General features: G+C 42.0%; 3 protein-coding genes across 3 annotated transcripts in view; 1 reads left to right on the forward strand and 2 right to left on the reverse strand.

Moving 5' to 3' along the window:
* Positions 1-9424: 9424 nt before the first annotated feature.
* LOC115152153 (uncharacterized) lies at positions 9425-11988 on the reverse strand. Its single transcript, XM_029696714.1, has 4 exons — positions 11610-11988; positions 11351-11444; positions 10945-11032; positions 9425-10690 (listed from the first exon to the last, which is right to left on the reverse strand). Exons 1-4 carry the CDS (start codon positions 11659-11661, stop codon positions 9758-9760), a joined length of 1167 nt encoding a protein of 388 aa, XP_029552574.1. The 5' UTR covers positions 11662-11988; the 3' UTR covers positions 9425-9757.
* Positions 11989-27755: 15767 nt separating this feature from the next.
* LOC115152154 (guanine nucleotide-binding protein G(i) subunit alpha-1) lies at positions 27756-44919 on the reverse strand. The gene is made up of 9 exons (XM_029696715.1): positions 44490-44919; positions 33109-33151; positions 32811-32952; positions 32220-32377; positions 31977-32105; positions 29605-29734; positions 29078-29231; positions 28177-28368; positions 27756-27934 (listed from the first exon to the last, which is right to left on the reverse strand). Exons 1-8 carry the CDS (start codon positions 44605-44607, stop codon positions 28178-28180), a joined length of 1065 nt encoding a protein of 354 aa, XP_029552575.1. The 5' UTR covers positions 44608-44919; the 3' UTR covers positions 27756-27934; position 28177.
* An 18047-nt stretch (positions 44920-62966) lies between these two features.
* LOC115152155 (muscarinic acetylcholine receptor M2) overlaps positions 62967-72089 on the forward strand; it is a 9668-nt gene continuing 545 nt past the window's right edge. The window contains exons 1-4 of the mRNA XM_029696716.1: positions 62967-63102; positions 69273-69512; positions 69802-70782; positions 71829-72089. The exon at positions 71829-72089 is cut by the window's right edge and continues 545 nt beyond it. Coding sequence (XP_029552576.1) covers positions 69339-69512; positions 69802-70782; positions 71829-72089 — 1416 coding nt within the window. The 5' untranslated portion in view covers positions 62967-63102; positions 69273-69338. The remainder of the gene's footprint in view (positions 63103-69272; positions 69513-69801; positions 70783-71828) is intronic.

The raw sequence follows: 72089 nt of genomic DNA on the forward strand, positions 1-72089 counted from the left end.
GTAAGTCGGGAACTCGGGTCTTTTTCTAGAGCTACGACCTGAAGATCACTGACGTCATCATGATTCGACCCTGTTTTTTTCCAGAGTTCCCAGTTGTCTTAAACACCATAAATCCTGAGAATTCCAGACTTTGATGATGAAGTTTGATGACAACATTTGCCCATGAAAGACCCGCCGCGCCATCTTCGTGTTCAAGTGAGCACAGCACAATAAGATGAGTCTGCTGCTGCATAAATGATGTAATATGCCAGAGAGAAATGTTTACTATATCCAAGAAAGTAATACTAAGTGTATGTTGTGTAGTAAGCTGTTAGTAGCCCGTTAGTAGCCCATGTGCCTCACCCTAATCATTTGGTCTATTTACTCCTCTTAATTTCCCTACTGTCCTGACTTGGTGGTGCACATGTAGCCTATAACCTGTTTTAGAGAAATGTAATAATCAAATATTTTAAGAGCTTTCATTGTCTGCTTATATGCCCCCTTTATTTATCCTATGGTTCTGACTTGGTGTACAGGGAAAATACTGTAAGAACGGCTTGTGTTCTGAATTCTGTCGCTATACATTTAAAAAATGCTGAACAAATAGTTATATTGACTACATCCGTCGTAGCTCGCTCATTGTCTTAATTGAAATTGCGGATAGCCTCTTATCCGCTCGTTGTCCCCTTATGCCATAATTTGTACATCTCAATTGTCAGTAGAAACCACATTTGTTTAAGCAATATCAGCTATGTCAGCCATATCAGCTATGTTTTTTTAAAAGTCAGTAAATGAGGCTGAATGAACTGTTTCAATGCCAGACAAGGCTCCCCCTGATATCCAGGAGTACCAATGGTAAGGTGTTGGGACTGCTATTGGGACTCTGCTATTGGGACAGCTTTATGTAGGCCCTAACAGTGTGTAGGCACCGTTTGTCACAGTTATAGTGCAATTAATGTATGTTTTTGTGTTGTATAGTGGGTTTGCTGGCATGTATCTAAAAATATACATTTTTTGTTTGCTCCACCAAGATTTACATGCTAAAATCGCCACTACCACAGAGGTCTCATTTAACCCACAGTTTTACTCCTTGATGTTTAAACCACATTCTAACCTGACAGGGCAATATGATCCTGTTGATAGACTCTTTTGGGGGAGAGTTTCAGCCTGGCTTTGAACTGGTCAAAACTTGATCCATTTAAGTCATTAAGACCATTGAAGATGTAATGAGCTCAGCCCTCTTGCTTAAGAGCAGGGAATGATGTGTCTGAATACAAAGCCAAATATGCATATGTTTTTCACCGTGTAACATTCCTTTTTGGATCACCATTCCATGGATCTTTTCTTCATTCATATTTTTTTTCAGCACTTGAATAAAATAATGTAAATAATAATCCAAACGTCTTGTGTCACGTCATCATTACATCTCTCGCTCTTACCATAAGGTCATGTTAAATTGCTGCTTTTCATAACCTATTGCACATACAAAAGTGGGATTTCATGTTATTCGCTCAAGACTACTCATTAAAAAAAATATTTGCACCACCCTATTTTTTTGTCCTTTATTTTAATGTAAGTAGGAGAAACAGCTTGACCTGCGAACATTTGGGGTCTAAGATGTTGAGATAAAGTGGCATTGAAAAGTGGAATGGAATGCATACCCTAACCTGTGATCTGTGTAAGAGGCGATATAGTGAGAAATTGTCAGTTGTAACCTCAGCTGAATGGGTTTTCAGCCCTCTATCAAAATATTAAAAGTCATATGAGCTTAAAATGGGTTAATTAACATATTAGACCCCTAAGGTTGTTAAAGGTGGCATTGATGAGTCTGACATGGAATATCATGCCTAACCCTAACCTGTGAAAAATTAATGTACTCCAACCTACCCCCAATTCAGTAGTGGTCTTCAGTGAGGTGCCCAGCTGCATGTTTCTGTCCTCCATTACATCCATCTCATTAGATCAGAACAGGATGGACCAACACTGATTAATATCTCTGGTTTGGTTTACATCCTAAAATATAGTGTTTATTGTTTTCACAGCCCTTTATGTAATGAGAATAAGGACAGGTGTCACATGATGGTTAAACATGTTACGAGATATGACATAGTGGTTCACAACTTAACTTATGACACATAATATACATCATGAGAAAAAGGCTGTTTAAAGCCATTCACCTTTGGAGAAAAGTGTCCCATGTCAGTCTAGAAGGTTTTCATTGTAATCCATTTGGGAGTCATGATGACTGTCGCCCTATGAATAAACCTGCTATTCAACATATTTGGCTTGCAGTATGTTTGGCTTGGAGTCTTGCATCGGCAGTTATCTGGCTGCTGTGGTGATAGTAATACTGGAGGTCCTTGGTAAACGCCAGGATGTAGACCGCAGGCTATAGAGTAAGTATTTTGTCAGGCCTTATCTATTCAGATTTGCCAATGTTCCTCTTTCTGAGAATATGGAGACACCAACAAAAGGTTGGTTCAACCTCACAAAGCAATCGGTCTATGAAGGAACAATATATTTTTCTCATGCTATTTTGACTTTCAGGGATTCAACAGTCTTAGTCAAGGTTTTCATAAAAGTGTTTTTATTTAATCAGGTAGTTTTTCATACAGTATATGAACTGTTTTCACACATGCACACTTGTTTATATGGTTTATGAGGTCAATCAGTTTATAACATGGTTTATGGAGACCTACCTTTCCCATGGTCCAATCAATTAAATTAAATGTTTTATGTAGAAGACACATCTGACTTAGATTTGTTCATATTGAAGTAACATACCTGTAAATACACACATTTGACTTGATATAATTCTCCTCACTCCTACTCTAGAGGAGGGCTGGATGGAGGGCAACTTCAACCTGAAAAACAAACATATTGTCCACATACACGCTCATAAGTTGTTTGGCACAAAATATTTACACAGCCGTTGTGCCAATTGCTTTGAATATCAGTTGTACACCTTGAGTGTGTACAGACAGGTCCATTAAGGGAAAAAGTATTTTAAGCTGTAATTTGAATAAACTTGACATTTGTAAAGTCATATACACTGAGTACACAACACATTATGAACTGCTCTTTCTCTGGCATATACTGCTGACCAGGTGAATCTAGGTGAAGCTATTATCACTTATTGAGGTCACTGGTTAAATCCACTTCAATCAGTGTAGATGAAGGGGAGGAGACAGGTTAAAGGAGGATTTTTAAGCCTTGAGACAATTGAGACATGGATTGTGTATGTGTGGCATTCAGAAGGTGAATTGGCAAGACAAAATATTGAAGTGCCTTTGAACAGGGTATGGTAGTAGATGCCAGGCACACCAGTTTGTGTCAAGAACATTCAACGCCACTTGGTTTTTCCACACTCAACAGTTTCCTGTGTGTATCAAGAATGATCCACCAGCCAAAGGACATCCAGCATCCCTGTGGAGCGCTTTTGACACCTAGCAGAGTCCATGCCCCAACGAATTTTAGCTCCTAGTGGAGCATAGAGCCTCAACAGCATTGAGGATTAAGCCTACAGGATCATGGAGACACGTGACACATGCTGCCCTACCACGACAGACAACTGTCTCCATTATTACACCCTAAACCCTCATCCCAGCAATGATCATGCCTTCATTTGGAGTACTTGTAGAAATATGTGAACGCTATTCCTTTCAATTTTACCAAAAACTGTAAAAATGTTACTTCAAAAGACTGTTTATCTTGAACAATGCCTGGATTAACGGAATAACGAACAGATCGAACATTGCAGTATGAACAACTGCAAAATAAAGTAATTTCAATTTACAATTTTTTATAGCATTTATTTGGGTAGAAAGTATATTATTTGTGCAAAATATTACTATGTTATGTTGACTTCACTTTCCATGTGAAATGTGTATCTAATGACTGTTAATAACATACCTGCATGGCTTCATGTGGGTTCAATCCCTTTTGTCGGGAAGTGAACCCAAGTGGCATTCACAAGAGGTGAATGGCCACACCTCTCCTAACTCTCCCTACACTGCCATGCAGTTATGGAGGTAACATAAATCACTCAGTAAACCAAAAGATATGCTGTCTTTTTATCAATGTGATCTAAATACACTTATAAAGTCACAAATATAGGCTATATTCTATTTAAACATACTCTTAGATAAGGTCTTCTTTAAAGACCTGCATTGTCACTATATCTGTCAAATAACAAAATAATACTGTACTGCTACTGTGGAATTTTAATGGTCATAATGCCATTTACATTTTATTTTTTTTTAAATGAACTGCCAACGTGGGAATTGGAACATCCATTGTTTAGAGCTCTCATTTCTCGGTTGGAACTTGGGCGTCTTGGAGACAGAAGTAAATATAATTAAGAAACATCATGAACACAGTCTGAATGGGTCTACAGCCATTATATCTGTAGAACACTGGAACAAGTCTGGAATAATAGAGCTAAGGTGGCTGACAGTTTTGCCATCGATTGGATAATGGAGGACATCGGCCACAAGGTTGACCTAAGACAGTTTGGATGCAAAAAGGGCAGGTCGACGACAGATGTCTTAGTCAGCCTCCTATACATTATGTAAAATCCACTGATGCAAGTAAGACCATTATATATGCACTATAATAACAGCAAATTTTGCCAAAGCCTTCAACAAAATGTACAATACAGTGGTAACAAAGTGCCTGATTCAGCGAGGAGTCAGAGCCCCTTTTCCCCTGGGCTGTAGCTTCATCTCCAAAAGGAAGCAGAGGGTGAGGAACTAAGGCACCCTTTCACCATGGCAACATCTGACCCGTGGAGTGACTCAAGGTCCACTTCTTGGACCCCTTATCGTCCTGGCCCTCATCCACAGCACACTTCAGAAGTTCACTCACAGGTGGAAATATATTGATGACATGAACATTGAGTGGGGCAGCTTTCCAGCCTTCAACATGGTCTAGAAAAGTTGTACTCCTAGGTAGATGAGCACTCCACGCAGCTCAACCCAAACAAGTGCAAAGCAATGCATGTTTGCTTTACAAACAACCCACCCACCCCCTTTGGAACCCTTGTAACTAAATGGGACACTCTGCAAACAACATCTGATATTAAACTGCTGGGATCCAGGATGACTTGAGCTGGACCAACGAGTGGAAAAGGGTAACCAGAAACTCTTTGTGGTTAGCTGTGGCTCAGTTGGTAGAACATGCCCATTGGGGATCATGGGTTCCATTCCCAAACCCGGCCTAGTCACCATCTACACCACCAACTTTGGGCCTGTACTAGAACACAGTGCCCCTGCATGGCACTACTATCTCACCTCAAACATGACTGGACAATTAGAGTGAATAAAGACACGAGCATGCTGGAATATCCTTGGACCATGATACAGCAGGTACACATCAGCACACTCAACCCTCAATCTCTGCCCAGTCTACCCATCATCTCCTCCAGTCTGGCAACAGGAACTTCCTTGTTGAGTTGACTGGTGGCACGGTACAGATTGAATGGCAGGAGCTAATGTGAGCCTTTGCAGGGATCGGGACACCTTTGGAAGCCTCCAATCAATGGACCAATTGTTATTAGCATAGACCGTTGTACTGACCAATAGAACATGTTGAAAGCATATATGTTCTCTTGGTCAGTTCAACATTTTATCACAATCTATTGGTCAGTCTTTGCTAATAACAATCAATTGGTTGATCTTGCTACAACTGTTTTAACCAACCACGTTTTTATTAGCATATTCTTTATTGGTCCCTGAGGTCATTTTAAAAGCCTCATGACTTATTACTGTAAAAACCCTGAAAGCCAAAAGCTGAAAATGCGTTGGTTCTCCTTTTTGCAATAAAGCTTTATTTAACTCTCTCCCCAATTCATACACCTTGGTTGGAATGTGAGGTATTGGCAGTAATCCCTTCCCGTTGCAAGAGTCAAGCACACCCTTTAAAAGTAAATAATGAAAGGACCAGAGCATTTTGACAAGGTGTCAGTGGGTGGTATTATTCCAAGGTGATATAGAGGAACATTACATTGTACCAGATATGTAAATATAGGCCGTTGCCTAGTGCTTACTGTAAAGGACTATATTTACTAGCTTGGTACAGGGTAATTACATGGGTAGTAATAGCAGTATATGACAACTAGAGGAACGTCTAAAAAATGTGTAGGCTTTATTATCAGTATAGCATTACACGGGCACTCTGGCAGGTCGAACAGAACATACAAATAATTGCCAAATGCACTTTAACAAATGCACCTAGGGATCAGAGACTCATTTCTGCTAGTGTAAACATATTTAAATAGTATTGTATAGAGGAGCCTATCAAGTGGTGTGGATGACGTGTGTGTGCGTATATATACACACACATACACTGCATTCGGAAAGTATTCATACCCCTTGACTTTATCCACATTTTGTTACGTTACAGCCTTATTCTAAAATGAATTAAATTGTTTTTCTCTCTCATCAATCTACACACAATACCCCATCATGGACAAAGCAAAAACAGGTTTATAGATTTTTTTGCAAATGTATAAAAAACAAAACAATATATGAAATATCACATTTACATAAGACCCTTTACTCAGTACTTTGTTGAAGCACCTTTGGCAGCGATTACAGCCATGCGTCTTCTTGGGTATGACGCTACAAGTTTGGCACCTGTACTTGAGGAGTTTCTCCCATTCTTCTCGGCAGATCACCTCAAGCTCTCCAGAAATGTTTGATCAGGTTCAAGTACGGGCTCTGGCTGGGCCACTCAAGGACATTAAGAGACTTGTCCTGTAGCCAATCCCGCGTTGTCTTGGCTTTGTGCTTAGGGTCGTTGTCCTGTTGGAAGGTGAACCTTCACCCCAGTCTGAGGTCCTGAGCGCTCTGGAGCAGGTTTTCATCAAGAATCTTTCTGTACTTTGCTCTGTTAATATTTTCCTCTATCCTGACTAGTCTCCCAGTCCCTGCCTCTGAAAAACATCCCCACAGCATGATGCTGCCACCACCATGCTTCACCGTAGGGATTGTGCCAGGTTTCCTCCAGACGTGACGCTTGGCATTCAGGCCAAAGAGTTCAATCTTGGTTTCATCAGATCAGAGAATCATGTTTCTCATGGTCAGAGTCCTTTAGGTGCCTTTTGACAAACTCCAAGCAGGCTGTCATGTGCCTTTTACTGAGGAGTGGCTTCCGTCTGCCACTCTACCATAAAGGCCTGATTGGTGGAGTGCTGCAGAGATGGTTGTCCTCCCATCTCTGTCGGAGTTACCATCATGTTCTTGGTCACCTCCCTGACCAAGGCCCTTCTCCCCCGATATCAGTTTGGTGGTTCCAAACTTCTTACATTTAAGAATGATTGAGTCCACTGTGTTCTTGGGGACCTTCAATGCTGCAGAAATTTGTTGGCACACTTCCCCAGATCTGTGCCTCGACACAATCCTGCCTTGGAGCTCTACGGACAATTATTTTGACCTCATGGCTTGGTTTTTGCTCTGACGTGCATTGTCAACTGTGGGACCTTATATTTTATTTATTTATTTATTTCACCTTTATTTAACCAGGTAGGCAAGTTGAGAACAAGTTCTCATTTACAATTGCGACCTGGCCAAGATAAAGCAAAGCAGTTCGACAACATACAACAACACAGAGTTACACATGGAGTAAACAACATACAGTCAATAATACTGATTGGACATGATTTGTATTTACCACAGGTGGACTCCAAGTTGTAGAAACATCTCAAGGATGATCAATGTAAACAGGATGCACCTGAGCTCAACTGTGAGTCTCATAGCAAAGGGTCTGAATACTTATGTAAATAAGGTATCTGTTTTGTATGTTTAATAAATTACCAAAAATTTCTAAAAACCTGTTTCGCTTTGTCATTCGGGGGTATTGTGTGTAGGTTGATGAGGATTTTTATTTTCCATTTAATCCATTTCATAATAAGGCTGTAAGCAACAAAATGTGGAAAAAGCGAAGGTGTCTGAATACTTTCCGAATGCACTGTATATACAGCACCAGTCAAAGGTTTGGACTCCAACTCATTCCAGGGTTTTTTATTTTCACTATTTCCTACATTGTAGAATAATAGTGAAGACATCAAAACTATGAAATAACACATATGTAATCATGTAACCAAAAAAAGTGTTCCACAAATCAAAATATATTTCATATGAGATTCTTCAAAGTAGCCACCCATTGACTTGATGACAGCTTTACACACGCTTGGCATTCTCTCAACCGGCTTCTTGAGGTAGTCACCTAGAATGCATTTCAATTAAACAGGTGCGCCTTGTTAAAAGTTAATTTGTGGAATTTTTCCTTCTTAATGCATTTGAGCCAATCAGGTGTGTTGTGACAAGGTACGGGTGGTATAGATAAGATAGCCCTAGTTGGTAAAAGACCAAGTCCATATTATGGCAAGAACAGCTGAAATAAGCAAAGAGAAACGACAGTCCATCATTACTTTATGACATGGTCAGTCAATGTGGAAAACTTCAAGAACTTGGAATGTTTCTTCAAGTGCAGTCGCAAAAACCATCAAGCGCTATGATGAAACTGGCTCTCATGAGAACTGCCACAGGAAAGGAATACCCAGAGTTACCTCTGCTGCAGAGGATAAGTTCATTAGAGTTACCAGCCTCAGAAATCGGCAGTTGACTGCACCGCAGATTGCAGCCCAAAGAAATGCTTCAGAGTTCAAGTAAAAGACATCTCAACATCAACTGTTCATAGGAGACTACGTGAATCAGGCCTTCTTGGTTGAATTGCTGCAAAGAAACCACTCCTAAAAGCACACCAATAAGAAGAAGAGACTTGCTTGGACCAAGAAACACGAGCAAAGGACATTCGACCAGTGGAAATTTGTCCTTTGGTCTGATGAGTCCAAATTTGAGATTTTCGGTCCCAACCGCTGTGTCTTTGTGAAACGTAGAGTAGGTGAACAGATGATCTCAACATGTGTGGTTCCCACTGTGAAGCATGGAGGAGGTGTGATGGTGCTTTGCTGGTGACACTGTCGGTGATTTCTTTAGAATTCAAGGCACACCTAACCAGCATGGCTACCACAGCATTCTGCAGCAATACGCCATCCCATCTAGTTTGCGCTTAGTGGGACTATAATTTGATTTTCAACAGGACAATGAACCAAAACACACCTCCAGGCTGCGTAAGGGCTATTTGACCAAGGAGAGTGACGGAGTGCTGCATCAGATGACCTGGCCTCCACAATCACCCAACCTCAACCCAATTGAGATGGTTTGGGATGAGTTGGACCACAGAGTGAAGAAAAAGCAGCCAGCAAGTGCTCAGCATATGTGGGAACTCCTTCAAGACTATTGGAAAAGCATTCCAGGTGAAGCTGGTTGAGAGAATGCCAAGAGTGTGCAAAGCTGTCAAGGCAAAGGGTGGCTACTTTGAAGCACTTTTTTGGTTTCTACATGATTCCATGTGTTATTTCAGTGTTGATGTCTTCACTATATTCTTCAATGTAGAAAATAAAAAATTAAGAAAAACCCTTGAATGAGTAGGTGTGTCCAAACTTGACTGATATTTAAACATACACACTGCAAGCAAAAAGATGAAATGAGCGCAACAAACATTGTAGCAGCTTCTCTTTCAGGGTGCAACTTCACACAGATGCACTCAATGCTCATTACAGCCAGCACCAATTGAGTGACTTTGCACTCCCTGTATGTGCAGGTTAACCTAAAATGATAGGGGACTGGTGACATAGGAACCTGTTTATGACTTGTGCACACTCTCACCTACAGTACATCCTTCACCTATTCAACTTTTACTTATGGTTCATTTTTCACAGCTTATCAACAAGTCTCTCAAATATGGAAAGCAGTTTCTCTCTTTTTTCTATAGTGGATGAGTCCAGTTCCACATCAGTGGAGCCGTTGTTCCTGGAAATCTTGTTTTTCATTAGGGCTTCCTTTTCTTTCTGCAGCTCTGCCCTCTCTCTCTCGATTGACGCCCTATCCCTGTCTAGTATGGCTCGCTCCCGTTCCATTGCTGCTCGCTCCCTGTCCATCGCTGCTCTGTCCTTGTCTAGTGAAGCTCTGCCTCGCTCAACAGCCACCCTCTCTCTGTTCACCACATCCCTCTCTCTGTCCAGTATCAACCTCTCCCTGTCAAAGTCTGCCTGCTCCCTCTCTAACACTTCTCGCTCTTTCTCTAAATCTGCTATCTGCCTCTCTAGTTCAGCAGTCTCCCTCTCAATGTTCCTGCCAGGGTTTCTCACCAACATGGCTCTTCCGTCTTCAGCTATGGTCTCTACATCCTCAGCCATGGTCCTCCCGTACCCACCCACTGGCATCTTGTCAGGCGCGGCCCTCTCATTCTGAGCTGAACCCCTGCCCTCCTCTCGCAGGGCCCTCTCGCACTCCACCGCTGCCCTCCGGATCTCCTCTGTAGCTGCATCTGTGTATGCCACCTGTCCATCTGCTACCGTGCTCGCAGCACCAACACTCTCCCCCAGCTGTGCCTTGGCCCAGAACTCAAAAATGTTTGTTCCCTCACCTCCCTCCGGCCTCATACATAGTCTCTTGTTGGCTATGGGAGAGGTCGTGGGAGAGGACGCAAATGAAACGTCCCCAACTTCCCCAAAATCAAACAGTGAAGGGTTTAGGATACGGGCAGACCCAGCTAGGCGGCCCTCGATGGCATCGTCCATGAGGTGAAACCAACGCCAGGACATTGGATTGACTTTCTCCATGCCAAGAGGAGGGTACTTGAAATCCTACACAGAAAAAGGGGTACAATCAGATTAATGCTCTATATTGGTCTTGGGTTTGCTGGAGTTTGTTCCAGGCAGGCCTTATGACACACTTGATTCAACATCATTGAGCCCTTAATTAGTTGAAACAGGTTAGTACTTAACTGGAACAAAAGCCTGGAATCTGTGTTTAAGAGACTGAATTCAAACAGAAGAGAATACATGTTGAACCAGGACCAAGGCTGTTGCCTGCTCTCACATGGAATCATAACCATTACCTTATATTTCTTTTTAAGGTTTTCCCACTTCTTTTTCAATTGCCCGGTTGTAAGCTTTCCTTCGAGACCCAACTCTACTAACATTGCTCTGCAGAATCAAAGTGAGACAAGTCAGATACTACAGATATGGTTATGAAGATGAAACCCTCTCTTAATACAATGACCTTCGCTGAGGGCTTTTTCGAATAACATTGTTAGTAAAAGCACATCAGTGAGTCAGTGAATCAACATTGATTCACCAATTAAATGGATCAAATGTTTTCCTTAGACCAATTACAGTCAACAAATAGCATGTGACAGTTCATTTTGAGGTACAGATAAAAGCCCAAACAAATTGTGCTGGGGATAATCAAACCAACAAACAGCACATTCACTAGTAGTGCATCATTGTATCACTCTCACTCACCTCCAGGCAGGCATGGCAGAGTTTCTCTTCCCAGTGAAGATGGCGTCATTCGTTGCACGCAATTTTATCAATCTGGATATGTCATTTTCCGACACTTATTGGGGGAAAATACAACAATGTTAATCCATCAGCACACGCATAACTTTGACAGACCCCAACTCAGCGACGTGGCAAAATAATATGGTTAACATTATGGCATTAACAATATTAACATTATATTTGAAAACGACATTCAATTTCAACAATACCAAACACTTACTTTTATAGTTATATTCTGCACCAAAAGGTCTTTTATCCATCGCATCCATCATGAACAAATACAAGGGTACTAAATTGAAGGGTACTCGAAACAAAGCCCGTATCTTGTAGTGCACTAGCTAGCAAGAGTAAATATGGCGGCGTCCCTCGATCCCTCGTCCTCCTTCGTGAAGAGCCCTATTTATATAATCCACATCTAAATGAAACAATATACGGGGTTTCTTACTATGAATGATTTACTGGTTTGTGATTACAGACCGATGTGTAATCAAATAAAAAGTCTGGATAGATTCGACTCAGAAACTAGCCTATTTGATAAGTGTGGAGGAGGGTTTTTCACAACGTTAGTAGAGAAGAAGGCTGCGTCGAGAAATAGACAAATTCAATTGGTTGTGCGCGATACTTCCTTTTAGCATGCTCAGTAGTGTACGTCCCAAAGGGTAGGCTACTAAAAACAAGGCCACAAACAATTACTAAACCTACAGTACCACAATCTTTGGTAATGCCATTCAACATGTTCTATTGCCAACTACCCTGAACTGCCATTTTACGATTAAAGTGTGAAACCCCACAGAAAAAAGTTAAATCCCCCAATTGTGGCCTATGAACAACCCAATAATAACATTTTTAGATTTTACATTATATAATGCAGACTGTAAAGTAAGCAATGTGCAATAAAATTACAAAATTCTGTGTTAGATTTATACTATATCAAACAGAACGTTCCAGTGTCTGATTGAGATAAATGTGTGAATTTATTAAGTCAGTAAACTGTTTGCTTACTGCATTAGATTCCAAGTGTCATCTCTCATTTTCACTTATAAGAGAAGTCGACTTATGGTCTTCACCAAAGACAGTAAAACTGTAAGTGGCCTGGCTCACAGGACTGGAGCAATCTCCTGTTTCTGAAGCGTGTGGCAGAAACAGTACATTTTGTAGTGTTATGTATATTATATAATATGTATTATGTATTTTATTTGTTGTTTTGTTTCCTGTTTGGACCCCAGGAAGAGTAGCCGCTGCCAGGAGATCCTAATAAAAAAAATAACCCATGAAATTACAAACATACTCAGTTTGCTATAGAATACTACAGTACTTACTATAGAATTATGTAGTATACAATACTACACACTGGAGTATCCCTTGATCATTTAGCAGACTACGCACTGTAGTATCCCTTGTGTAGTACTTACTATATAATGTTGTAGCATAGTAGAATACTATACTGAACAAAAATATAAACGTAACATGCAACAATTTCCTTGATTTTACTGAGTTACAGTACATATGAGGAAATCAGTCAATTGAAATAAATAAATTAGGCCCTAATCTATGGATTTCAAGAGTGGGAATAGAGATATGTATCTGTTGGTCACAGAAACCTTTTTAAAAAATGGGCCTCACAATGGGCCTCAGGATCTTGTCACAGTATTTTTGTGCATTGAAATTGCCATCGATAAAATTAAATGATGTTCTTTGTCCGTAGCTTATGCCTGCCCATACCATAACCCCACCGCCACCATGGGGCCCATACCATAACCCCACCGCCACCATGGGGCCCATACCATAACCCCACCGCCACCATGGGGCCCATACCATAACCCCACCGCCACCATGGGGCCCATACCATAACCCCACCGCCACCATGGGGCCCATACCATAACCCCACCGCCACCATGGGGCCCATACCATAACCCCACCGCCACCATGGGGCCCATACCATAACCCCACCGCCACCATGGGGCCCATACCATAACCCCACCGCCACCATGGGGCCCATACCATAACCCCACCGCCACCATGGGGCCCATACCATAACCCCACCGCCACCATGGGGCCCATACCATAACCCCACCGCCACCATGGGGCACTCTGTTCACAATGTTGACATCAGCAAACCACTCGCCCACACAACGCCATGCACGTGGTCTGCGGTTGTTAGGCCGGTTGGACGTACTACCAAATACTCTAAAAAGATGTTGGAAGCGCTTATGGTTGAGAAATTAACATTACATTTTCTGGCAACAGCTCTGGTGGATATTCCTGCAGTCAGCATGCCAATTGCAGACTCCCTCAAAACTTGAGACATCTGTGGCATTGTGTTGTGTGACAAAACTGCACATTTTAGAGTAGCCTTTTACTGTCCCCAGCACAAGGTGCACCTGTGTAATGATCATGCTGTTTAATCAGATTCTTGATACACCTGTCAGGTGGATGGATTATTTTGGCAAGGGAGAAATGCTTTTGTGCACAAAATAAGCTTTTTGTGCATATGTAACATTTCTGGAATCTTTTATTTCAGCTCATGAAACATGGGACTAACACTTTACATGTTGTGTTTATATTTTTGTTCAGTGTATAATAAAAACTACTGTTATCCACAAAAAAACCTAGTAAATACTACAGTAATGTCTGCAAAACCCCCCATTGTTCTCAGGCCACCTCTGCAAGTTATCACTCTAAGGCAGGGGTAGGCAACCCTGTTCCTGGAGTGCCACATGTACTGAAGGATTTTTGTTCCAACTAGGTATCACACGCGACCAACTGAGCAAATTGATCAGTTTGGTGATTTCCGGTCGATTTTCTTCCAGGTCGATTAAATCAAAAATATGTATCGGAAAAAATGACAAAAATACATTGATCTTTATGGTATTTTGAAATTGTACTTGTATTTTGTCATGTATTTAATTAAAATACATGTATTTTGTATTTGAAAATACATCTGCAACCAGCCGGCCCGAACAGTAACAATATTCACAGTAACGGTTACAGAAAAGTTTTACTTGCTAGGACTGTGATATGTTGTTGTTATCTACCTTAATTCACTGACTAAGTCATTCTGGATCAGAAAGTCTGCTAACGGCAACAAAACACTCAAACTGGATAGTTTTATCTCAATCTCTTCATTCAAACTCAGTCATGGACACTCTTACTGACAGTTGTGGCTGCTTTGTGTGATGTATTGTTGTCTCTACCTTTTGCCCATTGTGCTGTTGTCTGTGCCCCATAATGTTTGTACCCTGTTTTGTGCTGCTACCATGTTGTGCTGCTGCCATGTTGTATTGCTACCATGTTGTTGTCATGTTGTGTTGCTAGCATGCTGTGTTGTCATGTGTTGCTGCCATGCTATGTTGTTGACTTAGGTCTCTCTTTATGTAGTGTTGTGTTGTCTCTTGTCGTGGTGTGTGTTTTGTCCTATATTCTTATTTAATTTATTTTTAAACCCAGCCCCCGTCCCCGCAGGAGGCCTTTTGCCTTTTGGTAGGCCGTCATTGTAAATATGAATTTGTTCTTAACTGACTTGCCTAGTTAAATAATAGGAAAGTATTTTGAAAATACTAATTATAGCTCTCTAAAGTATCTTGTTACAAAATACATTGGAGTGTAGTTCAGTCCAGTGTACTACAAATTACTCAGAAGTAATTTAAATACATATTTCAAATACATGTAACAAAAATGATGAGGCTGTCTGCACTCTTTTAAGGTCATTACTACTAAATAGTGTCTGTTCCAGGTGTGTAGGAGTCAAAAATAACAATACTGGAAGAGATTTTGACAGTGTGCAAAACATTTTATAAAAAGGAATAAATCCAAAACGGAGGCTTGAAGGCAAATAAAGATGTTTATTAAAACATCATGGTGCATGCCCCCAAAAAATCATAGTGCAAGAAAATGCATAAATGAAAGGTGAAAACAAAAGTTTCAGCTGTAGGCCATTATCAGTGTGAACGTAAGGATAATTGCTTGTCACATGATCAAGCAAGAAAACACATTATACTATGAATCACACTAGTAGAATAGAATGCATGATCTAGATTATATACAAAAGCGGAAAGAGAAATATCATCAATTATTGCTTTAACATATACCATGTGAAAATTTCCTCTGAATAAATAACACAGGGTGGTAAGAGTAGGAAGTTAGAGAGATACCACTAGATGGAGGTAGCAAACACCAAGAGGCAATATACCACTTACAGAAAACACTTCAATAACAATTCTTCATTCATGCCTGATGGGTGGAGAGTTTTTAAATAGAACATGCACCTGCATTCTGTCTGGAGAAGACTGAGTTCAAGATTACCACCCCTACGTGAATGTTTTATCTGCTGTATAGCACAGAAGGACATGGAGGAGATGGGTGTGACCGGCCTTTGAGAAATGACATCCAACGGGGATTTAGTGTCATTTCTCCTTACAGCACTCGTGTTCTATAATACGTGTTCTTATCTGTCTACTGGTTTTGCCCCCGTATTGCTTATTGCATGGACAGGAGATAAGATATATGACGGTAGAAGAGCTGCATGCGGGGAGCTGTTGGGTAGTGTATTGTTTGCCAATGGCAGAGCTGCTGAACACTCATTTCGCCTGAGACCGAAACATTTGTGTTTTGTTTTCGCCTTTCATTTATGCAGTTATTTTTTTGGGCACCATGATGTTATAATAAACATTTTATTTTGCATTCAAGCCTCAGTTTTGGACAGTGTGTGCAGGTCTCCATCTCTTTCAAATACTGCCCATCTCTGGCCCTGCAATAAGGTGTGACCCATCTTAGCGAACATTGAGTTGATCTGATTGGATATATTGTTTGGTTTTTGGTCTGTGGTTGGTCAAATCTGGTTTGAAAAAGTATATGTTGGTATAAAAGAATGACATATTTAATGTTCAACCCTCTTCTTACTTCCTGTCCATGGAGAAAGTTTGTTTAACACACTATACACAATATTGAGCCTGATTATGGGTCAGGGTTGTCTGTCTTCATGACAATACATTGAAAATATACGGGTCAAACATTACCATCTAAACACACCAATCTAAAGGACTGCAGATACTGAACTAAACAAAGGTCATGTAACAAAGAGTTAACAGAGTAAAACTAACTATTTACGCATACCGGTACACAATGTATGACACTTCTAGTTCTTGAAAGTAACAGTATTGAAGGGAGGGCACTTTGCTAAGGGAGCGGGGTCCCAATGTTCCAAAGAAAGGTCAAGAGTTGGAGCAGGACTAAGCTGGAGATAATCAGCATGTTTGAAGGGATCATTTTGAGCAAGGCAAGACAGAATCACATAATGAGGAGTTATTTGGAATGCAAAGTGATTTGTAGAAGTTATTCTGAGCAGATCAACCGCAATGCAGTCTATCTCAAACACGCCCAGACAGTACATGGAACTTGACAGGAAGAACTGCTCCAAATATAGCATTCATGTTTTTACTCTTTACTCCTCTTTCCTTAGCCATTCTGGGGCATCAGCATCGAGGGGAAGACTGTGCAGTCATAGAAAGAGTGAAACTCCTCCTGATCCTCTTCATCTGGGTGGGAGTCACCCTACTCAACTCCATTATCAGTACTGTCAAAGTCCCAGGAATCCTGCAGAAACCGGTTAGCCTGACACCTACTACCATACCTCGTTCAAAGGCACTTACATTTTATTATTTTTTATCATTTTACCCCTGTTTCTCCCCAATTTCGTGGTATCCAATTGGTAGTAGTTACTGTCTTATCTCATCGCTGCAACTCCCGTACGGACTCGGGAAAGGCGAAGGTCGAGAGCCATGCGTCCTCCGAAACCCAACCCAACCCAACCCAGCCGCACTGCTTCCTGACACAACGCACATTAAACCCGGAAGCCAGCCGCACCAATGTGTCGGAGGAAACACCGTACACCTAGCGACCTGGTCAGCGTGCATTCACCCTCAGAATGGCACACAATCCATGTCTCAATTTTCTCATGGCTTAAAAATCCTTTAACCTGTCTCCTCCCCTTCATCTAAACTGATTGAAGTGGATTTAACAAGTGACATCAATAAGATATCATTGCTTTCACCTGGTCAGTCTTTGTGATAAAGTGCAGGTGTTGCTAATGTTTTTTACACTCAGTGTATGTTTGAAGTTTCAAACGTGCTTTCATTGAGGAGGCAGATAAAGTATTTATATCAAAAGCAATCACTTTTGCATGTGAAAACATAGAATCCTACTCATTACTCCACATTCTTAACTTACGTCACTTTCGTTATGAGACGACTTTGCCGTCGGCTCATGGCCAGGAGACAGCCTGGTCCCAAAAATAATGCAATCAACGCTAACCCGGTTCACTCGGGGAACACCCAGGGCATTAATGGAATCCCCTCATTAGCTCATCAGGTGTGCAGACAGACAAACCTTAGGTGACACTTTCCTAGAGATGAGCTGTTGTAGGCCCTGCCCCCAGCTGTGTCCTTTCAAATCAAATGTTGTCACTTGCTTCAGAAATAACAGGTGTAGATATCATTGAAATGCTTACTTATGGGTTATTTTCCAACAATGCAGAGTTAAAGATCAATTTTTTATATACACTGCTCAAAAAAATAAAGGGAACACTTAAACAACACAATGTAACTCCAAGTCAATCACACTTCTGTGAAATCAAACTGTCCACTTAGGAAGCAACACTGATTGACAATAAATCTCACATGCTGTTGTGCAAATGGAATAGACAACAGGTGGAAATTATAGGCAATTAGCAAGACACCCCCAATAAAGGAGTGGTTCTGCAGGTGGGGACCACAGACCACTTCTCAGTTCCTATGCTTCCTGGCTGATGTTTTGGTCACTTTTGAATGCTGGCGGTGCTTTCACTCTAGTGGTAGCATGAGACGGAGTCTACAACCCACACAAGTGGCTCAGATAGTGCAGCTCATCCAGGATGGCACATCAATGCGAGCTGTGGCAAGAAGGTTTGCTGTGTCTGTCAGCGTAGTGTCCAGAGCATGGAGGCGCTACCAGGAGACAGGCCAGTACATCAGGAGACGTGGAGGAGTGTCTGCTCAAACGGTCAGAAACAGACTCCATGAGGGTGGTATGAGGGCCCGACGTCCACAGGTGGGGGTTGTGCTTACAGCCCAATACTGTGCAGGACGTTTGGCATTTGCCAGAGAACACCACGATTGGCAAATTCGCCACTGGCGCCCTGTGCTCTTCACAGATGAAAGCAGGTTCACACTGAGCACGTGACTGACGTGATAGAGTCTGGAGACGCCGTGGAGAACGTTCTGCTGCCTGTAACATCCTCCAGCATGACCGGTTTGGCGGTGGGTCAGTCATGGTTTCGGGTGGCATTTCTTTGGGGGTGGCGCACAGCCCTCCATGTGCTCGCCAGAGGTAGCCTGACTGCCATTAGGTACCGAGATGAGATCCTTAGAACCCTTGTGAGACCATATGCTGTTGCGGTTGGCCCTGGGTTCCTCCTAATGCAAGACAATGCTAGACCTCATGTGGCTGGAGTGTGTCAGCAGTTCCTGCAAGAGGAAGGCATTGATGCTATGGACCGCCCGTTCCCCAGACCTGAATCCAATTGAGCACATCTGGGACATCATGTCTCGCTCCATCCACCAACGCCACGTTGCACCACAGACTGTCCAGTAGTTGGCGGATGCTTTAGTCCAGGTCTGGGAGGAGATCCCTCAGGAGACCATCCGCCACCTCATCAGGAGCATGCCCAGGCATTGTAGGGAGGTCATACAGGCACGTGGAGGCCACACACACTACTGAGCCTCATTTTGACTAGTTTTAAGGACATTACATCAAAGTTGGATCAGCCTGTAGTGTGGTTTTCCACTTTCATTTTGAGTGTGACTCCAAATCCAGACCTCCATGGGTTGATAAATTGGATTTCCATTGATTATTTTTGTGTGATTTTGTTGTCAGTACATTCAACTATGTAAAGAAAAAAGTATTTAATAAGATTATTTCTTTCATTCAGATCTAGGATGTGTTGTTTAAGTGTTCCCTTTATTTTTTTGAGGAGTATATATAAATAGTAACATGATAAAAAAAATACACAGTCAATAACGAATAACTATAACGAGTAAAAATAACATGGCTATATACAGGGAGCACCAGTAGGGGTAGGATGTGCAGGGGTACGAGGTAATAACATGGCTATATACAGGGAGCACCAGTAGGGGTAGGATGTGCAGGGGTACGAGGTAATAACATGGCTATATACAGGGAGCACCAGTAGGGGTAGGATGTGCAGGGGTACGAGGTAATAACATGGCTATATACAGGGAGCACCAGTAGGGGTAGGATGTGCAGGGGTACGAGGTAATAACATGGCTATATACAGGGAGCACCAGTAGGGGTAGGATGTGCAGGGGTACGAGGTAATAACATGGCTATATACAGGGAGCACCAGTAGGGGTAGGATGTGCAGGGGTACAAGGTCATTGAAGTAGCTATGTACACATAGTAGGGGTAAAGTGATTAGGCAACAGGATAGATAAGACAGTAGCAGTAGCGTATGTGGTGAGTGTGAGTGTGTCGCGTCAGTATGTATGTGTGCACGTGTTGTGTGTGTGTGGGCATGTGTGTGTGGGCATATGTAGTGTGTGTGTATGTGTGTGTTGGGGTTTCAGTGTAAGTGTGGGCAGAGTCCAGTGTGTATGCATTGTGTCAGTGCAGGAGAGTTGGTGCAAAAAAGTGTATGGTGGGGTGTGTGTTGGGGTGTCGGTGTAAGCATGTGTGTGTTGGGGTGTTGGTGTCAGTGTAGGTATGTGTGTGTTGGGGTGTCGGTGTAAGCATGTGTGTGTTGGGGTGTCGGTGTCAGTGTAGGTATGTGTGTGTTGGGGTGTCAGTGTAAGTATGTGTGAGTTGGGGTGTTGGTGTCAGTGTAGGTGTGTGTGTGTTGGGGTGTCGGTGTCAGTGTAAGTATGTGTGAGTTGGGTTGTCGGTGTCAGTGTCAGTGTAAGTATGTGTGTGTTGGGGTGTCGGTGTCAGTGTAAGTATGTGTGAGTTGGGGTTTCGGTGTCAGTGTAAGTATGTGTGTGTTTGTGAGCAGTATGTGTGAGTTGGGGTATCGGTGTCAGTGTAAGTATGTGTGTGTTTGTGGGCAGTATGTGTGTATAGAGTCAGTGCAAAAAAGGATCAATGCAGAAGCTGTTCAGGGTCCTGTTGGTTCCAGACTTGGTGCTGCTACTTCTTGTCGTGTGGTAGCAGAGAGAACAGCCTATGGCTTGGGTGGCTGGAGTCTTTGACAATTTTTAAGCCTTCCTCTGACACCGCCTGGTATACTGCCCTACCAAGCAAAAAGGCAGTAACTGCTCATGGCGTGGAACTGAGAAGAATTGCTTTTACTTACCTTGGTTTCTCAGTAACCTTATGCAGTTACTGCTAACATGACCCCCATTTTCTCCAAAACACAATAGAGGCAGGATACTTGTCCACATGATTAAGCATGTATTTAATGTAGCAGAAATTACAACTAATTTTTGACCAAATGAGTAGTTACTGCCTTTTTACTTGGTAGGGCAGTATAGAGGTTTGACTACTGAAATGTTTGGTACTGGTCTGAACCTTGTGCTCTGAGGTAAACTTTGATGTCATTTATTTGGATGTGTGTTTTATATTTCTCTGTAGTAATTTGTATTGTACTCACGCTACCCCTGCAGGTTATCACACTAAGGTGTGACCCCTCTTTGGTTGGTTTTATCTGATTGGATAAATGGTTGGTCAACTCTGGTTTGAAAATGTCACACCTTCGGATGGGTAAAGATGCAGTGAAAGTCTTCATCTTCTTGTTTTCCTGTCCTGAGGTAGTAATGCTACGAGGCATGGACCACTGTTATCGCTCTCTTCCTCTCCTCCTCTCCAGACACTTAGTTGAGCCCCATCTGGACCAGAGAAAGATAAACTTACCAGAGGTAAGGATTGCTGGAAATGACAACCTGGAGGCAGTTGATCTAGCACAGGGTCTCCAACCCTCTTCCTGGAGAGCGACCGTCCTGTAGGTTTTCGCTCCAACCCCAGTTGTTACTAACCTGGTTCAGCTTATCAACCAGCTATTTATTCAAATCAGGTGTGATAGATAAAGGCTGGAGTGAACGGTACCTCTCCAGGAACAGGGTTGGAGAGCACTGATCTAGCATCTCCAGAGACCACTCTGACACTTTCCTCTGACACTGACTGCATTCAATGCATTCTGTGGCCATGTAATACGACTCATCAATGTTCAGTGTCCAGAATCCAGCCCAGTCTGAGAGCAGCTGGCCTTGGCACTAGGACTGAGTACATGCCAGCTTCAATTGCCACATTCATTGGGGCATCCACAAGAAAAACCGTTGCAAAGTAGGGGGCAGGTGAGGTTGGTGGCAGGTGTTGGGGTAGGTTCCTTGTCAATCATTGGCTTATTGGTGAAATCAACAATCAGACAATATCTTCTTTAAGTAAATCAATCAAACCTTTATTAATGCAATTGCAGACAGAAGTTGACAACGGAAACATAGCACACATGTTTCAGAATAAGTTCTGAAAAATAAAAAAGGTCAAAGTTGCTTTAATATGTTTGCAGTCAACCCCTAGTGATGTAACTGCCTACGTCAACACCTTCTACTCATGAGACCAAGCCCATGCATATACAGTTATACAAACTTGCAGGAGAAAACAATAGTCCAGTGTTTTCTAAGGGCTCAGCAGTAATTTTCCATTCCTGTGTGGTTTACAATGGTGTGTCTGACTTGTCTCTTATCTATTTACTCTCCTGCAGGGGTCTGTGTTTATGTATCTCTTTTAGCCTTGAGGCGCTTTCTCACAGACACCCTGTTTTGACTGCAATAGCTCACACATCTCTCAGACCGTTCCTTATAAGAGGCAGAGACTAGAAAAGAACTGTGGAACAGTATTAAACCTTATAATGCATATTATATAGTTAATCTGTAGTCCAGGATCTTATAAATGTAGTGGGGAGGGTCTTAAAGCCCTTCCCCTTCTATTAATACAACATAAGCATAATCAATTATTATAATACATCAGGTGACCCCCATCACAGGTCATGGTTGGCGTACAAAAGAAGAACATACGCACATCCCCTCCCCTCTGTGACTTCTTGACCATTTCTATTCCAAATGAACACAGATAACTAATAGGATATCCAGCTTATACAAGATCAACAAAACATCTGGTTGCTGTTCATTTTCTATAAGCTGAACATCCTATTAGTTCTCTGAGATACATTGGAATAGAAATGATCAAGATGTCCCGCAGGGGAGGGGACATTGAGAGGAAACTTCTTCAAAGGAAATCTGTTATCAAGGTAAAGGGTGGCTACTTTGAAGAATCTCTTTGAAGAATTTGTTTAACATTTTTTTGGTTACGACATGATTCCATGTGTTATTTCCTAGTTTTGATGTCTTCACTATTATTCTACAATGTAGAAAAAGGTAAAAATAAAGAAAAACCCTGGAATGAGGAGTGTCCAAACTTTTGACTGGTACTGTATATATAACTGCACATATTGATCACCTTCCTTGTGTATATATTTTGATACATTGAATGTTTAATATTGTGAACCTGTTATATATGTTTTACCTCCTGTTTCAGGAATTGAAAGTACTGAGTACTGCCTCTATATATAGGATTTTCCACCCCCACTTGGGAGGTGGACGCCTGATGAAGACCTAAGGGTTGAAACGTTGTTATAAATAAAATCACCTGGGAACATGAGCAGCAGTGTGCAGCGTTTTCCAGGTCATGGTTGGAAAAAAATGTAGCTCTGGTGGAATGTACTCAACATTCCCAGAACTGTCCGTCTGAAACAGGGCCTGGCTTACCCACTCCTGCTGCTGAGGCAGGAGTGACGTCCACCAACCATCAGGCAGAAAAATCTGCAACAGACAGACAATGGAAACATTACTCTCTTTGTTGTTCTCACCATGACTTTAGTGCAATCTGTACCAAAGGGTAAGGATAGGCCGCTCACCTACTGGTCCTTTGTATCTCAGTTGATAAGAGCATGGCACTTGTAATGGCTGGGTAGTGGGTTCACTTCCTGGGATCACTCATATGTAAAATAGAATCTACACACAGATATTTTTTGCAGCTAGCGGTCTGTTCACTTCTCCAGTCTCATCACTTGGCACAGCGAAACAGGCAGACCGAATGAAAGTTATCTGAACTATGGTGAATCCAGTAGTTAAGTGTTCTTACTTTAGCAAACAATAAAGCAAACTGAACTTAGTTAACATTAGAAAACAGAAAAATGTATTGCCATGCAACACATTGAGTTGTAAGCACGTGTTTAACAGGAAGTAGGGTAGGCATGGCATCTTGGGAGTTTTTATTGATTTGGTCTTGTTTTAGATGATAGCCCACAATGCCTGGAAAATAGTTTTAAACTCTCAGGAACCACATCAGTGTCATAGCAATCTACTGATATGTGTGCATGTAGAATTCTTTATCATAATGTGGTCCCTGAGAAGTTGAACTTACACAAGGGAAAGGTGTTGTTGAGATGAGTGGTCTAGGGACCAAAATCCAACCAACCATTGCCACAGACATGCATGTGGGTTAAAGTGTATGCTAGAGAGAACAAAGTGAGTAACAAGTCATAATGGCTGTTTGGCATATCTACAGATTTAGCTTTGGGTTTGTCTTGTAGATGTAGAAAAACTGAGTGGATAACCTCCTCTGAATGTATCTGTGATGCCCATCAGTTTAGTCTTCTTGAGGATTCCTTGTGTGCTTGTTTTTTGCAGAAGAAAAATCACTGATGTTAATGTGCTACTACCTACAGTATGTACTACTACAACAGACCAGCAGTATAGTATGCAGTATGCATTGATCACCTATAGAGGGTGCTGTGAACTAAATAATGTTATAAATTACCACATGTATTGTTCAATGCAAATTTGTGGAGTGCATTTCCCATTTCAAATCATTCAGAACACCTGCTCTTTCCATGACATACCGATCAGGTGAAAGCTACGGTGCTTTATTGATGTCACTTGTTAAATCCACTTCAAATCAGCGTAGATGTAGGGGAGGAGACAAGCTAAATAAGAATTTTTAAGTTGAGACAATTGAGAAATGGATTGTGTATGTGTGCCATTACAGGTGAATAGGCAAGACAAAAGATTTAGTTTCCTTTGACTGGGGTTGGTGGTAGGTGCCAGGCACGCTTGTTTGAGTCTGTCAAGAACTGCAACGTTGCTGGTTCCCCCCCGTGTAATCCCAAATGGCACCCTATTCCCTTTATAGTGCACTACTTTTGACCCAAAAACTGAATTTACAGTTAACGCTAAGCAATTGAGGCATTGTTATTCAGATAGTTTTGTATCATTGTGTACAATGTATGAACCTACAGTACATTCTGATTGGTTGTTTTTGTTGTTGACTTTGAAAATGGCTCCTCAGGAACATTGACTGACAACCCTGGGTTGCACAGACTAAGGAGTTAATTTAGACCAGGCAGACATGTTACATTTCAAGATGGCTGACACATTGCTCCACTTTAGCCTGTAGAATGTCAGTGACCAAATTAGGGCTAATGCTCCGTATAAACAACATAAGCGTGTGTGAGAGCATCTTTGCGTGTGGCTCAGTTGGTAGAGCATGGTGTTTGCAACGCCAGCATGGTGTGTGCAACGCCAGGGTTGTGGGTTCGATTCCCACGGGGGGCCAGTACAAAAAAATGCATGAAATGAAATGTATGCATTCACTACTGTAAGTCGCTCTGGATAAGAGCGTCTGCTAAATGACTAAAATGTGAATGTAAGAATGGTCCACCACCCAAAGGACAACCAGCTAACTTGACACAACTGTGGGAAGCATTGTAGTCAACATAAGCCAGCATCCCTGTGGGACGCTTTCGACACCTTGTAGAGTCCATGCCCCGACGAATTGAGGCTGTTCTGAGGGGAAAAGGCGGGACTCAATAGGAACGTGTTCCTAATGTTTGGTATACTCATTGTATGTCAATGTTGCAAGCCAAAAGGTGGCTGTTTTTCTTTTCTTTTTTTCCAGTCACCCAAAATTGACAAGAAACACAAGTCATCATTGTGAAGGATGCTGTGGTTTCACCACAGCAACTATTTATTAGCAAAATTATGGAAATTAGTCCACTAACGTCCCCATCCAATGGAAACCAAGGGGTGGGGGCAGATATGTAACCTGAAACCATTACGAATCATATCGTCATCATCATAACAGTGCACTCCCACCCATCCACCTCCCTTTGTTTAGCTTTGCACTTTATATCTATGATCCTGTCTGCTACAATGCTGTAGTTGTCATCCTCTTTTCAAAGTTTCTTTAAAATGATTGTGTAGGAATGTTACCGCCCGCACCATCACCCCAACGACGTGATGTCAAATTACATTAAGTTGCCTTTTTGGTCACTTTTCCAGAAACCAGACAGAGGATGACAAGTAAAAGTAAGAAAGTCCCTTTGTACTTACAGTACAAGTCAAAAGTTGATACCTACTCATTCAAGGGTTTATTTTTTACATTGTAGAATAATAGTGAAGACATCAAAACTATGAAATAACACATGGAATCCTGTCATAACCAAAACAACAAAAAAAGTGTTAAAAACAAATCAAAATATATTTTATATTTGAGATTCTTCAAAGCAGCCACCCTTTGCCTTGACAGCTTTGCACACTCTTGGCATTCTCTCAACCAGCTTCATGAGGTAGTCACCTAGAATGCATTTTAATTAACAGGTGTGCCTTGTTAGAAGTACATTTGTGGAATTTCTTTCCTTAATGCGTTGGAGCCAATCAGTTGTGTTGTGACGAGGTAGGGTTGGTATACAGAAGATAGCCTGACCAAGTCCATATTATGGCAAGAACAGCTCAAATAAGCAAAGAGAAACGACAGTCTAATACTTTACGACATACATGGTCAGTCAATGCAGAAAATTAAGAACTTTGAACGTTTCTTCAAGTGCAGTTGCAAAAACCATCAAGCGCTGTGATGAAACTGGCTCTCATGAGGACCGCAACAGGAAAAGAAGACCCAGAGTTACCTCTGCTGCAGAGGATGAGTTCATTAGAGTTACCAGCCTCAGAAATTGCAGCCCAAATAAATGCTTCACAGAGTTCAAGTAACAGACATCAACTGTTCAGAGGAGACTGTGTGAATCTGGCCTTCATGGTCAAATTACTGGAATGAAACCACTACTACAAATGACACCAATAAGAAGACTTGCTTGGGCCAAAAACATAAGCAATGGACATTAAACCGGTGGAAATCTGTCCTTTGGTCTGGTGAGTCCAAATTTGAGATTTTTGTTTTCCAACCACTGTTTTTTTGTGAGACGTAAAGTTGGTGAACGGATGATCTCATGTGTGGTTCCTACCGTGAAGCATGGAGGAGGATGTGTGATGGCGTGGGGGTGCTTTGCTGGTGACACTGTCATGATTTATCATTCAGGGCACACTTAACCAGCATGGCTACCACAGCGATACACCATCCCATCTGGTTTGCACTTAGTGGGACTATCATTTGTTTTTCAACTGGACAATGACCCAACACCTCCAGGCTATTTAACCATGGAGAGTGATGGAGTGCTGCATCAGATGACCTGGCCTCCACAATCACCTGACCTCAACCCAAATGAGATGGTTTGGGATGAGTTGGACCGCAGAGTGAATGAAAGCAGCCAACAAGTGCCCAGCATGTGGGAACTCCTTCATGACTGTTATTAAAGCATTCCAGCTGAACCTGGTTGAGAGAATGCCAAGAGTGTGAAAAGCTGTCATCAAGGCAAAGGGTGGCTACTTCAAACAAACAAACATTTTAAATAGATTGATTCACATTTTTGCTTACTACATGATTCCATTTCTGTTATTTCATAGTGTTGATATCTTCACTATTATGCTACAATGTAGAATATAGTAAAAATAAAGAAAACACCTACTCATTCAAGGGTTTCCAACTTCTCACTGGTACTGTATGGCCACACACACATTCATATACACCAAGTCAAACAGCTGCACGCACTCACACAAGCAAACAGTGATGCAGCAAAGGCACTCACACAGTCATGCACACAGACACACAGCGCTCATCAAGAGCAAGTTGGTCTTAAAATTGGTCTATTCCATTATTTCCATGGACACTAATTATCAGCCATCAGTCACAGAATCCAAATATTGAGATAATTTTTGTGTGTGTGGGGGGCGGGGGGAGATTAAATTATAACATCTACCATTTAACCCAAAAAACACACTGGAACTAAGGCATGCAAAGGCGCAAGTACCTAAACACAAAAATGTGTCCATTCCTTTCCTAGAAGAAAGAAATGCAAAGGCCCCCCTCCATCCCTTTTTAAATAACTTGACCAGTTAAAACAAAATCTTAAAACAGTGAAAAACTCCAGCCATAGTGAGTTGTACAAATATTTTAAAAACAAACATTTTTCTACATGGCATTTTAAAAACTTTGAGTTTGAAGTTAAAGAGGTTAAAAGTGAGGTTCTCTACAAAGTGTCCATGATCCAACCCCCTCCAGCCACAGATGTCCCAAAGAAAAAGGTCACTGAGCACACGCTGGCCACCACACTGCCTGTACAGAAAGAGGGTAAAACAATGTTTAGAGAACGTCGCTGATGTACTAGTTACCATGCCATAATGCAATTGTTTCAGACCTACACAATGGCATCAGGCTAGGGGGGCTGATTTGGAATTGAGCATCTGTCCAGGCTAGACTCTAGAAAGTCTTAATACAACTTTTATTTCAACATGTAATTGCCTTTCAAGAACATTGAGTCTCTAACATGTTATAAGATATATTAATGTTCTGACTACCCTAGAAGAGGCCACAGTCCTTCAGGTTGTTCTTGATGATGACGTCAGTGACTGCGTCGAAGACAAACTGCACGTTCTTGGTGTCGGTGGCACAGGTGAAGTGGGTGTAGATCTCCTTGGTGTCCTTCCTCTTGTTCAGGTCCTCAAACTGACACTGGATGTAGGCCGCCGCCTCCTCGTACGTGTTGGAGCCTTGGAAAGTCAGGGCAAGGACGAAGGGAGACAGAGAGATACCCATAAATTAGTTTAGTCTTTTACCTTCACCATTGTGAGTTCCTGAGATGTTAAAGGCCCTATGCAGCCATTATATCCATTTCAAATAATTTCTGGTTAACAATGAATTACCTTACTGTAATAGATTTCCATAAAAATATGGGCAAAAATAGCTTGTTAGCTAAATATTTCTCAAGCAAGAATTTTGCTCAGACTGTCTGGGAGTGGCCTGAGTGGAGAGAACTGAAAACTAGCTGTTTTGGTCTGTTAAACAATTAAGCACATGGTGATGTCACCATGGAACGCTGTAACCTCAGCCCATGCAAACCTGCTGATTAGAAGGTCCTGTGTAGATTGTATTTTCAACCAGCAACTATCAGGAAATAACACCAAACAAAATGTTTTTACACTTTTGAAGTCTTAGTTTCATCAGCTGTTTTACAGTATGATATAAAAACACAGGAAAAACAGAATTGACTGCAGGTGTGGTGAGATCTGATAATCTTCACAACATGACTCCAATTAAGATGACCTGGAACTCCCTGTGCGTTCAACCTGAGCAAGGCTTAGCACAGTATCACTAAAATGTGGGATTCAAGATGATTTGTAGAGTGGCTGATAGTGATAGATAGATAGATATATATATCTATCTATCTATATATCTCACTGTGTGTGGTGTGTCTCTTACCTGCGTACTCCGGGTAACAGATAGTGAGAGGACTCTTTTGGATCTTCTCCTCAAACAGATCCTTCTTGTTGAGGAAGAGGATGATGGAGGTGTCTGTGAACCACTTGTTGTTGCAGATGGAGTCAAATAGCTTCATGCTCTCATGCATCCGGTTCTGAGGGACAGAAAGACAACCACACAATGCTTTTAGTTACACGCGTTTGTGGGTATCGCACCATACAAGTTTGTCCTTTGAAATACATATTTTTTTTTAAAAGGCATATAAAACAGATATTTCACAACTGTTGCTATGGTTCTGATGATGTAGTTCTGTCTTCCTGACGCAATAGGGGCAGAAAATGTGAAACTGGATCTGTGGATAAATGAACACTTGTTTCATATGAGAAAGAATGAAAGATGACTGAGGGATTGCAGTAAATGAGATGAGAAAGACGACCGACGCTTGAGTGAGAGTGTATAAGGATTACAGAGGGAGAGCAATATCAATGACTGATGAGCAAGGGCTGAGAGAGAGGGATGAGTCTCACCATCTCCTCATCCTCGGCCAGCACCAGGTCGTAGTCACTGAGCGCCACACAGAAGATGATGGCGGTGACTCCCTCAAAGCAGTGGATCCACTTCTTCCTCTCGGACCTCTGACCCCCCACGTCAAACATTCTGGGGAGAAAATACACATACGGACTGTTAGTATGCATGAGCAAAACACGCACACAAATCCTTGAAAAAGGATTTTCAAACAGCTCTACATTAAACGTTTTGCATTCTCTCACAAACCATCACACTCCTCATGAACACTACAGCTGGTCAACTTTAGCCCTGAACTGAACCCTCTGTAGACTAGAGGGTGTCATCAGCTGGCTTAAGGCTTCCGCATGCTTCCCAGCTAAAACAGTTCGAAAGAGTTTGTGAAAATATAACATTTGACGTTTCTGTTAGTTTTGGAAGTAGGTAAGGTTTTTGGGGGGCTGTTCGAGCACAGATTTTTTTTGTTGAGGCCAGTTGAAGACGGGAGCCTAATTCTACACCCCTTCGTCTGATTGGTCAACTGTAGGGATTCTTCAATAAGGTCTTAGTCGTCATTCAACGAGGGACGACTCGTTTTCATGGACATTTTTTCCATTGAGAAATACTGCACCAAACATCTTAGATGTAAAATTGTACGACTAAGATCTCCTTGGGAAAAACTTAAATTAATGACAGATTTCATGAGTTATCTTAGATTCATTCTGACTTTGAGGAAGTGTATACTGGCTACAGTGTCTCAAAACAGACAAAGTACTATTGTTGTTTTGTTCTAGTTTTTTCAAGCAAAGGTCTTTTAAGGGAGTATGCAAGCACATTAATTCGGTTCGCTTAGCCGCCAGCCGAATTGAAGCATGCCGACTAAAGGTCGACCGATTCATCGGAATGGCCGATTAATTAGGGCCCATTTCAAGTTGTCATAACAATCTGTATTTTTATTTTTTTACACCTTTATTTAACTAAGCAAGTCAGTTAAGAACACATTCTTATTTTCAATGACGGCCTAGGAACGGTGGGTTAAATGCCTTGTTCAGGGGCAGAACGACAGATTTTTACCTTGTCAGCTTGGGGATTCAATCTTGCAACCTTACGGTTAACTAGTCCAACGCTCTAACCACCTGCTTTACATTGTACTCCACGAGGAGCCTGTCTGTTACGCGAATGCAGTAAGAAGCCAAGGTAAGTTGCTAGCTAGCATTAAACTTATTAAAAACAAACTACACATGGTTGAGGATATTACTAGTTTATCTAGCCTGTCCTGCGTTGCATATAATCGATGCGGTGCGCATTCGCGAAAAATAACTGTCGTTGCTCCAACGTGTACCTAACCATAAACATCAATGTCTTTCTTAAAATCAATACACAAGTATATATTTTTAAACCTGTATATTTAGTTAATATTGCCTGCTAACATGAATTTCTTTTAACTAGGGAAAATGTGTCGCCTCTTGCAACAGAGTCAGGGTATATGCAGCAGTTTGGGCCGCCTGGCTCGTTGCGAACTGTGTGAAGACTATTTCTTCCTAACAAAGACAGCCAACTCCGCCAAACGGGGGATGATTTAACAAAAGCGCATTTGCAAAAAAAGCACAATCGTTGCACGACTGTACCTAACCATAAACATCAATGCCTTTCTTAAAATCAATACACAGAAGCATATATTTTTAAACCTGCATATTTAGCTAAAAGAAATCTAGGTTAGCAGGCAATATTAACCAGGTGAAATTGTGTCACTTCTCTTGCATTTATTGCACGCAGAGTCAGGGTATATGCAACAGTTTGGGCCGCCTGGCTCGTTGCGAACTAATTTGCCAGAATTTTACGTAATTATGACATAACATTGAAGGTTGTGCAATGTAACAGGAATATTTACACTTAGGGATGCCACCCGTTAGATGAAATACGGAACGATTCCGTATTTCACTGAAAGAATAAACGTTTTGTTTTCGAGATGATAGTTTCTGGATTCGACCATATTAAATGACCTAAGGCTCGTATTTCTGTGTGTTTATTATAATTAAGTCTATGATTTGATAGAGCAGTCTGACTGAGCGGTGGTAGGCACCAGCAGGCTCGTAAGCATTCATTCAAACAGCACTTTCGTGCGTTTTGCCAGCAGCTCTTCGCAATGCTTCAAGCATTGAGCCGTTTATGACTTCAAGCCTATCAACTCCCGAGATTAGGCTGGTGTAACCGATGTGAAATGGCTAGCTAGTTAGCGGGGTGCGCGCTAATAGCGTTTCAAACGTCACTCGCTCTGAGACTTGGAGTAGTTGTACCCCTTGCTCTGCATGGGTAACGCTGCTTCGAGGGTGGCTGATGTCGATGTGTTCCTGGTTCGAGCACAGGTAGGAGCGAGGAGAAGTGGAGGTCTCACTTGAAGTGGAGGTCTTTGAAGGTGAAATGAGTCTCCACGATGCCGGTGGTCTTCACCCTGGTCCTCAGCACGTCTTGCTGGGTGGGCACGTACGCTCCGTGGGCTATCCTGTCCAGGTCATTCAGATAACTGGGAGAGAATGATGGATAGGGAGGTCAGTGTTAGCAGTTTGTTGAATGTTGCAGTTGTGTGGAGGAGGTTAGTGTACTTTCTGAAGCAGGACTGTGTGTGTGTGTTACTCACTAGGCAGCCGAGTCATTGAGCTGGTACTCTCGTGAGCGGCCGAAGCAGGACTGGACCCCCCCGTCCTTCCAGAGGCGCTGGATGACCCCGGCCAGCTCACCGGTCATGAAGCCCTCCTCTGCCGATCCCGCCAGCACAAACAGCTGACGAGCATCATCCTGGTAGGGGACATGAAACAACTAACGGTTAGGAGGCAGAAGCGGTAAGGTAGGGTTTATTCAGACATTCTCCCTATTGTTTTAAACCTAAGATTCCTCACAGACCTTCTGGTAACCTGGCTGGGTGAAGTTGCTCTATATTGCTTACTTCCACTATCTACGAAATTGCACCAATTTGTATCTTTTTGAGCTCAGGGCTAGAGGTTGAGCTGGGAATTACTTTTCTTCACCTCCCTCCCCATGCCTCTTATAGCCAAACCCTATCCCCTGCCATTTGACCCCATAGACTAACCACCACCACTCCTGAACTCCCAGGCACAGACCTAGGATCAGCTTGCCCTCACAAAACCTAATCTTAACTATATATAGAAAAAAAAGCACAAAACTGCTCTTGAATCAGTGTGTAGATCTCCCAGTGTCCTACTCCCCTCACCGCTCTGGCTGCTTCAGCAAAGTCTATCTTGAGGCGCCCCATGGCTCTGATGATGGCGATGATGGACTGGATGGTGTTGCTGTACACCACCGCCTTGTACTGCTTACACTCCTCCTCTGAATAGCCCGCCTCATGGATGATCCTGGGAGGGGAGGGAGAGAGCGAGGGAAAGTAGCAAGACATGGCGGAGTAGGACAACAGGAGAGAGAAAGAAAGCATGAATAAATAACTAGGCCTAACTGCCTGTTATTCAAATGTGTTATGGAACGACAAACTACTTAGACAACGAGAAACTTACTTCATCTGTTTGACAATGGTACTCTTCCCTGACTCCCCAGCACCTGAGAGAGAGACAGGGACAGAGGGAAAGAGAACGGAGGAGGCCAATTAATGAGTGATAGACTTAACATTCTCCATTCATTCATGGCTGTTTTGGCTTGAGCTATTGGGCTAGATCCTAATTTGAGATCCACACATGTAAGCCTAACTCACATTTTGCACAAGGCCCTATGACACTAACCTGTCCAAGGACTGAGCAGCTCATAGCTATTCAACGCTGGGAAACCAAATGTCTGATCTGCCCTAACAGGAGTTTACCAGGCTCTAGTTTAATAGGATTAATTAATTGGATCTTCCTACCAATGAGATTATAGCTCTGGCATGCGGAAGACTTAGCATCCCACATTATACTCTGACTAACTGGTTGTGTACACCATCCACAGCGTCACATCCACTTATATCAATCTTTGCCTGAGTAGGAATGTCACGATAATAAGAAGTGTTTTACAACAATACCAGGCCAAGTATCATGATACTGAGTAGTATCGCGATACCACAGTGAGGAGAGGAAAAAAAATTCAAGCACACTTCCACTCAATACTACACATTGAACTGAACTTCACAATGTATAATAGAATACTGCAGAGAACGGCTGAGTTGCTAATATTTGCAAAGGCCTACCTGTGATTTGGCTGGAGGAATGGGAAAAAGGAATATACATCAGTGGAGGCTGCTGAAGGGAGGACGGCTCATAATAAATGGCTGGAACGGCATCAAACACATAGAAACCATGTTTGATAGCATTCCATCCCAGCCATTACCACGAGCGTGTACTCCCCAATTAAGGTGCCACAAACCTCCTGTGATACACACGCATAAATTATCTGCATGTCATTGTGTCAGTGAGGAGAAAACTGAAGAGTGAAGGTTTCATGCAGTGTTAACAGACACACACCATCTCCCTCACTCTCATACACACCTGTCGCTCACAAACACACATTGCTCCTTTTTTAAACATTACACACCGAAAATAATTTGAGCACCAAAAAGAAATTGATATATAGTTCAGGCCAATATGAACTACCTTTTGAAGCACTACTCATGGGTAGCAGACCATTTTCCTTTTTTCCTGTACCAAATCAAATTTGCCTCAACCTATTGTCAAGTTAACAGGTTATTAGCTAGCTAGGTAACATGACTGAACAACGTTTGTCATCAAAACAATAACCGGCGACCCGGGATGAATTTAAAAACGGCTCGCAACATGGTTTGTGAAATTCTATAAAATGTGCAGAAAGCAAGCAAGCACCGTTTAGGCTAGAAACAAGCAGTTGTCTTTGCTGTAAAGTTACAAGCATGTAGCTCCATTTTCCCTCTAACACTCAGAGGCTGCATGACAGTGAACTTGCAAAGTCTACCCGCAAAGTCTACTCAGGCTGATCTGTGCTGAGGGAGGCAGTTTCATCCTGGGGATTGAAAGAGTAGCGCAAAGTAAGTATGACTACCGACAGAACGCCGTCAAAGCATTGGAGCTGAACAAATGGACAAGACTAGGGGTGTTTCAGACACAGGCTACACATTGCTATTGGTAAGTCTCAACGTCCAAAACACAACTACTGTATTCCTTATCTCTGCTTTAGTTATAGCTGACTACCCTGCCGGGTCCTTCTTGTACGTTAAGCCGAATATATACAGCCATGCAAATCTATAATTTGTAAGTGTGTGCAATATACAAACATTACATGGATGTCATTGCTTTTATTTATAATTGATACATTAGCCTATGGCTTCAATATATCCTCTTTCAATAATAAATAGCCTACTCAATAAATGTTTGTTTTCTAAACCAACATAGCTCTCACAATCACTACAGCTGTATGTAATTCTATAGATGGATTCAATTTGTAATCATGTCCAGTGTCCATGCTGTAAATTGTAATTACATCAGATGCAATGTTATTTCTATTGAATGATTGTGATTCATGTAATTATTTCTCACCATTTTATTTTTCAGAGAGGAGCGGCCAAAACGAACCTCGGGTTTCCCAGGACACAGAAGTGAGTAAGTGGTCAGCACATTTTCCGAGGTGGAAGAGGCAGAAGGCCCTGACAAGTGCACAGGATAAATGGAGCCTGTCCCTCCACAAGCTCATCACAGAATCCCGACTTCAGATGGAAAGAATCCTGGAGCAGGAAAAGGCCATCACACAAGTCCTGGCAGCAGCAGAAAAAAAACAACAAAACAAAACTAAAGAAACTGCACCTTGCACCCTCCTGGCAAGACATCGAGGTCTTTGAATCAATCACGGTAGCACTTAAGCCCCTCCAGCTTTTCACAGATGCCCTGTCAGAGACGTGTGTGTCTCCTATCTGAAGCCGGTCCTCCATTTGTTCAAGACGAGGATCTGAAATCAAATGAGGGCGAAGCAAAACTGACCCGAGAGATTAAGATGAGGGTCCTCAATTACTTGAATGACAAATACACCGACCCTGAAACAGATGAGCTGCTCACCATGGCTACCTTTCTGGACCCAAGGTTCAAGACCACCTACATGACCACTGATAAGCTTATAGGTAGGTGGTCTTGAACATTGGGGTGAAGGTGAGCTGCCTCCGAGACAGAAGCCTTCCTGGTAGGGAACACAGCCGTGGGAGACTTCGCTCTTGAAGAGGACCAGAGTGAGAGAGAAAGAAGCTGCCACTGCTCCACAATCAGCAAATAAGTCAGAGTAGAGCCTTGGGAGCTTCTTACATTAGGCATCCCTGCCACAAGTTCACCCTCAGAGAGCATTTAGCACTGGGGGCAGCGTGGTCACAAGCCACAGGGCAACTTTGAAGCCAGAAACTGTCAATAGGCTGGTGTTCCTGGCACAGAACTTGTGAAGAGGGAGCTAGTGAATTGTTACATGGTGAACTGAGAAACATAGATGTCTGGTTAATGCTTGAAAAAGTTTGTTTGAAAAGGTTAACAACTTAAATTCATAATGATCGGTGTTGTGCTGAAGAAGACTGCATTTATATTTTTCAGGAAAAAGTTACTCTTTACATCCTGAGAACTTTTTTTTACTGCATATTTATTTAACTCCTATACTTTTGTTTCATGTTTGCACAGTTTTGCCACAGAAAAATATTAATAAAAAGTGCATTGTTTCTGTAAGGTTAAAAGCAATATTTTGTCATTTATATAAACTTTGAAGGGCTCATCCATTTTTATTTATTTAAATTGGACAGTATATCGTTATTGTCCGGACAGTGGAAAATAGTGATTTGAATTTTACTTCATATCATCCACCCCTAAGCCAAATGCAGGCAAAAATGTCAAAAAAAATGGTCCAGTTTGTCATCATGGGGTACTGTGTGTAGATGAGACTATTTAATAGATTTTCAATTCAGGCTGTAACAACAAAAGTGTGGAATAAGCCACTGTATGAATACTTTCTGAAGGCACGCAGGCCTATGGCACATCAAGGGATCTGTAGCCTACTGTTCAGAGGGGTTAAATGGGAACTGAAATCTGGACCAGTTCTTGCAGTAAAATGATACACCAAAATGTAAGCTTAAATCGTTACTCAGGAACACGAGAGAAGAAATGTGATTTCTTTCAGCATCTTGAGTAAATGCACAGTTAGTATCAATCTTTATAAGCATTATGAAAGTTTATCGTATTTCAAACCACATAAAATATGCATCCAAGCCAAACTGAAATCTTATCAGAAATATGTTGGGTTATTTTCACAACCTTCTATTAACTGACAAACCGGTCAAACTGATGTCATTTGGAAATTTTGCACCAAAAATAGTAGTTTTAAGTTCTTGCATTCTCTCCCCGGTCCCTAAACGCCTTTGTGCCGCAGAAGTGCATACAGCAGTGGTGCCATACTAAAATGTTTAAACAAAGAAGAATGATGAAAAAGATCAACATTTTGCTTAAAAATTGATAAACTATGAATAATTTACATTACAAGCGCAGCAATGTGTTCACACAAATGGCTGAGACAAGTGAATGTTCCAAAATGCTATTATGGGAGAACATTCTAAAACACGCACCTGATGCGAGCGTTTTTTTATAAATGCGGTAGAGATGGATATACAGGCTAATGGTAGAAATTTAGAGGGAATATCTGAAAATGTAACAAGGATTGTGCCTTACTGCCTTTGGACAGTAGAATAAATGCTGGTTTTAATGGCATATCAGGAAATCTTTGCTTTTTTCCCCTATGGTCAGATTTTGGCTGTAGGCTATTAAAATCAAATCGTATTTGTCACATGCGACGAATACAACAGGTGTAGACCTTAGTGAAATGCTTACTTACAAGCCCTTCACCAACAATGCCTTTAAAAAAAATTGTTTTTTTTATGTAAGAACAAATAATTAAAGAGCAGCAGTAAAATAACAATGTGGCTATATACAGGGGGTACCAGTAGAGGCAATGTGTGGGGGCACCGGTGTCGAAGTAATATGTACATGTAGGTAGAGTTAGTGCCTATTCATCTATGCTTAGACAATAACAGAGTAGCAGCAGCGTGGGGTGGGGGTGGGTGGCAATGCAAATAGCCTGGCTAGCCATTTGATTAGATCTTCAGGAGTCTTATGGCTTGGGGGGGGGGTAGAAGCTGTTCATTGAACATTTTTAGGGCCTTCCTCTGACACCGCCTGGTAGAGGCGATGTACTGGGCCATACGAACTACCCTCTGTAGTGCCTTGAGGTCAGAGGCCGAGCAGTTGCCATAACAGGCAGTGACACAACCAGTCAGGATGTTCTCGATGGTGCAGCTGTAGAACTTAGAGTATCTGAAGACCCATGCCAAATATTTTCAGTCTCTTGAGGGAGAACAGGTTTAGTTGTGCCCTCTTCACGACTGTCTTGGTGTGCTTGGACCATGTTAGTTTGTTGGTGATGTGGACGCCAAGGAACATGAAGTGCTCAACCTGCTACACTATTGCCCCGTCGATGAGAATGGGGGCATGCTCGATCCTCCTTTTCCTGTAGTCAACAATCATCTCCTTTGTCTTGATCACATTGAGGGATAGGTTTTTGTCCTTGCACCACAGTCAGGTCTCTGACCTCCTCCCTATAGGCTGTCTCATCGTTGTTGGTAATCAGGCCTACCACTGTTGTGTCATCAGCAAACTTGATGATGTTGGAGTCGTGCCTGGCCATGCAGTCATTAGTGAGCAGATGGTACAGGAGGGGACTGAGCATGTACCCTTAGCGTGCTCAGTCCCCTCCTGTACATTTATGAGTGCATGGCCAGGCACGACTCCAAAACCATCATTAAGTTTTTCGATGACACAAGTGGTGTTGAGGATCAGCGGAGGATGCGTTGTTGCCTATCCTCAACACCTGGGGGCGGCCCGTCAGGAAGTCCAGGATTCAGTTGCAGAGGGAGGTGTTTAGTCCCAGGGTCCTTAGCTTAGTGATGAGCTTTGAGGGCACTGGTGTTGAATGCTGAGCTGTAGTCAATGAATAGCATTCTCACATAGGTGTTCCTTTTGTCCAGGTGGGAAAGGGCAGTGTGGAGTGCAATAGAGATTGCATCATCTGTAGATCTGTTGGGGCGGTATGCAAATTGGAGTGGGTCTAGGGTTTCTGGGATAATGGTGTTGACGTGAGCAATGACCAGCCTTTCAAAGCACTTCATGGCTACAGACGTAAGTGCTACGGGTCAGTAGTCATTTAGGCAGGTTACCTTCGTGTTCTTGGGCACAGGGACTGCTTGAAACATGTTGGTATTAGACTGACAGGGAGAGGTTGAAAATGTCAGCGTAGACACTTGCCAGTTCAGCGCATGCTAGGAGTTAACGTCCTGGTAATCCATTAGGGCCTGCGGCCTAGTGAATGTTGACCTGTTTAAAGGTCTTACTCACATCAGCTACGGAGAGCGTGATCACACAGTCGTCCAGAACAGCTGATGCCCTCATGCATGCGTCAGTGCTACTTGCCTCGAAGCAAGCATAGAAGTTATTTAACTCGTCTGGTAAGCTCGTGTCACTGGGCAGTTCTCGGCTGTGCTTCCCTTTGTAGTCTATAATAGTTTGGATGTTTGGAGTATATCCTTCCTGTCCGACTCATTAAAATAATAAAATATTTGTCCAAATCGAGGTGAGTAGTCGCTGTTTTGATGTCCAGAAGCTCTTTTCGGTCATAAGAGACAGTAGCAGCAACATTATATACACAAAGTTACAAACAATGGAAAAAACTAACAAAATAGCACGGTTGGTTAAGCGGCAATTAAATCAGCAGCCATCTTCTCTGGCGCCAAGTTAAGATAGGCTATGTAAAACGTCCAGGTTTCAAATGATAATACGGCTGGCTAGGCATCACAAATTTAAATATTTTGGTTATGGAAATGTAGAACATCATACCAATGTTGAGCAAATAGGCCTATTAGTATACACATTTCACTCTCCCAGCCTGCCCGCCCAGAGCTGAGGTTACATGTGCATTTGCATAGTATGTAGGCTATGGCTAGCTACTATGATATTCTAGAGAATATGGTTCTATCTCCCTGACCTGAACCAAATGCACACTAAAATGTGCTAAGTATTTCTGCCTTGCGCTGCAACACTGCCTGGCTGGGGGCTGTGCATGCAGACATGAAGAGCAGAGAGTCAGATTCATTTTTAAAAGCGCTGCGCACAGGCATAAAAGTTTAATTAACTTGAAATGTAAGTCTACTGAAGTGAGACGTTGTCCTTGTGTTCCTTGGCCGTTTTCATTGAAAAACAACCTAGCTTGTGAACAAAACAATGTTAGACTTTCAAATGCTAGGGAAGAGAAGCAACATGGATACTAGTCAGACTCAATCGCTCAGGCACAAACATGACTTGAGTTGCATTACCACGGTAACCTCCCACCCTTAAAAGGTGGAAGGTGAACAATTGTCTCATCTGATATTTTGACTAAAAGGCTAGGATCCCCAAAAAATGAAATATTTCACATTACTTCTTAAATAATACATTTATTGTTTTAGAAACCTAACAATACATGCTAATCAATTTTTTGGTGGAATTTCAGCAAAATATATTCTAGCTGCTACATTTTTTGTTTTATTGTGGCTGCTAGATGCATTTTTCCATCTACCTGTCAGTGGTGGGGTAAAAGTTCATTTTAGACCCTGGCTGCTAGCAAGTGGTGGCTCTCAACAAGGTCAAGGCGAGGGTGAAGCAGAGAAAGTGAAGGCTGGGGAACACACGCACACGTTCTTTATTGTACATTTTTGAGTTATGTTGTTTAAAAATGGGGCAGCTGGTGGTAGAATGTAACGTCTCTAATTTAAGTTTATTCAGTAACCAGTTCACAATAACATTGTTCTCTGAGATATTGTATACATGTTCAATTAATCAATGATAATTATTAAATGTAATGGTTATTTTTCTGTTTTCATTAAGATGCAAAAAGGTTTATAAACAAGTTTATGCAACATAGACTGTTTTAGAAATACACTGCAAATGACCTAGACTCATGTTGGCATATATACAAAAAAAATAAGTAATTATATGTTCAAGTTCAGTTTGGGACAGTTGAAATTGCATTTTGGGACAGCGAGGAAAAATGTATTTGCGAGCCCTGCTCACAACCACGTGTAACCATGCCAGCACAGGACCGCCACATCCGGCTTCGTCACCTGCGGTATCGTCTGAGACAAGCCACCTGGACAGCTGATGAAACTGAGGAGTATTTGACTGTAATGAAGCCCTTTTGTGGGGAAAAACTCATTCTGAGTGGGTGGGCCTGGCTCCTAAGATTGTGGGCCTAAGCCCTCATAGGCCCACCCATGGCTGTGCCCCGGCCCAGTCATGAAAAACATAGATTGGGGGCTAACTAATTAATTTCAATTGACTGATTTCCTTATATGAACTGTAACTCAGTAAAATTGTTGATATTTTTGTTCAGTATAGTTGATCATCTTGGAAACACAGGGTGTGCCAATGGAAAAATACACATTTTAAAATTTCAACCAATCAATTAGTCGAAAAAAGACGACTTTCGGTTGACCAAGATAGCCCTACAGAACACACATTGTGTTGTGCCCCAGGTGTGAGATCTGATACTGCAACTAACACGACCTGGACTGGAACATGCCCGGGATGCAGAGCACCTAATGGTTGGGGAAAGCTGCTTTGTGCCAAAGACCCTACTGGCTCATAGGGGTAGGCAGGTAAGTTAGATTCATCCCACACTCTTAGAGCCATGTAAGTAAGGGTCATCATGCCTCGTCTTAGAGCCACTGCCCAGGTAACATTTGGTTCATCCCCAAGCCTTTGAGTCAGGTGAGTTTGGTTAACCGTGCTAGGTCTTCAAGAAGCAGTCAGGTGAGAGTGCTTCATTATGCCCCAGTTGCATTTGTTTAGCCCACAGTTTCCCTCACAGCTGGTAATGTGAACCAGCCTGTGCATGTTGCTAAGCAACCGCCAACCACCTGTTGTAGAGACTCAGGACAACCAACAGGGTGAGGAAAGTGACAAGCTACTCAGTTATCTTGGCCATCCAAGTTTAGGCCAAAATCACAAGATTAGGGAAGAAAGACTGGTAGGACAGACTTCCATGTTAGCATCCAAATGATCTATTATGAAGTTTCCTACAGTGGCTTTGGATTGCACTTTTTGCAAATGTACTGTAGCTCGTTGGTGAGTGCTAGTAATCATTGTATGTTACATTGACAAAATGTATCAAAAACCATCCCAACACCAGAATCATAAACATGACAATATCCATCTTCCTTGGAATGTGCCTTAATCGTGCACAAGGGTACACACTTCTTCTAGGCTGCCTGAGCTGCCAATGGACATTTTCTGAGAAGCCAGGTTGGAGATGCAGAGTATTTGCATGTAAACACATCACACAGACAGCATGCTAGGACTTCAGGTTTCACTTTCAAACACTCAGGGAAAAAAGACAATGAAAAGGAGCAATTCAGAGCTTGACTTCTGTCCCTACAGACAAAACCAAAAGCGACAATTGCAAAATACAAAACATATCTAATATTTTAGTAGTAAACACAAAACATAAGTCTATTTGGGAAGCAAATGGAGAAACTATAAAGCCCGTGAACATCACACCACAAATAACTTGGATAGTTGACTGACAACAAAACGTATTCTTATGCTGTGGGAATCATTTAAAGCAAAAAGGAGAGAAGAATCTGTGTCCATTTCTAGCGAGATTGTTATGGATTCATACTTTTAGCTACTGTGATTTGTCATATGGCTGCTACTAAATTCTAACGTTCACTACAGTTTCACCAAATACAGTATATTGTTGCCCTTGCACTTTTGCTCTCAAATAAGTTTGGGGAGAGGGAAAAAAAAAAAATAATAATAATAATAAAAAAAAGAGTTCCGAAATTTATTGGGTTTTCAACTACGGTTGAATACTTGATGTTTTACAAATGTTCCATCCCAAGAACATATGAAATATTATCCCGGGATATAAATGTCTGGATTTGATTAGAGCTTCGATCGGGATGAAAATGAATGCCTGATGTTACCTGAGCCCTAAGTTAAAGAAATGTTATGAGCCCTATATTAAAACCTCCTCAGGCCCCAGGACTAAGGCTGTGAACGTCTTGGAATTTGAGGTTAGGCCAGGTCAATGTACACAGTCACCGACATATCACCCAACGCTACTGTATATGTTGCTCAAAGTGGCTAGAGGACGCAGTAATGAAAGAAATCATATACTACTGGAAAAATAATACGCTACTGAACATATTAGTTTATAGTTCTAAAAGTACATGCAACTTCATGTGTTCCACCGCAAACTGTCAACACAGGATAAATATATAGTTTCAGGTAATAATAAGACATGTTTTTTTTAGATACTTTTTCTAAAAACTTTATAGCAAGTCAAGCTAGCGTACACTACAGAGCAGCTAGTTAGCTAAAAGCTAGGCCGAAGATACCATTGTAGCCAGCGACTGCCTAATAACTATAACCAAAAACAAACGGCATTACCATCATAAGAAACTTAAGATACAATGGTATCTTCAACCTAGAGTAGCTTTTAGCTAGCTGCTCTACAGTGCAAGCTAGCTTGACTTCCTATGGAGTTAGAGAAAAAAAGTTGAGGAAAAACATGTTATCGTCACCTGAAACAATACATTTATCCTGTCTTGAATGAAATGGCCAGGTTCGCCATCTTGCGTTACAAAACACGACACTTGTACGTTCGGTAGCGAGGTAAGATGTACGGCGTAATGAAATATATCACGAGTCGACGTAAACTAGGCATTAGAACAGCCAATACGCATCCAAAACAACTTTGAGTTCGGAAATGGCCGACTTTAGACTTGTGTGTTCAAGACAACTGGGAACGGAAAAAACCCCGGGGAAAATCGTTTAACGCCGGTCATCCGACTCGGAATTACAAGTTGGAAACTTCGGCCTCTAAGATCACGGACGAGTTGACCTCTCCCAGTTCTCTTGAAAGTACCATTAATGCGTCGTTGGTTGCTTTCCTGCCCTCTCGCGTCACTTTATACAAATATCTCCGCTAAACATAGCATAACATGGTTTATCCGTCTCTCTGTGGCTGCCGAGTACTAGTACCAAATTGCCAACTGAGACAAGCGACGTATAAAGATACGCTTCAAATGAAAAGCGAGATGACTACATTAAAGTATAAAATAGGCCTATTTCAAGCATGTTGAAATACTTCATGTTCAATCGAGTTATTTGCTTATTGTAGGCTACTGTCTAACTTGTCTCAATATGCCCATTTCATGATGTGTAGCCTAACATGTGCACAACGTTCCAAATCGGTGACTTATCAAATTTATTGGGCTAACTCTCTAGGAGATGATCCGTCAGTGTGAAATATTTATAATATTACAGAAATAATTGAATTGAGAAAGATGATCCGAGAGCAGCGCTCCCTTTCGAACCAATCAGTAAAGACATGCTCCAACAAAGCACTTAACGACCGATTTCTCTGCGTGGTGTTTTGGGAAACGCAATTACAGTACATCTTCGGCCGTTGTAGGAAATATGCATAGTTAAAAACACTCGAAGACTAAATTTCATCACTATAGGGAAACGGGGCCCAGATTGAGACTACATTTAGCTAGCCGTGACACCTGAGAGATTAGCTAGCCAGTTAAGCTAACTAAGAATGGGGTAGTTGGCTAGCTGCATGGCCAGTAGTTTGCTATCCAACAGAGCTAGCTAAGTAGCTAGTTAGCGAGCTATTGACTAGGCTAACGTTAACTAGCTAGCAATTTGGATTTGTTCAATTTCATTTCATTCAGCAAAGTTGTCAATGTTAACACTATCAAACTATTGTACACAAACTGTATAAAACTGTTAGATATATAGTTAAGCAATATAAGCTAGCTCAGGTTAGCCAGCAAGCTAACTTTTCATTCAAACATTCGTTCGACACTCCGTCTTGGTCTCACCGAGCAGAAGCAGTTTGACCTCCCGTGCTGCTTTTTCCCCGTCGTCCCGTAAATTCCTGTCGATTATTTTACTGCGCTCCTGCGCCGCCTTATCACCCGTACTCAGAGTACACCCCATCTTCAAGCAGATTCCCCAAAAGGTGTAAAAGTTAAAAAGAAAATGTTCAACATGCACAAGCTAAAACGAGGGCGCCTCCCCCGAGTCGGAGATTCAAACACAACCCTTGCCTCGCACCCAGACTAGCCAAACAAATTGTTTCTAAGCAGCACTATTAAAATGACTTCTCTTGAAAACAACTTTTCGATGCTGTTTCTATCTCTGTTATCTGCCGATGTATAAGTATTCTGATGTTTCGGCAGCGTTCACAATTTTCACGTTTCTTTACGCTGTTGAAAGGTTTGTTTCCTGTTCTTCAAATACCCAATGTATGCGCATGCGTGATAGCGCGCAGCCCTTTTTAATACCCGCATCAAATTATATTTTCTGTCTGGCACCAAAGTGATAATATTGCTGCTCTCTTGAGGTGATGCCCTGAACCAATTGAGATGAAGGCAACATTTTGTACCTGTGAGTTTATAACATACATGACAGGTCCAAAAAGCAGTTGGGTGCATTATATACAATAGCATATCTATCTCTGTTTTATCTTTACAGAAATGCAGAAGTCAAGAAAGTAGCCTACCTACCTAATAGTGCAGTGCCAGGTTCCAGAGCCTGGCCCAGAGATATGAGTATATAGCCTACAAACAGTGTAGATATCTGGATGAAGGTCTATTTATTGCACCATACTAGTCATTGTATTCCATTAATGTTAAATCCTAATTTTGACAATGCGAATAATTCACAATATAGTTCAATTATTTGATGATATGCTTTATAACCCCAATGCTGGGGGTTGAATGTGTAGGGCCTATGGAGTGGATCCAGAGAGGCTAGCCAGTGCAATCTAAAATGGATTATGGCGAGTTAACGGAGACTAATGGAGATTAGGCATTGAGTTAATAAATGGATTTGCCTGGCTGATGTTTGTTTGTTGGCTGCAGTGCGTGGCTTGTGCTCAGTATAGATGCTCAGCCATTTAGATGATGACACTTTGTAATGTTTTTATGGATTCTAGGCACGGCCGGCCCGCTCATTAGGCAGGATTAGGTGGTCGCCTATGGCGGCATTTTCTGAGCTAAACTGACCAAGACGCATCTCCAACATCAACACATACAGTGAGGGAAAAAAGTATTTGATCCCCTGCTGATTTTGTACGTTTGCCCACTGACAAAGAAATGATCAGTCTATAATTTTAATGGTAGGTTTATTTGAACAGTGAGAGACAGAATAACAACAAAAACATCCAGAAAAATGCATGTCAAAAATGTTATAAATTGATTTGCATTTTAATGAGGGAAATAAGTATTTGACCCCCTCTCAATCAGAAAGATTTCTGACTCCCAGGTGGGTGTCTTTTATACAGGTAATGAGCTGAGAATAGGAGCACACTCTTAAAGGGAGTGCTCCTAATCTCAGTTTGTTACCTGTATAAAAGACACCTGTTCACAGAAGCAATCAATCAATCAGATTCCAAACTCTCCACCATGGCCAAGACCAAAGAGCTCTCCAAGGATGTCAGGGACAAGATTGTAGACCTACACAAGGCTGGAATGGGCTACAAGACCATCGCCAAGCAGCTTGGTGAGAAGGTGACAACAGTTGGTGCGATTATTCGCAAATGGAAGAAACACAAAATAACTGTCAATCTCCCTCGGCCTGGGGCTCCATGCAAGATCTCACCTCGTGGAGTTGCAATGATCATGAGAACGGTGAGGAATCAGCCCAGAACTACACGGAAGGATCTTGTCAATGATCTCAAGGCAGCTGGGACCATAGTCACCAAGAAAACAATTGGTAACACACTACGCCGTGAAGGACTGAAATCCTGCAGCGCCCGCAAGGTCCCCCTGATCAAGAAAGCACATATACACGCCCGTGTGAAGTTTGCCAATGAACATCTGAATGATTCAGAGGACAACTGGGGGAAAGTGTTGTGGTCAGATGAGACCAAAATGGAGCTCTTTGGCATCAATTCAACTCGCCGTGTTTGGAGGAGGAGGAATGCTGCCTATGACCCCAAGAACAGCATCCCCACGTCAAACATGGAGGTGGAAACATTATGCTTTGGGGGTGTTTTTCTGCTAAGGGGACAGGACAACTTCACCGCATCAAAGGGACGATGGACGGGACCATGTACCGTCAAATCTTGGGTGAGAACCTCCTTCCCTCAGCCAGGGCATTGAAAATGGGTCGTGGATGGGTATTCCAGCATGACAATGACCCAAAACACATGACCAAGGCAACAAAGGAGTGGCTCAAGAAGAAGCACATTAAGGTCCTGGAGTGGCCTAGCCAGTCTCCAGACCTTAATCCCATAGAAAATCTGTGGAGGGAGCTGAAGGTTTGAGTTGCCAAATGTCAGCCTGGAAACCTTAATGACTTGGAGAAGATCTGCAAAGAGGAGTGGGACAAAATCCCTCCTGAGATGTGTGCAAACCTGGTGGCCAACTACAAGAAACGTCTGACCTCTGTGATTGCCAACAAGGGTTTTGCCACCAAGTACTAAGTCATGTTTTGCAGAGGGGTCAAATACTTATTTCCCTCATTAAAATGGAAATAATTTTATAACATTTTTGACATGCGTTTTTCTGGATTTTTTTGTTGTTATTCTGTCTCTCACTGTTCAAATAAATACCATTAAAATTATAGACTGATCATTTCTTTGTCAGTGGGCAAACGTACAAAATCAGCAGGGGATCAAATACTTTTTTCCCTCACTGTTAAACCTCACATAGTTCTGCCCAAAAACAATGACAATTTCTCTCAACCAGTGCCATATGGGTTTTTTAGGTGAGCGCTGATGCCGCCCTTTAATAAGCAGTGCCCACTTTGTCAAAGGCAGGGGCGCTAAATATTTTGCTTGTCCATTCCCAACGCGCCTCTCTATGGTGCTGTTGGAGAGACGCATCTCTGAAGCGCACCACTAACGTTCCGTCAAGAAAATTATCTAACATAAATCATGTAGCAGATACAGGATAGGGTCAGTTGCGATTTTAGCATGTAAATCTTGGTGGGGCATGCATACCCCCCAAAAATGTGGGATGAATGCCAGCAAAGCTACTACACAACACAACACTAAACAATACATGAATTGCACTATAACGGTGACAGACAGTGCCCACAAACTGTTAGGGCCTACATAAAGCTGTTCCAACAGCAGAGTCCCGACAGCATTCCCAACACCTTACCACTGCTACACCTGGCTATCAGTGGAACCTTGTCTGGCATCGAAACAGTTTATTCAGCCTCATTTACTGCCTTTAAAAAAAACATAGTTGATATGTCTGACTTGCTTAAACAAATGTGTTTTCTACTTACAACTGAGATGTACAAACTATGGCATAAGGGGACGACAAGCGGATAAGAGGCAATCCGTAATTTTGATTAAGACATTAATGAGCAAGCTAGGACGGACAAAGTCAATATAACTATTTGTTCAGCACTTTTGAAATGTGCAGTGACAGAATTCAGAACCTGGGCCGTTCTTACAGTGTTCTCCCTGTACACCAAGTCAGAACCGTAGGATAAATAAAGGGGGGATATAAGCAGACAATGAAAGCTCTTACACTATTCAATGATTACATTTCTCAAAAACAGATTATAGGCTACATGTGCACCACCAAGTCAGAACAGTAGGCAAAATTAAGAGGTGCAAATAGACCAAATTATTCGGGTGAGGAATATGGGCTACTAACAGCTTACTACACAACATACACTTAGTATTACTTCCTTAGCTACAGTATACATATCCCCCTGGCATGTTACATCATTTATGCAGCAGCATACAATACATTTTTGGACTAACCTTGTTGTGCTGTGCTCACTTGAACAGGAAGGTGGTGCGGCGGTCCTTCGTGGGCAAATTTTGTCATCAAACTTTATCATCAAAGTCTGACATTCTCTGGATTTATGGTGCTGTCAAGACAACTGGGAACTTAAAAAAAGGTTGAATCATGATGACGTCAGTGATCTTCAGTTTGTAGCTCTAGAAAGAGTCCTGAGTTCCCGATTTACAATTCCGAGTTGGATGAAAGTTCAAAATGTATTTTCAAGAGTTTCCAGTTGTCTTCAACTCACTGAAGTCAGATTTTGCAGTTCCAAGTCAACAGTTGTTCTGAGCACAGCACAAATCATGCTTCATTGACAGCATGGCCAATATTGAATGTTTATAATTTTAAACTAGGAAAAGAGACTCGTAATCTTAGACTTGGGACCACACAGCCACTCCACTGAATAGCAGGATAATGACTGCTTTGCAATGCTTGCAGTTAGCCACTGATTCGTTTCAAACCACTCATTGTTGTATTTGCGATTTCCAACTTGTTGTGCAATGTTTATGCAGTGGTGTAAAGTACTTAAGTAAAAATACTTTAAAGTACTACTTAAGTAGTTTTTTTGGGGTATCTTTACTTTACTTTAGTATTTATATTTTTGGAAACTTTTACATTTACTACATTCCTAAAGAAAATAATGTACTTTTTACTCCATACATATTCCCTGACACCCAAAAGTACTCTTTACATTTTGACAGAAAAATTGTCAGTTTCACACTAATCAAGAGAACGTCCCTGGTCATCCCTACTGCCTTTGATCTGGCGGACTCACTAAACACAAACACTTCATTTGTAAATTCTTTCTGAGTGTTGGAGTGTGCTCCTGGCTATCCGTCAATAAAAAAATTGAAAATAAAATTGTGCTATCTGGTTTGCTTAATATAAGGAAGTTGAAATGATTTATACTTTTACTTTTGATACTTAAGTATATTTAAAACCAAATACTTTCAGACTTTTACTCAAGTAGTATTTTACTGGTGACTTTCACTTTAACTTGAGTCATTTTCTATTATTTTATCTTTACTTTTTCCACCACTGTGTTTATGTCCAATGGCTGATGAGCACCGATATGTTTTATCTTTAATTTCTCTTCATTATTTCTCTTCATATGACAAAGATTAAAAGGATTTGCCAGTAGATAGTCGACTTGATTCATGATGATGACCGCAAGCTAAGATTTTGAAAGAATGAATCTTTCAGTCCAATCAAAGCTATTGTAGCTATAACGTGATTTGACGTCATTTTATTTGTGGCCAATGACCTTGAGCCTTCTTGGATGGGCACTTTTAATGTAACTCTATGGCAGCTCCCAATGGGCTTGAATTTTCGAGCTCTACCCTAAGACTTGGCGGTGACGTAGTGTCCCCATGAGTGAGAGAACACCGAGCCAATCAAGGCACAACGCTCCGTATTTTCTGCTGGCTTGACCACCACCACAGAAAGCACTGAGCTAGGCTGAAACACCTGCAGTTTGGAGCTCCCTTACTCAAGAAAACCAAAAAGATGTTTGTATGTTTGCATGCGGCTTTATTAACTCATTTACATATATATATATATATATATATATATATATATATATATATATATACACTGCTCTAAAAAATAAAGGGAACACTAAACAACACATCCTAGATCTGAATGAAATAAATAATCTTATTAAATACTTTTTTCTTTACATAGTTGAATGTGCTGACAACAAAATCACACAAAAATAATCAATGGAAATCCAATTTATCAACCCATGGAGGTCTGGATTTGGAGTCACACTCAAAATTAAAGTGGAAAACCACACTACAGGCTGATCCAACTTTGATGTAAGGTCCTTAAAACAAGTCAAAAGGAGGCTCAGTAGTGTGTGTGGCCTCCACGTGCCTGTATGACCTCCCTACAACGCCTGGGCATGCTCCTGATGAGGTGGCGGATGGTCTCCTGAGGGATCTCCTCCCAGACCTGGACTAAAGCATCCGCCAACTCCTGGACAGTCTGTGGTGCAACGTGGCGTTGGTGGATGGAGCGAGACATGATGTCCCAGATGTGCTCAATTGGATTCAGGTCTGGGGAACGGGCGGGCCAGTCCATAGCATCAATGCCTTCCTCTTGCAGGAACTGCTGACACACGCCAGCCACATGAGGTCTAGCATTGTCTTGCATTAGGAGGAACCCAGAGCCAACCGCACCAGCATATGGTCTCACAAGGGGTCTGAGGATCTCATCTCGGTACCTAATGGCAGTCAGGCTACCTCTGGCGAGCACATGGAGGGCTGTGCGGCCCCCCCAAAGAAATGCCACCCCACACCATGACTGACCCACCGCCATGGTGGAGGATGTTGCAGGCAGCAGAACGTTCTCCACGGCATCTCCAGACTCTGTCACGTCTGTCACGTGCTCAGTGTGAACCTGCTTTCATCTGTGAAGAGCACAGGGCGCCAGTGGCGACGTCAGGCCCTCATACCACCCTCATGGAGTCTGTTTCTGACCGTTTGAGCAGACACATGCACATTTGTGGCCTGCTGGAGGTCATTTTGCAGGGCTCTGGCAGTGCTCCTCCTGCTCCTCCTTGCACAAAGGCGGAGGTAGCGGTCCTGCTGCTGGGTTGTTGCCCTCCTACGGCCTCCTCCACGTCTCCTGATGTACTGGCCTGTCTCCTGGTAGCGCCTCCATGCTCTGGAGACTACGCTGACAGACACAGCAAACCTTCTTGCCACAACTCGCATTGATGTGCCATCCTGGATGAGCTGCACTACCTGAGCCACTTGTGTGGGTTGTAGACTCCGTCTCATGCTACCACTAGAGTGAAAGCACCGCCAGCATTCAAAAGTGACCAAAACATCAGCCAGGAAGCATAGGAGCTGAGAAGTGGTCTGTGGTCACCACCTGCAGAACCACTCCTTTATTGGGGGTGTCTTGCTAATTGCCTATAATTTCCACCTGTTGTCTATTCCATTTGCACAACAGCATGTGCAATTTATTGTCAATCAGTGTTGCTTCCTAAGTGGACAGTTTGATTTCACAGAAGTGTGATTTGACTTGGAGTTACATTGTGTTGTTTAAGTGTTCCCTTTATTTTTTTGAGCAGTATATATATATATATTTTTTTTTTTTACATTGTTGCAAACTGATATGTGACAGGTATTAATGCCAAAATAACAAGCAAAACAGGCAAGCCCCCCCCAAAAAGTTGAAAGATTAAAATAAATAATTTATAGACGTCAATGTTTGGTTCCAGATTTGGTGCGGTCCAGACCGGCCTTGATTTCAATGTCCATGGACATAGATTTTTAGTCCGGTAAGGTCCAAATCTGAACCAATCACAGACGTCTACGTAGTGTAGAAGAATGGCACGGTGTCACGCCCTGACCAGGTGAACTCTGCTATTTTGGTCAGGGTGTGGCATTTCTATGCTTTATTTTCTATGTTTTGGTTATAGCCTTTCTTTGTGTTTTATTTCTATGTTGGGCTCGGGGGTGATTTCCCAATCAGACAGCTGTCGCTTGTGAAGTCTGATTGGGAATCACATTTAAGTTCCTTTTCCCCCACGATGTTTGTGGGTTGTTGTCTCGTTATTTGAGCACGTAACGTATTGGCAGTTTTTCCTTGATTTTGTGTACATGTTTAATTCTAGTGTGTTAAATAAACATGTATTCGCTCCCAGCTGCGTTTTGGTCCGCTTCCTCGTCTCCCGACGACAATCGTTACACACGGGAAGGGATGGCTGACATTTTACCAAACCAATTGTGCTATTTTGTGTGTTTTTTCACATTGTTTGTAACTTATTTTGTATATACAGTGGATTTGGAAAATATTCAGACCCATTGACTTGTTCCACATTTTGTCACATTACAGCCTTATTCTAAAATGGATTAAATAAAATAATTTCCTCATCAATCTACACATAATACCCTAAAATAAAAAAGCAAAAACAGGATTTTAAAAATGTTTGCAAATGTATTTAAAAAAAAACAGAAATACCTTATTTACGTAAGTATTCAGACTCTTTGCTATGAGACTCGAAATTGAGCTCAGGTGCATCCTGTTTCCATTGATCATGAGATCATTGAGATGTTTCTATAACTTTATTGGAGTCCACCTGTGGTAAATTCAATTGATTTGACATGACTTGGAAAGGAACACACCTGTCTAAATATGGTCCCACAGTTGACAATGCATGTCAGAGCAAAAACCAATCCATGAGGTCGAAGGAATTGTCCGTAGAGCTCCGAGGATCTTGGAAAGGGTATCAAACATTTCTGCAGCATTGAAGGTCCCAAAGAACACAGTGGCCTCCATCATTCTTAAATGGTAGAAGTTTGGAACCACCAAGACTCTTCCTAGAGCTGGCTGCCCGACCAAACTGAACAATCGGGGGAGAAGGGCCTTGGTCAGGGAGGTTACTCTGACAGAGCTCCAGGTCTTCTGTGGAAATGGGAGAACCTTCCAGAAGGACAACTCTCTGCAGCACTCCACCAATCAGGCCTTTATGGTAGAGTGGTCAGACGAAAACCACTCCTCAGTAAAAGGCATAACAGCCCGCTTGGAGTTTGCGAAAAGGCACCGATAGGACTCTCAGACCATGAGAAACAAGATTCTCTGGTCTAATGATTGAACTCTTTGGCCTGAATACCAAGCGTCCCGCCTGGAGGAAACCTGGCACCATCCCGACGGTGAAGCATGGTGGTGGCAGCATGATGCTGTGGGGACGTTTTTCAGTGACTGGAACTGGGAGACTAGTCAGGATCGAGGCAAAGATGAATGGAGCAAAGTACAGAGAGATCCTTAATGAAAACCTGCTCCAGAGTGCTTAGGACCTCAGACTGGGGCGAAGGACAATGACAGGACAATGACCCTAAGCACACAGCCAAGACAACGCAGAAGTGGCTTCAGAACAAGTCTCTGAATGTCCTTGAGCAACCCAGCCAGAGTCCGGATTTGAATCCGATCAAACATCTCTGGATAGACCCAAAAATAGCTGTGCAGCGACGCTCCCCATCCAACCTGACAGAGCTTGAGAGGTTCTGCAGAGAAGAATGGGAGAAACTTCCCAAATACAGGTGTGCCAAGCTTATAGCGTCATACCCAAGAAAACTCGAGGCTGTAATCGCTGCCAAAGGTGCTTCAACAAAGTACTGAGTAAAGGGTCTGAATAAAAATGTGCAATAATTTCTACAAACCTGTTTTTGCTTTGTCATTATATATGTATTGTGTGTAGATTGATGAGGGGAAAAAACAATTGAATCCATTTTAGAGTAAGACAGTAACTCAAGGGGTCTGAATCCTTTCCGAATGCACTGTAACGTTGATGCTACGATCTCTTATGACCAAAAAGAGCTTCTGGATATCAGAACAGCGATTACTCACCTTGAACTGGAAAGAGATGTTTTCGTTAATGAGTCAAACGCCAAGGATATAATGTTGCTCCCAGACAAGGCCCAAATCCCCGTCATTCGCATGAAGAAAATAAGGAAATACATGGGACGGAGATCAGGGTGCATTGTGAGAATACGTCGGTGAGTGGGTAACGCGCCTCTACCACCAGTTCTATTAGCCAATGTGCAATCACTGGAGAATAAACTGGATGAGATTCATTTGAGACTGTCCTGTCAACGGGACATTAAAAACTGTAATATCTTATGTTTCATCGAGCCGTGGCTGAATGACGACACGGACAATAAGTTAGCAATTCACGATAAGGTCTACACCTGTTGTATTCGGCGCATGTGACAAATAAAATTTGATTTGATTTGAATATCTTTTCACCTTTCATTCAGAACCTAAATTGAACCTAACTTCAACGTCTGGAAAATACGTATTTTAGATGTCTTTTCAACTCATTTTGCCTACTGGACTATTCTCGTTTTGTGGGGGGATGCATTTTTTTGGCTCGCTTATGGCAACAGAACGGCAAGGACCGGCCAAAAAACAATAACCATTACAGACCATTGCTGGTGGTCACTGTTAATACATAGGAATATGAATATATCTGAAGACAGTAGCCTATGTTTAACAGTCATACTTTGGTCCAAATTTGGAATCTTCATTCAATGTGTGCGTGTGTGTTCGTAGTACATGTTTGTGTGCAAGAGTCTGTGGAGGTTTGAATTAATATTTCATAGATCCTGTAATGGTAACTGACAAGAGTTTATGAGCAGGAGCAGATTTGCATTGAAAGCTACAGCCACAATAATATGAAGTGTTAGACACAGCAGCCCTATAAATTGTCAGACAGAGATGCTATTCAGAGCCATTGGTTGACAGCAAAAATAAGCTTTCTTATTGGACAGGAATAGCTATGACATAAAGGTCATAACCCTTGGGTAGTTATTTCACTCCAACCACATCCAGAGGGATTAGACATTCAAATGACTGTATCCTGACAGATGCCTAATGACTCATAGAATACATAGAGAGTGAACCTCAGTCATAGAAGTAGAATAAAAATGGACATTCCATTCAAAGCAATTCTCTGTGGCGTATGGACCACCATAGCCATATTGGGTCACAGTGGACCAGTTGGAATGTTTGATTAATTGCAGTTTATCTCATTGCTCAGAATACTGTGCCTCTTTCCTTGCTTCACACATGCAGCTATGGCATATACCAGTTCTATTAAGTATTGTGTAAATAGGAGGCTCTATTCTATTGATTCTATATCTTTGGCTTCAGTATCATGCCCTTGTCATGTAGGTACACTGCTAATGCTGTGCTCATAACCAAGTGGGAAGGTGGTAATTACCAGTTGTGAAGTCGTAAATACCAGTTGGATGCATTCACATGCTTTGAATCCGTTGAGAAACGCAGATGGGCTAATGGCCAACAAGCTGCGTCAACCATAAACCAAAAGTACAGATATCATGTTTATAAACAAATGATAGTGTTAAAAAACCATACTACTATATTGCTTTTTATAAATCATGTTTTGTTATTACATTTAACTGCCAAAAATTCTGTTATCAAGGTAATTTCCTTAGTAGGTGACGTCAGAAGTCAGCATGTGGGAGAAGTCGGAGATCAGGGACGATAGACGAGTTTCCCAATAGTAATTACGAGTTGGAGGGGCGTTCAAGTGGATTTTTTCCAGTTGTATATGGTAAATTTCACCTTCCCACTTGGTTATGAACATTGCATTGGATACAGTATATAAAGGCAATGGAAGATATGGTCATAATCCACCTCCTTGCTTTACATGGCATTTCCATTTCAGATGGGGCTTTATGCAAACTAGTGGCATAATTTTTCCAATCCACTCACGGTGAAAGATTTTCCTAAACAACCACACAGGGTAAGAGAGCAAAGACAAAAACAAAGACTCAGTAGGGATCAACACAAGGGGCTTACAATCAAACACAAAGTCTAATTTCCTTTTAAACTGTTGTCTCACACCCCTGTGCCCTCATTAGTCTTACCACCGTATCGCCAACATCATACCAGTGTCTAATGTATTCTGAGTAAACAAACTTGTTATAAAGTATAAAGATTGTCTGCGATTTCTCATGAGACTTTTACACCGTGAGTTAAATTTGAGAATAGCAGTTGTACCATTTTCTGGATTGCCATGTGAACAACCCTATCACGAAGGTCCCAGCTATGCTGTGTTTTCTTTTAGCAGTAAGTGATAGCATTCCCAGTATGTGTGTATGTGTGAGGTAAATGGAGAGTTTAAATTAGCGCCTTGTTAGTAGTGTGGTACTCATTATGCTCCTAAGAGAACTTGGCCTCCATGTGGGACTGATTAGTGTGTGTGTGTGTGTGTGTGATGTGCACAGGGTCCCATAGGGTGGAGAGAGATGCGCAGTCAGCCCATATCCTTCTATTCAATTTCCTTTAGGGCTCCTTTATGATTACTGGTCTTCCAACGGGGGAGGAGGTAGTGTATACTCTCTCTCCAGCCTCTCTCGATGCTCTGTCTATATCCATTTCTGATGTCTCTTTCTGCTCTACCCCTTTGCTCCCTCACTCCAGAACCAGCAACTCATTGCTATACAGCAGAAGTGGATAAACCAGGTCCAGAGGAGAACCAGTGTGTGCAGAATGTTGTTCCAACCCAGCTTTAAAACATCGGATTAAATGATCAATCGACCATGATTAGTCAATTATTTCAATCAGGTGTGTTTGTAGTGCTGAGCGGGAACAAAAGCTGTCACCACCGCAGCCCTCTGAGACCAGGGTTGGCAACTTAAAAAACATTTAGAACTGCAGCTTTAAACAGTTTTGTTCAGATTATACCCGTATAATTATTAAAATACACTTACACATGATGAAAGGGGTGTTGGGGTTAACATGAAAACAAATCACTGTCTGAGAGAGTAACACAGATTGTCATGAGATTGAACTGCTATTGCGCCATCACGTTGTATTGTGAAACAGTGTCCCTGTGTGGTAGTAAGATTAACCACAACCTGTTAGTCTTTTGTAACTGAGAATGTCATCCTTTTTACTTACTAATTTTGACCATGTTTCTACTATGAATGGCCATGCTGGTCAAGAGTGTTGGTCTCTAAGTCTAAGTCTGGGTCTTGTCTGTCCACAATTAAAGTGGTCTTGATAAACAGGGTCTTGTTGGTCTCTCTGTCTCAAGAGGTTGTCTTGGTCTGGTCTTGGTCAGATCTGGTATTGGTCAAGTCTGATTCTGGTCTGGGTCTTGAAGGTTATTCTAGTCTTGACTCCCATCACTGCTATCAGTCAATACTGGTGGTGTCCTGTCAGTACTAAAACATTAAAACACTGATCCACTAGATGGCAGTGGTGTCATTAAAACACAACTGATCAAGCCAGCAGTGAAAAGTAGCCTATATGATCATGGGTCCCTGATTGTAAACGTATTCGTCCAACCAATTATATCATAAAAGAGTCCACATTTTTTCATTGGGTGGCTTTGGTTCCACCCATCTTAACAGTAAACCCCTTAATTTAATCTCCCTGTTGGTGTCTAATAAACTGACCAGTGAGTGAGTATATATATATATATATATATATATATATATATATATATATATATATATATACACACACACACACATACACAGTGGGGAGAACAAGTATTTGATAACCTGCTAAATCAGCAGTGTTTCCTACTTACAAAGCATGTAGGTACACTTCAACTGTGAGAGACGGAATCTAAAACAAAAATCCAGAAAATCACATTGTATGATTTTTAAGTAATTAATTTGCATTTTATTGCATGACATAAGTATTTGATACATCAGAAAAGCAGAACTTAATATTTGGTACAGAAACCTTTGTTTGCAATTACGGAGATCATACTTTTCCTGTAGTTCTTGACCAGGTTTGCACACACTGCAGCAGGGATTTTGGCCCACTCCTCCATACAGACCTTCTCCAGATCCTTCAGGTTTCGGGGCTGTCGCTGGGCAATACGGACTTTCAGCTCCCTCCAAAGATTTTCTATTGGGTTCAGGTCTGGAGACTGGCTAGGCCACTCCAGGACCTTGAGATGCTTCTTACGGAGCCACTCCTTAGTTGCCCTGGCTGTGTGTTTTGGGTCGTTGTCATGCTGGAAGACCCACGTTGTCATGCTGGAAGACCCACGACCCATCTTCAACGCTCTTACTGAGTGAAGGAGGTTGTTGGCCAAGATCTCGCAATACATGGCCCCATCCATCCTCCCCTCAATACGGTGCATTCGTCCTGCCCCCTTTGCAGAAAAGCATCCCCAAAGAAGGATGTTTTCACCTCCATGCTTCACGGTTGGGATGGTGTTCTTGGGGTTGTACTCATCCTTCTTCCTCCAAACACAGCGAGTGGAGTTTAGACCAAAAAGCTACATTTTTTCTCTCATCAGACCACATGACCTTCTCCAATTCCTCCTCTGGATCATCCAGATGGTCATTGGCAAACTTCAGACAGGCCTGGACATGCGCTGGCTTGAGCAGGGGGACCTTGCGTGCGCTGCAGGATTCTAATCCATGACGGCGTAGTGTTTTACTAATGGTTTTCTTTGAGACTGTGGTCCCAGCTCTCTTCAGGTCATTGACCAGGTCCTGCTGTGTAGTTCTGGGCTGATCCCTTACCTTCCTCATGATCATTGATGCCCCACGAGGTGAGATCTTGCATGGAGCCCCAGACCGAGGGTGATTGACCGTCATCTTGAACTTCTTCCATTTTCTAATAATTGCGCCAACAGTTGTTGCCTTCTCACCAAGCTGCTTGCCTATTGTCCTGTAGCCCATCCCAGCCTTGTGCAGGTCTACAATTTTATCCCTGATGGCCCTGATGGCCATTGTGGAGTGGAGTGGAGTGGAGTGGAGTGGAGTGGAGAGGTTGGAGTCTGTTTGATTGAGTGTGTGGACAGGTGTCTTTTATACAGGTAACGAGTTCAAACAGGTCCAGTTAATACAGGTAATGAGTGGAGAACAGGAGGGCTTCTTAAAGAAAAACTAACAGGTCTGTGAGAGCCGGAATTCTTACTGGTTGGTAGGTGATCAAATACTTATGTCATGCAATAAAATGCAAATGAATTACTTAAAAATCATACAATGTGATTTTCTGGATTTTTGTTTTAGATTCCGTCTCTCACAGTTGAAGTGTACCTATGACAAAAATTACAGACCTCTACATGCTTTGTAAGTAGGAAAACCTGCATAATCGGCAGTGTATCAAATACTTGTTCTCCCCACTGTATTTATTTAGGACACTTAAGAAAACAAAAACAAGAAAACGAACAGGATTACAGGCTAAACACAGCTATGCAATCACAACTTCCCACAAACCCCAAACAAAACACACCCCTCTATATAGGACCTTCAATCAGAGGCAACGTGGAGCAGCTGCCTCCAATTGAAGGCCAAATCAATAAACTAAACAGAACTACAAAGACTAAAACATAGAAATATACTAACATAGAACATAGCCCAAAACCCCCGGAAAACACTAACCAAACACCCCTCTACATAAACACACACCCCGAAACCACATAAAACAAATACCCCCCTGCCACGTCCTGACCAAACTACAATAACAAATAACCCCTTTACTGGTCAGAACGTGACAATATTAGATATTTCTGTATTTCATTTTAAATACATTTGGAAAAATAATTCTAAAAACATGTTTTCACTTTGTCATTATTGTCATGGGTGTCGTAGGGATTGGACCAAAACGCAGCGGGAACGTGTAAATTAATCTTCTTATTTTATTAAAGAAGGAAAAACAAAAGAAACACGTATACAAAAACAACAAACGACACTAAACAGTCCCGTCAGGTGCACGAACACAAAACTGGAAACATCTACCCACAAAAACCCATGAAAAAACACCCCTACTAAATAGGACCTTCAATTAGAGGCAACAAGGAACAGCTGCCTCCAATTGAAGGTCAACCCAATAAACTACACATAGAAATAGAAAGACTAGAACGAACATAGAAATATACTAACATAGAACATTAACCACAAACCCCGAAACACATAAAACAAACACCCCCTGCCACGTCCTGACCAAACTACAATAACAAATAACCCCTTTTACTGGTCAGGACGTGACAATTATGGGATATTGTGTGTAGATGGCTGAGAAAAAACAACAAAAATGTAATTCATTTTGAATTCAGGCTGTAACACAACAAAATGGAATAATATATGAATAATTTCTGAAACACTGTATTATTATCCAAGGTATACAAATATTACTGAAGGCTATATCCCTCTCACACAGGTTAATTATGGAATGAGACTGCTCCAGTGCCTATTGCCCCAATGGCCAGTAGAACTAATACAGGAACAGATTTCCTCCAAAAGTAAAAGGTACTTTGTGGTATTTGCACACTCATAGTCACATAACATCTTCATCAAAGAGCACCCAACAGAAAGGCACTGTCCCATACACACAATAATGGAAAGAAAATTCCAGATAGAAATCCTAAAGATAATAACAAGGCAAGAAACCCAAGGCCTGACTTTTAGTTGATCGGGAGGCTTGGCTCAATCGTCTCACTAGTCTAACCAACCATTTATCAAATCTAGGAGATCTACATTACTCAAGGCTGTATTAACCCACTTGAGCCGAAGCCTAGGTCTAAGAGCTCGGAGCTAACACTTCAGGTCTCAGGCAAAGGTGAATAATCAGAGAAACTACCTGCGTTACACAAGCACTGTAACAGAAAACACAGCATGATGCACCTTTTGGCATTTATTATTCATTGTTAAACATAAATATTTTTTTCCTGTCACAATACAGTACCCAACACCCTGGGACACAACGTAACCTATACACAAAGTTGGAAGAAGATACAGAGATGCTCCACTGGCAGTACATAGCATCTGAGACAGTGATATCAGCAGCAACCCTCAGGTTGCACACTCACATCCCTACAGGTTTTTGTGCCAGACCTGGAATACGAACCAGCAACCGTCCATTCCCTGGCTCTCCTCTTAGGCATACAATAAAGTTGTCCCTCTCAAGTCATATTATGACAGTGACAAACATAGGCATCATCATATGTCTCTATATATGGTTGTGGGTCCCATATCCCGTTGTACTACTCTCATTGAAAACTGGTTTATGCTTCAGATGCTTGTGACCATCTCAATGCGCTGTGTCTAAAACACCAATCACTAACGCTAATCAGGTTTGAATGACATAATCCCCTTCAGTTTTAGCCCGACTCATGTTACACTTAACTTCATTTCCTATTATTATTTATTTCCAGTGTGAGAGCCGTCACCAACGTTAGCATTGTTTGTCGCCATGGAGAGACAATGTCCACATGTCTTTAAACATGATGCTTATTGTAATAACGACTGATCACAAACAATAAACAAAATGTAATAATCGTAGAGATAAATTCAATTATGTTTTGCTACATTATGTTCTATTTAATTATATGGTAATAAGGATGTGTGTATGGAGTCTAATGGGGAGGAAGCTGCAGACATGCTTGTGTTGTGGTCAGTAGTAGTCTGCTACAGAGACTCCAGCATGGAAACACTAAACCTAATTTAGAAATGGGTAATGACCCATATACACTAATTCTACACTCATAATGATCCTACACATCTGTTATGGACACTGTATGTGTGTATATTTCGGACATACTGTAACTACAAAGACTTATGTCCAAAACTAAGGCACAATCTGATGGGATTTCAGATGACTGTGTTATACGTTGATGTACAGTATATACTATGCTACTATTAACCATGACTCGGGATAAGAATATCATGAGAATTATATGTGACCTCTTCCATTCTCAGCCTGAATCATATTTAAGTGCCTTGTATGAGCCTGTTAGATGACAGATCCACATCTCGTCTGTAATAGTTTGAGTGTGGAGGCTGTTATTCTCTCCAGAAATTCCATCAGGGTAAGGCCACACTCAGACTGGGGCAGTGTACGTCACGTGTGGTGAAGGTCAAAACGGCAGAGTTATAAAGGTTAAAATTCTCCGGCTCCAGAATAACTATGGAGTTCAGCAGAATCTCTTTCCCTCGTTGTGCTGAGAGGGAAAATCATTTGTTTTACATGGTTCCATTTTGTGGATCATTTTTCACTATTAGGTCCTCATATAGTTTCCATAACAACTTTGCTCTAAATACTTTTGCAATGCCCCTCATTTGATTACTGTGATGCATTAAGTGAGCTAGGCCTACTAACATGGAATACATGGTTAATACAGAAAATAGGACTGGTGCAGGGACAGATTTCACCCACTGAGTGAATAGTACCATTATTGAATTGTATTTTGTACATTTTCAGCCATAACAATCAACTCCTAGGCTTGCATTGTCACATAGAGTGTTCTTAACAAACCTAACTGTCATTGTTCAAGTTAAAAAGCGGGGCACTTTAATGAATGAATGAATGAATGTTTAATTTAAAAAAAGTCAGGGCTGTTATGTGTATAGAAGCCGTGATATCATACATCTACAAGGGACACGGAATGGAACTAACTTCATATATATATTTTTAAATAGGCAAGCCAGTTATGAACAAAGTCTTATTTACAATGACGGCCTAGGAACAGTGGGCTGCCTAGGAACAGTGGGTTAACTGCCTTGTTCAGGGGCAGGACGACAGACTTTTACCTTGTCAACTCGAAGATTCGATCTAGCAACCTTTCGGTTACTGACCCAACATTCTAACCACTAGGCGACCTGCCGCGACATGCTTGCTGTGTTTGAATGCCTGTGAATAATTACTCCACAGTAAACACACACATGCTTGGATTCTCAAGCACTGGCAGGCTCTCTGTTTGTCAGATTCTGCTTAAATGAAGTCATGGCTAATCCATGCAAAGTTGTTTACCAACGGCCTTTCAATTGGCACCACGCGCGAGCACTGTCCATGGTTCTTAAACAAAATCTTGCACGCACCACAAATAATGCGTTCTGTAATAGGCTTTACTTCCTTATTGCAAAGGAAAATAACTTACACCTGAATGTTTAGTGTTGACAATATTTCCTCAACTTCATAAACTTGTCGAAATGCAACTTCATTTCATGGTGCAGCGTCGTGATTCATTCACGACCCCCCCCCCCCCTCTCGCTCTCTCGCACATACGACTACTGGCGAACACTCAAAGTCGCCCTTTGTCCTTCAGCCTGAGAAGTATGTCGACATCTGCCATTACATTTCCCCAGGTTGTTGAAGCTATATTTTCTGGACGGTTACAGTGATATGGGCATAACAACTGGATCCATCCACCTCCTGACTCAACTGGTCGAAGGTAAGTCCGGGACAACCATTGTCACAGCGAGACTGTTCAAACTTTAACATAGCCTATCAAATATTATATTATTTACGCGAACTGCGTTTGGTTTGTAAGTGTGGAGTCCATGCTCGAATAAAAACGCACAGATCATTTAAAAAGTTGGGTGCATGTACAATTTTGGGTGGAGTTTTTGTAGCTACGTTTCTTGAATGAAGTGAGACTGTTCTCAGAAATAAAGTGACTGTACAAACACAATGTTTCTGTCGGAAAAATAAACGTTTTTAAACATGACTGTTGTTGTGCTTGTGTAATAAAACTGTACTATTGGAGAAACATTATATTAGCATGTTGTTACATAATACTTTGGTAATTGCATTTTAATTGGATAGCAATGAGCTAATCGTTTTTGCAAGAGGAATAATAGTGACTGTTCCTTATATCACTTATGTAATAACTCTATTATTATGCAATTATAAAGCAATTTCCAAAGTCCTATGTAACAACAATGTTGATATTGTAATAAACCCAAAGTTACAACACATGTATAAGAACTAGATGTCAAGTGTTACTGTATTTCCTGATGTCTCACTCATGAAAATATATTAGTTAGTAATTTGGAAGCTGCCTAAGTGGTCTACTCTAATGTTGAGGTGATTCCATGTCCCTCATGTATTTAATTCTAGGCTATTGGCTATATTAAGATTTATATCTAAGGGCCCTCCAAACCATGTGCTTATGATCATATATTTAGACTAATTCAATGAACTGTTGTAGTTTTTGGTTCTTCATCAAGTATTTGGCAGCCATCAAATAAATATATTTTTGTTTTTTAAATGTCACTTGCATATGTTCAAATACCTTCAGTAATATTTGGTTTTCTGTGAGGTATTCAAAGTACTTTTACATATTATTTGTTTTTCTGAGACCTGTATTTGAATATCAAAGAAAAAAGTTGCCTTTTAGTTGAAACTCTATATAAACTATATTACACTACCTCGAGTATTTGAAAAGTTGGTATTTTCAAATAAACTACAAAATACAACTATTTGCGGCCCAGGTCTGGAGTGTCTTATCATTGTGACTTCCACACGACATCCCTGAGGCGCGAGTCTTCATGTACTTCCCTTGAAAAATAGTTTGCCCTACAGCCAATTCTGTCGAATCACGCAAAGAAAGTTCAAGGAGAGGGGGTACAACAATGATCAGATTAATATTGCCATTGATAAAATTCAAAACAAAACGAGACATGACCTTTTTCAAGGTCAGTTTCGCAAAAAGACGCATTCTTGCGTTCTAACTACCCGCTATTCAAAGTGCTCTGAACAAATTAAGGGAATCGTTCACAAACATTGGCACATTCTAAAATACGATGATAGTCTCGGTAATGTGTTTTCGGACCTTCCCTTGGTCGTATTCTCGCGGGGCAGAAATCTCAGAGACCAATTGGTACACTCTGATTTACCACCCCAAGATATTCTTGAACAACGTCTATTTGCGCCCCTACTGGATGGAAATTACAAGTGTAATGGCTGTGCTCAATGCAATGGCACTTATAAATGTAGATCCTTCAAACACCCACAAACAGGGAAACAGATCCCAATCAAAGGTGTTATCACATGCTCTACTAAGGCAGTTATTTATCTTATAACTTGTCCTTGTGGTAAAAATTATGTGGGTAAAACAAAGCGTGAATTAAAAGTACGTATCTCAGAGCATCGTAGCACCATTAGGTGCAAAAACTTGACTTACCCAGTTGCGGCCCATTTTTTGGAAGCAAACCACTCGATTTCGTCTCTGCGTTATATTGGCTTCGAACATGTCACCCTCCATAGGAGAGGGGGTGACCTTGATCATTTATTGTTAAAACGAGAGGCTGCCTGGATCTTTAATTTAAAGACCCTTGCTCCCTTCTGTCTCAACATAGACTTTGATCTTAAGCCATTCTTGTGATTATTGTGACTTTGCCATTGTAATTGTTTGAATGCTTGTGTAGTCTAAAATGAATCTATGATCTTATGCTATCCATTCGTTTTTTTTGTATGCTGTTCTTTGTATGCTATTTTTATTTTTGAGAATTAACCAATGATATTAGGCCACACTTGGCCATGATTACAGACACCTGTGTGTCTTTTGACACTATATAAACGAGTCATCTCGCAGTGTTTGTGATCATACCCTGATGAAGACAGTTTGGCTGTCGAAACGTTGGATATTACATTTTTGCATCTGAGCTCCTAGAGTGTGCGGCTCTCCCTTATTTTCTAGTTTTCTATTCCGCTAGCCAGCACCTCGCCTTAATAGGTGTGCGTTTATTTTTCTTCTAGCGAGTCTTCATGTAACCTTGACTAACCTTTCACTCCTGTCCTGTACCATTAACCTTTAATATCATGATTTAAAGTGAGGCCAGAACAATTATATTGTTTCTCACCAGGAATCTCCCATGCTGTAGTACTGTGTGTGTGTTAAACAGATAAATTGGATTGCCGAAGGACTCCTCCCTGGGAATTGTACATGGTAGATCTTATTATGTTTCCTAATCTTCTATTAACTCTCATATTCCTCCCCAGGGTGCCCTGACTCAGATAGACCGACTCTGTCTTTCTGCCTGTGTGTGTACAGCGATCATCTCTTTCTCCTCTCCTCTGTCCCATAGTTTTCTCCTCTTTCTCCTCTCCTCCTCCCCTCTGTTCTCAGGGTGTGTTGTTTGGTAGAATCTGGTGTTGGCAGGTTGTTTCTCCCTCCTGCTTGGCTCTGTGATGCAGAGTGGCGTGTGTTTTTTCCACACTCTGTTACACTCCTACGTCAATGCAGAGCACACAGGGATGTAAAATTTCCCACCTCTCCCAGTGTAGCACAGACTTCCCAGAAATTGTTACAACAAGTGGTGGCAATTTTATTGGCCTTGTATACTGTCAGGTTGTTCATTTGCGATGGACTGTGCAGAGAGAAGAAAGGTGATCTATGCCCTCAATAGAAAAACAGAGTAACGTGCTTTGAGTGGATTGAACATGAGAGGGTCTAAGAGAGCAAGATCACACACAAACACGGACACACACGTTCCAAGACATGTTCCAAGTTGTGTTCCAGTGCCCCAGGTTCGTTCTCTGTAACATGGTGAGACAGAATGTAGCAGCAGCATGCCGTGCCCTTCTCAGTCCCAGTGAGGTGAGAATTCTTCCCTGAAAACCAACTCAGTCAGACAGCCAGTCATACTAGCACATTACCGGAACCAGCTGTTGGGGCAAGCAGCTGTTGAATCAGATTACGCTAGATAAGCTAGTGGGCCTGACAAGGAACTGCTTTGTTTTTTTCTCTCCAGATGCCATCCATAACAATTAGTAGGAGCTGTCCTGTTATCATCCTGTTATGTTTGAATCAGAGGGTCTGGGTGTGAGGGGCTACATGTGCATGTGGTATGAGGGAGGGAAGAGGAGCTCTGTCTGACCCATAGACATACATATGTACATTATTATTGCATACTGTTTAGACACATCGTTGGTCTGACCCCTATCCTCATTGTAGATTCATAAATAAATGTGTTTGCCACTCAGGCAGCTAATTGGACAGTTATGTAATGGCTGTTTGGTCTCCCAGAATGAATCCTTAATGCCTGAAGCAAAACACAATGACTCAGAGCAGGTCACTGATTGATTCATAATGTTGATGTAACATTTAATGTCAGGTCTGTATATGAGGTTCTCCATAGGGCCACCTATTACAGCATCTACTGTACGTGTGTACATGAGTGGGCGGGGGCTTCATGAATAATTCATGCGCAAATATGTTTGTCAGAATACCGAGAATATGAAAGAATATGAAACGTGTTTGTCTTACTTTCACCTCAAACACAAACGTATCAAAAGAGCAGAGCAGGCTCTCTTCCTGATCTTTTGAGTGTTATGACCATTCTGTATTTCTATGGTTATGACCCTGTAAGTGCAGCACAGCACTGTTTCATAATTGAACAAAATGGGGTATCTGAGGGATAACAGATGGGGGTACTCATACTGTAATGATATTTGAGCTGATGTTAAAAGCAGGAAGGAAGCCTCTATCAGGTACAATCTTATCACACAGTCTAATGGAGTTGCTTATGGGGCTGCTTCACAGCATGCAATGATCCTTAAAGTCTCTCCTGAGTGTCTTTCCATTGATTTTCTGATCAGAATAGATCAGGTAATCACATCGCTGTCTGAGTAATGTTTGTGCTGTAGATACTTTTTGTTCTTACCATAGTTCCTTAACAGCTATTACAGTGGTGTTCTTCCATTTGCTAAATGTAGTTATGGTGTTGTTTGTTTTGTGTCATAGCTCGATTTACAGGTATAGCAATTCCCTATCTGCTTTGTTACTGTCAGACAGAAGAGGGTTGGGGTTGGTGCAGAGATGAGCTAGAGATGAGCTAAGACATCAGAGAGAGATTAGGGTCTCACAAAGTGTAGAAAGTATAAAAGACAGCAAGGAAGATGAACAACTGCACCAACATCACTCTCTCAAAGTGGACAGCATCCCTCCCTATTCCCACAGTCAGTTACACATCTTTAGCCTGATAGGATCTGTGCTGTCGTGACATGGAGACAGGCGCTTGCTGATAGACCTCTATCTATCTGTACATCTTCCCCTCACAGATAACCCACAGTGGCAGCATGAATGTAGTCTCTTGCTGTGACAGTAGCTAGCTAGTGACCAGTGTAGATTCAAGATTACAGGGTTAGCCATGGCAGTAAAGCACCCCTGGAGCAAATTAGGGTTAAGTGCCTTGCTCAAGGGCATATCAATAGGTTTTCACCTTGTTGGCTCAGGTATTCAAACCAGCAACCTTTCAGTTACAGGCCCAATGCTCTAACCACTCGGCTACTTGCTTGTACTTCTACAAGCCTATAGAATTAGGGGAACAACTTGACATTATTAACTTGGCTCTTATTATCAGATTAGCTATCTGCTTAAATGTCAACATGTATGTTTCCAGGTAAACCACAAAATGTAAATGAGCTGTCTTAGAGGTTAGGGTGACCTAATAATGTGTTCTGAGTAGACCTGTCAGATCACATCCTATCCCAGTGAGTACTTTCAGGTCATGAAAGAGCCAGGAGGGGAAACCATACAGTTAAAATGCATTCATACTCGTAGCATAGATGAGCCAAATACAGTACAAATAAGACCAATTTCTAAAAAAGGTTTCAATATTTCAAAATCATCCCAATGTGACTGGAATTGACTGTGTAGCTCAATGAAGTTACTTAAAGATCGAATGCTTATTTGGTGAAACTGCCACGTCCGTTTGGGATACCACAACAACAACGAAGTTACTGCAAACAACTACACTACTTCTTCCCTCTGACATCACTGCCCCTATGACATCACTGCAGATGCAATAGAACAACAGAATATGTACTACACATTTCATCAACAAAACAAAAACAAATTAAAAAACAAATGAAAACAATTATTTGGGAGATATCGACTTGCATTGGGTTTTGGACAGAAATGATAGCATTAGTAGACAGCAGTCAGGTAATCAAAACCATAGAAAGGATTGCTGTCCCTCCTTATCCAAAGGCTTACAGGATAAGGAAACTAACATTTCACTTTGTAATTTAGGTAATTATTAGGTCACCTATTTACTTTTAATTTAGTCTTTAGTGTTCAGCAGTTAACATTCAGGTCAAATCTACTTTCTACAAACACAGCAGCAGGTGGATAAATATTAGGAGTCAGGTCATTGCTGCTCACCAATAATCCTTTGTAAATTGGATCTGAGAATTCTCTTCGTTCATACCTGTCCTAAAATATCCAGGGGTGATACTGCATATTGATTTTGAGATATAGGACACTACTGTGTGGATTTCTAAACCCTGCAGCTACGGGAAAGGGCCTTTATTTGCTCACCTGCCATTTTTTTCACACCTGGGGAAAGGAACACACACCTGCTCTCTCCTCTACCAGTCAGGAAGCTGGTGTCAGAAATCACAAAGGAACCAAGTACAAAATCATCAGGTAGTTGATTGTGAGGAGTACAGAGAAAATTCTTACACACACACACACTAAAAGAGATGCACTCATGCTTAGAATTAATACACTATGGGCTGGTTTCCTGGACACTGATTAAGTCTTATCCTGGACTAAAAAGAAGGCTTAATGGAGAATCTCTTATCAAAAGCGTATGTTATCTTTGTCATTACCAGGTGTATCTTATAGTTCTGAGATTGGCCCCAAAGCATACTTGAAAAGGATAACCAAGACCAGACAAGATGGAGACGCTCGACATCACCAACTACTCCAACCTCAGCTCAGACAATGGAAGCAGCAGTCTCTTCTCTGGGAGTCCCTATAAGACGGTAGAGATTGTCCTCATCATCCTGGTGGCCGGGTCACTCAGCCTCGTCACCATCATTGGCAACATCCTGGTTATGCTCTCCATAAAGGTTTGGATTAAAGATTCATCACTTAATTTTTTTAATTAATCATATTCTTAGGATACAGTTGAAAAGGTCACATATTGGATAGCCAATATTCAGTGCACCTAAAATACTGGAGACCTGTTATTCTTTAGTGCTGTGATTGAAAGATATTGGCACAATGCATTGCACATTGTTAGGGTCAGGAGTTACTCCTGACCATGTGAGCTTGGCCAGACCACATGTTCAGGAAAAACTCCTGGTCCTACACATATCATTGTCTTTTCTAATATTCTCCTGTATGCTCTCCATGAAGGTCAACAGGAACCTCCAGACTGTCAACAACTATTTCCTGTTCAGCCTAGCCTGTGCTGACCTCATTATTGGCCTGTGCTCCATGAACCTCTACACTGTCTACATTGTGATTGGACACTGGCCCTTAGGCCCGGTCGTGTGCGACCTGTGGTTGTCCATTGATTACGTGGTCAGCAACGCCTCAGTTATGAACCTCCTCATCATTAGCTTTGACCGCTACTTCTGCATCACCAAGCCTCTCAGCTATCCGGTGCGCCGCAGCACCATGATGGCGGGGATGATGATTGCGGCGGCCTGGGTGCTGTCATTCGTACTATGGGCTCCTGCCATCTTGTTCTGGCAGTTCATCGTGGGTGGGCGGACGGTGCCGCCTGGCCAGTGCTACATCCAGTTCTTCTCCAACGCAACGGTGACGTTTGGCACGGCCATCGCGGCCTTCTACCTGCCTGTGGCCATCATGATCAGTCTCTACTGGCGCATATCCAAGGCCAGCCGCAGCCGGGTACGGAGGAACAGCAGGAAACCTTCAGGGAATAGCCTGGGAGAAGGCCCATCGCAGAGCCAGGAGGATGGGTGCAGGGCCCAGCCCAATGACTGCACTGTGACTGGGGAGGAGGAAGAGGAGGAGGAGGGTGGGGATGGAGAGAAGTTCGGGGAGGGGGTCCAGCAGCAGAATGGCAGGGAGCCCTGCAGAGGGGAAGGGCCAGACAGAGATAGCTCTACCACAACAGTCAGCAACCTTGCCTCATCATCCAATCAAAAGGAAGAGCCTGGCCTATCACAGAAGGGGTCAAACAGTGAGGCCAAATCCAGCCAGACGCGGTGTTGCTCTCAGAACCAGGCCACAGGCTGCGGGCCCAAACTCTCCTGTATCAGAAGCAACCCCCGGCCTGAGGGAGAGACATACACAGCCGCGCACAGCAACACAGATTCCACCCCTGCCACAGAGAAACACAGCCTGGTGACACGGACGCTGTTAAAGGTGTTGATATATATATAATGCACAGCAGAATACACAGCAACTTCCCTTAAATAATAATATGAAGTATGTGTGAAGTGAAAAGATACATACACTGAGTATACAAAACATTAAGAACAACTGCTATGATCCCTTATTGATGTCACTTGTTAAATCCACTTCAATCAGTGTAGATGAAGGGAGGAGACAGGTTAAATAATTATTTTTAAGCCTTGAGACAATTGAGACCTGGATTGTGTATGTGACCCAGTCAGAGGGTGAATTGACAAGACAAAAAGTGTACAGTAAGTGTCTTTGAATGTGGTATGCTAGCAGGTGCCAGGCACACCGGTTTGTGTCAAGAACAGCAACGCTGCTCGGTTTTTCACGCTCATTGGTATTAGAAATCGGACAGCACTATGGTGTTATAAAAGCATCTGCTAAATGAGCTAAATTTACAAAACATTAAGAACACCTGCTGTTTCCATGACATAGACTGACCAGGTGAATCCAGGTGAATGCTATGATCCCTTATTGATGTCACTTGTTAAATCCACTTCAATTAGTGTAGATGAAGAGGAGGAGACAGGTTAAAGAAGGATTTTTAAGCCTTGAGACAATTGAGACATGGATTGTGTATGTGTGCCATTCAGAAGGTGAATGGGCAAGACAAAAGATTGAAGTGCATTTGAACGGGTTATGGTAGTAGATGACAGGTGCAACCGGTTTGTGTCAAGAACTACAACGCTGCTGGGTTTTTCACGCTCAACAGTTTCCCTTGTGTATCAATTATGGTCCACCACCCAAAGAACATCCAGCCAACTTGATACAACTGTGGGAAGCATTAGAGTCAACATGGGCCAGCATCCCTGTGGAACCCTTTCGATACCTTGTAGTCCTCAACCTAACTCAATATTAGGTATGTGTTCCTAATGTTTTGTATACTAAGTGTATACTTATAACCAAAATCAAAAAGCACAAGATATTTTATGTGTGGTAGGAGAGAATGTAGAATCATGAAAAAAATGCATGCATATTGATACAAAAATCTATCACTTTTCTGTCTCCAGGTGACAAAGAGGAACTCCAAGCAGAGCCCCAAGAGGAAGACGAAGAAGAAGAAGGGCCCTCCATCCCGGGAGAAGAAGGTGACGCGCACCATCATGGCCATTCTGGTGGCGTTCGTGGCCACGTGGGCGCCTTACAATGTGATGGTGCTCATCAACACCTTCTGCTCCAGCTGCATCCCCAACTCGCTGTGGACCATTGGCTACTGGCTGTGCTACATCAACAGCACTGTCAACCCAGCCTGCTACGCCCTGTGCAACACC

The sequence above is a fragment of the Salmo trutta genome, chromosome 17, assembly GCF_901001165.1.
Source record: "Salmo trutta chromosome 17, fSalTru1.1, whole genome shotgun sequence".
In the NCBI taxonomy this organism is placed as follows: domain Eukaryota; kingdom Metazoa; phylum Chordata; class Actinopteri; order Salmoniformes; family Salmonidae; genus Salmo; species Salmo trutta.

Coding starts and splice junctions, on each gene's coding strand:
- LOC115152153 (XM_029696714.1), bottom strand. CDS start 11,661: ATGATGGATGCGATGGATAAAAGACCTTTTGGTGCAGAATATAACTAT. Junction 11,445..11,609: donor TGCAGAATATAACTATAAAA/GTAAGTGTTTGG, acceptor TCCCCCAATAAG/TGTCGGAAAATGACATATCC. Junction 11,033..11,350: donor TCTGCCATGCCTGCCTGGAG/GTGAGTGAGAGT, acceptor TTGATTCTGCAG/AGCAATGTTAGTAGAGTTGG.
- LOC115152154 (XM_029696715.1), bottom strand. CDS start 44,607: ATGGGGTGTACTCTGAGTACGGGTGATAAGGCGGCGCAGGAGCGCAGT. Junction 33,152..44,489: donor GGTCAAACTGCTTCTGCTCG/GTGAGACCAAGA, acceptor TCTCTCTCTCAG/GTGCTGGGGAGTCAGGGAAG. Junction 29,232..29,604: donor TGGCCGAGGATGAGGAGATG/GTGAGACTCATC, acceptor TCTGTCCCTCAG/AACCGGATGCATGAGAGCAT.